At 33.4% G+C, this 63412-nt stretch overlaps 2 protein-coding genes across 2 annotated transcripts; one reads left to right on the top strand and one right to left on the bottom strand.

Moving 5' to 3' along the window:
- Positions 1 to 44000: 44000 nt before the first annotated feature.
- On the bottom strand, positions 44001 to 51959 carry LOC134722034 (craniofacial development protein 1-like). The gene is made up of 8 exons (XM_063585455.1): positions 51839 to 51959; positions 49316 to 49448; positions 48505 to 48748; positions 48060 to 48157; positions 46488 to 46589; positions 46059 to 46131; positions 45314 to 45399; positions 44001 to 44463 (listed from the first exon to the last, which is right to left on the bottom strand). Exons 1-8 carry the CDS (start codon positions 51891 to 51893, stop codon positions 44370 to 44372), a joined length of 885 nt encoding a protein of 294 aa, XP_063441525.1. The 5' UTR covers positions 51894 to 51959; the 3' UTR covers positions 44001 to 44369.
- Positions 51960 to 52154: 195 nt separating this feature from the next.
- LOC134722035 (transmembrane protein 170B-like) lies at positions 52155 to 59905 on the top strand. The gene is made up of 4 exons (XM_063585456.1): positions 52155 to 52228; positions 57667 to 57767; positions 58222 to 58392; positions 59011 to 59905. The coding sequence occupies exons 2-4, from the start codon at positions 57674 to 57676 to the stop codon at positions 59139 to 59141; spliced, it is 396 nt and encodes a 131-aa protein (XP_063441526.1). The 5' UTR covers positions 52155 to 52228; positions 57667 to 57673; the 3' UTR covers positions 59142 to 59905.
- The last annotated feature ends 3507 nt before the right edge of the window (positions 59906 to 63412 follow it).

Below are 63412 nucleotides of genomic sequence, written 5' to 3' on the forward strand. Positions count from 1 at the left end.
ATCTTGGACCCTATATTAAACACATGAGACGGAAACATGATTGATTGATCATGATCATGATTGATTGATTGATTGATTGATTGATTGATTGATTGATTGATTGATTGATTGATTAGTTGGTTGGTTGGTTGGTTGGTTAAACACGTTGGATAGGGTCAATTGAAACACGGAAAAAGACACAAAGAAGATCTTGGACCCTTTATTAAACACATGAGACGGAAACATGATTGGTTGATCATGATCATGATTGATTGATTGATTGATTGATTGGTTGGTTGGTTGGTTGGTTGAACCCTATAAGAAACACATGAGACGGAAACATGATTGATTGATTGATCATGATCATTATTGGTTGATTGATCATGATCATGATTGATTGATTGATTGATTGGTTGGTTAGTTGGTTGGTTGGTATGTTGGTTGGTTGGTTGGTTGGTTGGTTGGTTGAAATTCAAACACACATAAAACTGTTTAAATAGTGCCAAAACCACATAATTTGATGACCTTGACCTTTGACCTTGTAACCTTCGTCAAGGTCATTGCTCCACAAGGTCATTGCAAAAGACCCTATGGGTCAAGGACCTTTTGTTTAAGAGTTTTGCCTAAAAATGGCTTTTTAAAAACCATCGATGGGAGTTATGTCCCTTACATGATGGTAAAATCAATATAGTCATCATGTAAAAAAGTTGCCCCTTGAAGTACCAAGCATTTTTCACTGCTTAATTTTTTTGTATCTATAACCGTTCAAGAGTTATAGGGAAATCAAAGACATATGAAAATCTAAAATATGACCTTGACCTTTGACCTTGACCTAATTTTCTAAGTTAGGAATCAGGGGACTCAAATAAAAACATTCCAGGGTTATACGGTTAACGGTTTATGAGTTAAAAAAACATACCGACAAATTTATTCCGTAAAGATAGATAACTCCTATAAAATTTCTTCGAATCGCTTCGATCCAAATACGCCAAAAATTACTGAGGATGTAACGAACAATTTGTAAAATGAATTTTGTCGATATCTTTTTTTGTTACGAAGGAGATGCACACAGATGATAAACAGTGAATAGGGAGATAACTCTTACAAAGAAAATGGTTTGGCTTAGCAGGGTGAAATTTAAAAGCGCATAAACTATACGATACAATATGAGAAATATTTAAGCGACATATTGCGAAACAAACATTTATCGCAAGAACAAAATTTGGCGGAAAAAAAAAATAATAATAATAATCAGAACAAATACAATAGGCTTTCCACAGAAAAGTGGAAAGACCTAATAATATGGAAAAATTTGGAGTTGTCGTTCGTTTTACGTTGATAGGATAGATAGCACACAACCTACATTCAGTTGTAAGTGGAGGGTTAAAAAAACGGGGGGGGGGGGGGGGAGCAAAAGGGAGATTTTTTTTTTTTATTAACGGAACAGAATGGTTAAAAAGGTTTTTTACAATATAAATCAATTGCTTTAAAAAAGCAATTGTAGGGGGTCTTTCCCCCTTTAAAATTAATTGAATTGGGGGGGGGGGGGGTTGTTTGTTTGTTTGTTTGTTCGTTTCTGTATGGGGTCTATATTATTGTTACCGGAGAAGTTTCATGTTTAGTTTGGAAAGTTTTTCTTTTATTTTAGGTACAGCGCGCGCGCCACATCACGTGACACGGGTTTATAATAACGAAAAGATAGTCTTTTTATTTCTTTTTAGGTGGGGACGTTAAACAGACAACATCTATAGAGATGGAATGTACACAATGTAATTTCTTTTGTCATTGTAGGAAATTGACATTTTGATGACAGTTCACAAGTAGTGCATGTTTTGGATTTAATTGATCCGGTGTAACTTTAAAACACATTTATTGATTATTTTCTGATAATGTACATTTTTCAGCACCTGTTTGTAACACAGATTAGTATTTCAAACTCGGAGCGGACATTTTATTGTAGGTTTTTACTGAGATTTACGGACCTAGCAAGCGATTTTTACGGCATTGCCATTTCTTTTCTCTAGGAAAAGCTTTGAGAGATATCTGCACCAAGTTTTTTTATAAACGTTTAGTACATGTATGCCCTGCTGACTGCAAATTTTGAGGTCGATTGTACTTGTAGTTTCAGAGAACATGTGGATTTTTTTTCAGAAGTGACGTAAGAACAATATTAAATTTCAATTTTTCTTGAATAATTGAGAGTTTGTTCCTTCAATAAACTGTCATGATTAAACAGTCATACAGATTGATTGATTGATTGATTGATTGATTGATTGATTGTTTAGTTGGTTAGTTGGTTGGTTGGTTGGTTGGTTGGTTAAACACGTTGGATAGGGTCAATTGAAACACGGAAAAAGAAACTAAGAAGATCTTGGACCCTATATTAAACACATGAGACGGAAACATGATTGATTGATCATGATCATGATCATGATTGATTGATTAATTGATTAGTTGGTTGGTTGGTTGGTTGGTTAAACACGTTGGATAGGGTCAATTGAAACACGGAAAAAGAAACAAAGAAGATCTTGGACCCTATATTAAACACATGAGACGGAAACATGATTGATTGATCATGATCATGATTGATTGATTGATTGATTGATTGATTGATTGATTGATTGATTGATTGATTGATTAGTTGGTTGGTTGGTTGGTTGGTTAAACACGTTGGATAGGGTCAATTGAAACACGGAAAAAGACACAAAGAAGATCTTGGACCCTTTATTAAACACATGAGACGGAAACATGATTGGTTGATCATGATCATGATTGATTGATTGATTGATTGATTGATTGGTTGGTTGGTTGGTTGGTTGGTTGGTTGGTTGGTTGGTTGAACCCTATAAGAAACACATGAGACGGAAACATGATTGATTGATTGATCATGATCATTATTGGTTGATTGATCATGATCATGATTGATTGATTGATTGATTGGTTGGTTAGTTGGTTGGTTGGTATGTTGGTTGGTTGGTTGGTTGGTTGGTTGGTTGAAATTCAAACACACATAAAACTGTTTAAATAGTGCCAAAACCACATAATTTGATGACCTTGACCTTTGACCTTGTAACCTTCGTCAAGGTCATTGCTCCACAAGGTCATTGCAAAAGACCCTATGGGTCAAGGACCTTTTGTTTAAGAGTTTTGCCTAAAAATGGCTTTTTAAAAACCATCGATGGGAGTTATGTCCCTTACATGATGGTAAAATCAATATAGTCATCATGTAAAAAAGTTGCCCCTTGAAGTACCAAGCATTTTTCACTGCTTAATTTTTTTGTATCTATAACCGTTCAAGAGTTATAGGGAAATCAAAGACATATGAAAATCTAAAATATGACCTTGACCTTTGACCTTGACCTAATTTTCTAAGTTAGGAATCAGGGGACTCAAATAAAAACATTCCAGGGTTATACGGTTAACGGTTTATGAGTTAAAAAAACATACCGACAAATTTATTCCGTAAAGATAGATAACTCCTATAAAATTTCTTCGAATCGCTTCGATCCAAATACGCCAAAAATTACTGAGGATGTAACGAACAATTTGTAAAATGAATTTTGTCGATATCTTTTTTTGTTACGAAGGAGATGCACACAGATGATAAACAGTGAATAGGGAGATAACTCTTACAAAGAAAATGGTTTGGCTTAGCAGGGTGAAATTTAAAAGCGCATAAACTATACGATACAATATGAGAAATATTTAAGCGACATATTGCGAAACAAACATTTATCGCAAGAACAAAATTTGGCGGAAAAAAAAAATAATAATAATAATCAGAACAAATACAATAGGCTTTCCACAGAAAAGTGGAAAGACCTAATAATATGGAAAAATTTGGAGTTGTCGTTCGTTTTACGTTGATAGGATAGATAGCACACAACCTACATTCAGTTGTAAGTGGAGGGTTAAAAAAACGGGGGGGGGGGGGGGGAGCAAAAGGGAGATTTTTTTTTTTTATTAACGGAACAGAATGGTTAAAAAGGTTTTTTACAATATAAATCAATTGCTTTAAAAAAGCAATTGTAGGGGGTCTTTCCCCCTTTAAAATTAATTGAATTGGGGGGGGGGGGGGGGTTGTTTGTTTGTTTGTTTGTTCGTTTCTGTATGGGGTCTATATTATTGTTACCGGAGAAGTTTCATGTTTAGTTTGGAAAGTTTTTCTTTTATTTTAGGTACAGCGCGCGCGCCACATCACGTGACACGGGTTTATAATAACGAAAAGATAGTCTTTTTATTTCTTTTTAGGTGGGGACGTTAAACAGACAACATCTATAGAGATGGAATGTACACAATGTAATTTCTTTTGTCATTGTAGGAAATTGACATTTTGATGACAGTTCACAAGTAGTGCATGTTTTGGATTTAATTGATCCGGTGTAACTTTAAAACACATTTATTGATTATTTTCTGATAATGTACATTTTTCAGCACCTGTTTGTAACACAGATTAGTATTTCAAACTCGGAGCGGACATTTTATTGTAGGTTTTTACTGAGATTTACGGACCTAGCAAGCGATTTTTACGGCATTGCCATTTCTTTTCTCTAGGAAAAGCTTTGAGAGATATCTGCACCAAGTTTTTTTATAAACGTTTAGTACATGTATGCCCTGCTGACTGCAAATTTTGAGGTCGATTGTACTTGTAGTTTCAGAGAACATGTGGATTTTTTTTCAGAAGTGACGTAAGAACAATATTAAATTTCAATTTTTCTTGAATAATTGAGAGTTTGTTCCTTCAATAAACTGTCATGATTAAACAGTCATACAGATTGATTGATTGATTGATTGATTGATTGATTGATTGTTTAGTTGGTTAGTTGGTTGGTTGGTTGGTTGGTTGGTTAAACACGTTGGATAGGGTCAATTGAAACACGGAAAAAGAAACTAAGAAGATCTTGGACCCTATATTAAACACATGAGACGGAAACATGATTGATTGATCATGATCATGATCATGATTGATTGATTAATTGATTAGTTGGTTGGTTGGTTGGTTGGTTAAACACGTTGGATAGGGTCAATTGAAACACGGAAAAAGAAACAAAGAAGATCTTGGACCCTATATTAAACACATGAGACGGAAACATGATTGATTGATCATGATCATGATTGATTGATTGATTGATTGATTGATTGATTGATTGATTGATTGATTGATTGATTAGTTGGTTGGTTGGTTGGTTGGTTAAACACGTTGGATAGGGTCAATTGAAACACGGAAAAAGACACAAAGAAGATCTTGGACCCTTTATTAAACACATGAGACGGAAACATGATTGGTTGATCATGATCATGATTGATTGATTGATTGATTGATTGGTTGGTTGGTTGGTTGGTTGAACCCTATAAGAAACACATGAGACGGAAACATGATTGATTGATTGATCATGATCATTATTGGTTGATTGATCATGATCATGATTGATTGATTGATTGATTGGTTGGTTAGTTGGTTGGTTGGTATGTTGGTTGGTTGGTTGGTTGGTTGGTTGGTTGAAATTCAAACACACATAAAACTGTTTAAATAGTGCCAAAACCACATAATTTGATGACCTTGACCTTTGACCTTGTAACCTTCGTCAAGGTCATTGCTCCACAAGGTCATTGCAAAAGACCCTATGGGTCAAGGACCTTTTGTTTAAGAGTTTTGCCTAAAAATGGCTTTTTAAAAACCATCGATGGGAGTTATGTCCCTTACATGATGGTAAAATCAATATAGTCATCATGTAAAAAAGTTGCCCCTTGAAGTACCAAGCATTTTTCACTGCTTAATTTTTTTGTATCTATAACCGTTCAAGAGTTATAGGGAAATCAAAGACATATGAAAATCTAAAATATGACCTTGACCTTTGACCTTGACCTAATTTTCTAAGTTAGGAATCAGGGGACTCAAATAAAAACATTCCAGGGTTATACGGTTAACGGTTTATGAGTTAAAAAAACATACCGACAAATTTATTCCGTAAAGATAGATAACTCCTATAAAATTTCTTCGAATCGCTTCGATCCAAATACGCCAAAAATTACTGAGGATGTAACGAACAATTTGTAAAATGAATTTTGTCGATATCTTTTTTTGTTACGAAGGAGATGCACACAGATGATAAACAGTGAATAGGGAGATAACTCTTACAAAGAAAATGGTTTGGCTTAGCAGGGTGAAATTTAAAAGCGCATAAACTATACGATACAATATGAGAAATATTTAAGCGACATATTGCGAAACAAACATTTATCGCAAGAACAAAATTTGGCGGAAAAAAAAAATAATAATAATAATCAGAACAAATACAATAGGCTTTCCACAGAAAAGTGGAAAGACCTAATAATATGGAAAAATTTGGAGTTGTCGTTCGTTTTACGTTGATAGGATAGATAGCACACAACCTACATTCAGTTGTAAGTGGAGGGTTAAAAAAACGGGGGGGGGGGGGGGGAGCAAAAGGGAGATTTTTTTTTTTTATTAACGGAACAGAATGGTTAAAAAGGTTTTTTACAATATAAATCAATTGCTTTAAAAAAGCAATTGTAGGGGGTCTTTCCCCCTTTAAAATTAATTGAATTGGGGGGGGGGGGGGTTGTTTGTTTGTTTGTTTGTTCGTTTCTGTATGGGGTCTATATTATTGTTACCGGAGAAGTTTCATGTTTAGTTTGGAAAGTTTTTCTTTTATTTTAGGTACAGCGCGCGCGCCACATCACGTGACACGGGTTTATAATAACGAAAAGATAGTCTTTTTATTTCTTTTTAGGTGGGGACGTTAAACAGACAACATCTATAGAGATGGAATGTACACAATGTAATTTCTTTTGTCATTGTAGGAAATTGACATTTTGATGACAGTTCACAAGTAGTGCATGTTTTGGATTTAATTGATCCGGTGTAACTTTAAAACACATTTATTGATTATTTTCTGATAATGTACATTTTTCAGCACCTGTTTGTAACACAGATTAGTATTTCAAACTCGGAGCGGACATTTTATTGTAGGTTTTTACTGAGATTTACGGACCTAGCAAGCGATTTTTACGGCATTGCCATTTCTTTTCTCTAGGAAAAGCTTTGAGAGATATCTGCACCAAGTTTTTTTATAAACGTTTAGTACATGTATGCCCTGCTGACTGCAAATTTTGAGGTCGATTGTACTTGTAGTTTCAGAGAACATGTGGATTTTTTTTCAGAAGTGACGTAAGAACAATATTAAATTTCAATTTTTCTTGAATAATTGAGAGTTTGTTCCTTCAATAAACTGTCATGATTAAACAGTCATACAGATTGATTGATTGATTGATTGATTGATTGATTGATTGTTTAGTTGGTTAGTTGGTTGGTTGGTTGGTTGGTTGGTTAAACACGTTGGATAGGGTCAATTGAAACACGGAAAAAGAAACTAAGAAGATCTTGGACCCTATATTAAACACATGAGACGGAAACATGATTGATTGATCATGATCATGATCATGATTGATTGATTAATTGATTAGTTGGTTGGTTGGTTGGTTGGTTAAACACGTTGGATAGGGTCAATTGAAACACGGAAAAAGAAACAAAGAAGATCTTGGACCCTATATTAAACACATGAGACGGAAACATGATTGATTGATCATGATCATGATTGATTGATTGATTGATTGATTGATTGATTGATTGATTGATTGATTGATTGATTAGTTGGTTGGTTGGTTGGTTGGTTAAACACGTTGGATAGGGTCAATTGAAACACGGAAAAAGACACAAAGAAGATCTTGGACCCTTTATTAAACACATGAGACGGAAACATGATTGGTTGATCATGATCATGATTGATTGATTGATTGATTGATTGATTGGTTGGTTGGTTGGTTGGTTGGTTGGTTGGTTGGTTGGTTGAACCCTATAAGAAACACATGAGACGGAAACATGATTGATTGATTGATCATGATCATTATTGGTTGATTGATCATGATCATGATTGATTGATTGATTGATTGGTTGGTTAGTTGGTTGGTTGGTATGTTGGTTGGTTGGTTGGTTGGTTGGTTGGTTGAAATTCAAACACACATAAAACTGTTTAAATAGTGCCAAAACCACATAATTTGATGACCTTGACCTTTGACCTTGTAACCTTCGTCAAGGTCATTGCTCCACAAGGTCATTGCAAAAGACCCTATGGGTCAAGGACCTTTTGTTTAAGAGTTTTGCCTAAAAATGGCTTTTTAAAAACCATCGATGGGAGTTATGTCCCTTACATGATGGTAAAATCAATATAGTCATCATGTAAAAAAGTTGCCCCTTGAAGTACCAAGCATTTTTCACTGCTTAATTTTTTTGTATCTATAACCGTTCAAGAGTTATAGGGAAATCAAAGACATATGAAAATCTAAAATATGACCTTGACCTTTGACCTTGACCTAATTTTCTAAGTTAGGAATCAGGGGACTCAAATAAAAACATTCCAGGGTTATACGGTTAACGGTTTATGAGTTAAAAAAACATACCGACAAATTTATTCCGTAAAGATAGATAACTCCTATAAAATTTCTTCGAATCGCTTCGATCCAAATACGCCAAAAATTACTGAGGATGTAACGAACAATTTGTAAAATGAATTTTGTCGATATCTTTTTTTGTTACGAAGGAGATGCACACAGATGATAAACAGTGAATAGGGAGATAACTCTTACAAAGAAAATGGTTTGGCTTAGCAGGGTGAAATTTAAAAGCGCATAAACTATACGATACAATATGAGAAATATTTAAGCGACATATTGCGAAACAAACATTTATCGCAAGAACAAAATTTGGCGGAAAAAAAAAATAATAATAATAATCAGAACAAATACAATAGGCTTTCCACAGAAAAGTGGAAAGACCTAATAATATGGAAAAATTTGGAGTTGTCGTTCGTTTTACGTTGATAGGATAGATAGCACACAACCTACATTCAGTTGTAAGTGGAGGGTTAAAAAAACGGGGGGGGGGGGGGGGGAGCAAAAGGGAGATTTTTTTTTTTTATTAACGGAACAGAATGGTTAAAAAGGTTTTTTACAATATAAATCAATTGCTTTAAAAAAGCAATTGTAGGGGGTCTTTCCCCCTTTAAAATTAATTGAATTGGGGGGGGGGGGGGGTTGTTTGTTTGTTTGTTTGTTCGTTTCTGTATGGGGTCTATATTATTGTTACCGGAGAAGTTTCATGTTTAGTTTGGAAAGTTTTTCTTTTATTTTAGGTACAGCGCGCGCGCCACATCACGTGACACGGGTTTATAATAACGAAAAGATAGTCTTTTTATTTCTTTTTAGGTGGGGACGTTAAACCGGACATTTTATTGTAGGTTTTTACTGAGATTTACGGACCTAGCAAGCGATTTTTACGGCATTGCCATTCCTTTTCTCTAGGAAAAGCTTTGAGAGATATCTGCACCAAGTTTTTTTATAAACGTTTAGTACATGTATGCCCTGCTGACTGCAAATTTTGAGGACGATTGTACTTGTAGTTTCAGAGAACATGTGGATTTTTTTTCAGAAGTGACGTAAGAACAATATTAAATTTCAATTTTTCTTGAATAATTGAGTTTTGTTCCTTCAATAAATTGTCATGATTAAACAGTCATACAGATTGATTGATTGATTGATTGATTGATTGATTGATTGATTGATTGATTGATTAGTTGGTTAGTTGGTTGGTTGGTTGGTTGGTTAAACACGTTGGATAGGGTCAATTGAAACACGGAAAAAGAAACAAAGAAGATCTTGGACCCTATATTAAACACATGAGACGGAAACATGATTGATTGATCATGATCATGATTGATTGATTGATTGATTGATTGATTGATTGATTGATTGATTGATTAGTTGGTTGGTTGGTTGGTTGGTTGGTTAAACACGTTGGATAGGGTCAATTTAAACACGGAAAAAGAAACAAAGAAGATCTTGGACCCTTTATTAAACACATGAGACGGAAACATGATTGGTTGATCATGATCATGATTGATTGATTGATTGATTGATTGAGTGATTGATTGGTTGGTTGGTTGGTTGGTTGGTTGGTTGAACCCTATAAGAAACACATGAGACGGAAACATGATTGATTGATTGATCATGATCATTATTGGTTGATTGATCATGATCATGATTGATTGATTGATTGGTTGGTTGGTTGGTTGGTTGGTTGGTTGGTTGGTATGTTGGTTGGTTGGTTGAAATTCAAACACACATAAAACTGTTTAAATAGTGCCAAAACCACATAATTTGATGACCTTGACCTTTGACCTTGTAACCTTCGTCAAGGTCATTGCTCCACAAGGTCATTGCAAAAGACCCTATGGGTCAAGGACCTTTTGTTTAAGAGTTTTGCCTAAAAATGGCTTTTTAAAAACCATCGATGGGAGTTATGTCCCTTACATGATGGTAAAATCAATATAGTCATAATGTAAAAAAGTTGCCCCTTGAAGTACCAAGCATTTTTCACTGCTTAATTTTTTTGTATCTATAACTGTTCAAGAGTTATAGGGAAATCAAAGACATATGAAAATCTTAAATATGACCTTGACCTTTGACCTTGACCTAATTTTCTAAGTTAGGAATCAGGGGACTCAAATAAAAACATTCCAGGGTTATACGGTTAACGGTTTATGAGTTAAAAAAACATACCGACAAATTTATTCCGTAAAGATAGATAACTCCTATAAAATTTCTTCGAATCGCTTCGATCCAAATACGCCAAAAATTACTGAGGATGTAACGAACAATTTGTAAAATGAATTTTGTCGATATCTTTTTTTGTTACGAAGGAGATGCACACAGATGATAAACAGTGAATAGGGAGATAACTCTTACAAAGAAAATGGTTTGGCTTAGCAGGGTGAAATTTAAAAGCGCATAAACTATACGATACAATATGAGAAATATTTAAGCGACATATTGCGAAACAAACATTTATCGCAAGAACAAAATTTGGCGGAAAAAAAAAATAATAATAATAATAATAATCAGAACAAATACAATAGGCTTTCCACAGAAAAGTGGAAAGACCTAATAATCAGAACAAATACAATAGGCTTTCCACAGAAAAGTGGAAAGACCTAATAATATGGAAAAATTTGGAGTTGTCGTTCGTTTTACGTTGATAGGATAGATAGCACACAACCTACATTCAGTTGTAAGTGGAGGGTTAAAAAAACGGGGGGGGGGGGGGGGGAGCAAAAGGGAGATTTTTTTTTTTTATTAACGGAACAGAATGGTTAAAAAGGTTTTTTACAATATAAATCAATTGCTTTAAAAAAGCAATTGTAGGGGGTCTTTCCCCCTTTAAAATTAATTGAATTGGGGGGGGGGGGGGGGGTTGTTTGTTTGTTTGTTTGTTCGTTTCTGTATGGGGTCTATATTATTGTTACCGGAGAAGTTTCATGTTTAGTTTGGAAAGTTTTTCTTTTATTTTAGGTACAGCGCGCGCGCCACATCACGTGACACGGGTTTATAATAACGAAAAGATAGTCTTTTTATTTCTTTTTAGGTGGGGACGTTAAACAGACAACATCTATAGAGATGGAATGTACACAATGTAATTTCTTTTGTCATTGTAGGAAATTGACATTTTGATGACAGTTCACAAGTAGTGCATGTTTTGGATTTAATTGATCCGGTGTAACTTTAAAACACATTTATTGATTATTTTCTGATAATGTACATTTTTCAGCACCTGTTTGTAACACAGATTAGTATTTCAAACTCGGAGCGGACATTTTATTGTAGGTTTTTACTGAGATTTACGGACCTAGCAAGCGATTTTTACGGCATTGCCATTTCTTTTCTCTAGGAAAAGCTTTGAGAGATATCTGCACCAAGTTTTTTTATAAACGTTTAGTACATGTATGCCCTGCTGACTGCAAATTTTGAGGTCGATTGTACTTGTAGTTTCAGAGAACATGTGGATTTTTTTTCAGAAGTGACGTAAGAACAATATTAAATTTCAATTTTTCTTGAATAATTGAGAGTTTGTTCCTTCAATAAACTGTCATGATTAAACAGTCATACAGATTGATTGATTGATTGATTGATTGATTGATTGATTGTTTAGTTGGTTAGTTGGTTGGTTGGTTGGTTGGTTGGTTAAACACGTTGGATAGGGTCAATTGAAACACGGAAAAAGAAACTAAGAAGATCTTGGACCCTATATTAAACACATGAGACGGAAACATGATTGATTGATCATGATCATGATCATGATTGATTGATTAATTGATTAGTTGGTTGGTTGGTTGGTTGGTTAAACACGTTGGATAGGGTCAATTGAAACACGGAAAAAGAAACAAAGAAGATCTTGGACCCTATATTAAACACATGAGACGGAAACATGATTGATTGATCATGATCATGATTGATTGATTGATTGATTGATTGATTGATTGATTGATTGATTGATTGATTGATTAGTTGGTTGGTTGGTTGGTTGGTTAAACACGTTGGATAGGGTCAATTGAAACACGGAAAAAGACACAAAGAAGATCTTGGACCCTTTATTAAACACATGAGACGGAAACATGATTGGTTGATCATGATCATGATTGATTGATTGATTGATTGATTGGTTGGTTGGTTGGTTGGTTGGTTGAACCCTATAAGAAACACATGAGACGGAAACATGATTGATTGATTGATCATGATCATTATTGGTTGATTGATCATGATCATGATTGATTGATTGATTGATTGGTTGGTTAGTTGGTTGGTTGGTATGTTGGTTGGTTGGTTGGTTGGTTGGTTGGTTGAAATTCAAACACACATAAAACTGTTTAAATAGTGCCAAAACCACATAATTTGATGACCTTGACCTTTGACCTTGTAACCTTCGTCAAGGTCATTGCTCCACAAGGTCATTGCAAAAGACCCTATGGGTCAAGGACCTTTTGTTTAAGAGTTTTGCCTAAAAATGGCTTTTTAAAAACCATCGATGGGAGTTATGTCCCTTACATGATGGTAAAATCAATATAGTCATCATGTAAAAAAGTTGCCCCTTGAAGTACCAAGCATTTTTCACTGCTTAATTTTTTTGTATCTATAACCGTTCAAGAGTTATAGGGAAATCAAAGACATATGAAAATCTAAAATATGACCTTGACCTTTGACCTTGACCTAATTTTCTAAGTTAGGAATCAGGGGACTCAAATAAAAACATTCCAGGGTTATACGGTTAACGGTTTATGAGTTAAAAAAACATACCGACAAATTTATTCCGTAAAGATAGATAACTCCTATAAAATTTCTTCGAATCGCTTCGATCCAAATACGCCAAAAATTACTGAGGATGTAACGAACAATTTGTAAAATGAATTTTGTCGATATCTTTTTTTGTTACGAAGGAGATGCACACAGATGATAAACAGTGAATAGGGAGATAACTCTTACAAAGAAAATGGTTTGGCTTAGCAGGGTGAAATTTAAAAGCGCATAAACTATACGATACAATATGAGAAATATTTAAGCGACATATTGCGAAACAAACATTTATCGCAAGAACAAAATTTGGCGGAAAAAAAAAATAATAATAATAATCAGAACAAATACAATAGGCTTTCCACAGAAAAGTGGAAAGACCTAATAATATGGAAAAATTTGGAGTTGTCGTTCGTTTTACGTTGATAGGATAGATAGCACACAACCTACATTCAGTTGTAAGTGGAGGGTTAAAAAAACGGGGGGGGGGGGGGGGAGCAAAAGGGAGATTTTTTTTTTTTATTAACGGAACAGAATGGTTAAAAAGGTTTTTTACAATATAAATCAATTGCTTTAAAAAAGCAATTGTAGGGGGTCTTTCCCCCTTTAAAATTAATTGAATTGGGGGGGGGGGGGGGGTTGTTTGTTTGTTTGTTTGTTCGTTTCTGTATGGGGTCTATATTATTGTTACCGGAGAAGTTTCATGTTTAGTTTGGAAAGTTTTTCTTTTATTTTAGGTACAGCGCGCGCGCCACATCACGTGACACGGGTTTATAATAACGAAAAGATAGTCTTTTTATTTCTTTTTAGGTGGGGACGTTAAACAGACAACATCTATAGAGATGGAATGTACACAATGTAATTTCTTTTGTCATTGTAGGAAATTGACATTTTGATGACAGTTCACAAGTAGTGCATGTTTTGGATTTAATTGATCCGGTGTAACTTTAAAACACATTTATTGATTATTTTCTGATAATGTACATTTTTCAGCACCTGTTTGTAACACAGATTAGTATTTCAAACTCGGAGCGGACATTTTATTGTAGGTTTTTACTGAGATTTACGGACCTAGCAAGCGATTTTTACGGCATTGCCATTTCTTTTCTCTAGGAAAAGCTTTGAGAGATATCTGCACCAAGTTTTTTTATAAACGTTTAGTACATGTATGCCCTGCTGACTGCAAATTTTGAGGTCGATTGTACTTGTAGTTTCAGAGAACATGTGGATTTTTTTTCAGAAGTGACGTAAGAACAATATTAAATTTCAATTTTTCTTGAATAATTGAGAGTTTGTTCCTTCAATAAACTGTCATGATTAAACAGTCATACAGATTGATTGATTGATTGATTGATTGATTGATTGATTGTTTAGTTGGTTAGTTGGTTGGTTGGTTGGTTGGTTGGTTAAACACGTTGGATAGGGTCAATTGAAACACGGAAAAAGAAACTAAGAAGATCTTGGACCCTATATTAAACACATGAGACGGAAACATGATTGATTGATCATGATCATGATCATGATTGATTGATTAATTGATTAGTTGGTTGGTTGGTTGGTTGGTTAAACACGTTGGATAGGGTCAATTGAAACACGGAAAAAGAAACAAAGAAGATCTTGGACCCTATATTAAACACATGAGACGGAAACATGATTGATTGATCATGATCATGATTGATTGATTGATTGATTGATTGATTGATTGATTGATTGATTGATTGATTGATTGTTGGTTGGTTGGTTGGTTGGTTAAACACGTTGGATAGGGTCAATTGAAACACGGAAAAAGACACAAAGAAGATCTTGGACCCTTTATTAAACACATGAGACGGAAACATGATTGGTTGATCATGATCATGATTGATTGATTGATTGATTGATTGATTGGTTGGTTGGTTGGTTGGTTGGTTGGTTGGTTGGTTGGTTGGTTGAACCCTATAAGAAACACATGAGACGGAAACATGATTGATTGATTGATCATGATCATTATTGGTTGATTGATCATGATCATGATTGATTGATTGATTGATTGGTTGGTTAGTTGGTTGGTTGGTATGTTGGTTGGTTGGTTGGTTGGTTGGTTGGTTGAAATTCAAACACACATAAAACTGTTTAAATAGTGCCAAAACCACATAATTTGATGACCTTGACCTTTGACCTTGTAACCTTCGTCAAGGTCATTGCTCCACAAGGTCATTGCAAAAGACCCTATGGGTCAAGGACCTTTTGTTTAAGAGTTTTGCCTAAAAATGGCTTTTTAAAAACCATCGATGGGAGTTATGTCCCTTACATGATGGTAAAATCAATATAGTCATCATGTAAAAAAGTTGCCCCTTGAAGTACCAAGCATTTTTCACTGCTTAATTTTTTTGTATCTATAACCGTTCAAGAGTTATAGGGAAATCAAAGACATATGAAAATCTAAAATATGACCTTGACCTTTGACCTTGACCTAATTTTCTAAGTTAGGAATCAGGGGACTCAAATAAAAACATTCCAGGGTTATACGGTTAACGGTTTATGAGTTAAAAAAACATACCGACAAATTTATTCCGTAAAGATAGATAACTCCTATAAAATTTCTTCGAATCGCTTCGATCCAAATACGCCAAAAATTACTGAGGATGTAACGAACAATTTGTAAAATGAATTTTGTCGATATCTTTTTTTGTTACGAAGGAGATGCACACAGATGATAAACAGTGAATAGGGAGATAACTCTTACAAAGAAAATGGTTTGGCTTAGCAGGGTGAAATTTAAAAGCGCATAAACTATACGATACAATATGAGAAATATTTAAGCGACATATTGCGAAACAAACATTTATCGCAAGAACAAAATTTGGCGGAAAAAAAAAATAATAATAATAATCAGAACAAATACAATAGGCTTTCCACAGAAAAGTGGAAAGACCTAATAATATGGAAAAATTTGGAGTTGTCGTTCGTTTTACGTTGATAGGATAGATAGCACACAACCTACATTCAGTTGTAAGTGGAGGGTTAAAAAAACGGGGGGGGGGGGGGGGGGGGAGCAAAAGGGAGATTTTTTTTTTTTATTAACGGAACAGAATGGTTAAAAAGGTTTTTTACAATATAAATCAATTGCTTTAAAAAAGCAATTGTAGGGGGTCTTTCCCCCTTTAAAATTAATTGAATTGGGGGGGGGGGGGGGGGGGTTGTTTGTTTGTTTGTTTGTTCGTTTCTGTATGGGGTCTATATTATTGTTACCGGAGAAGTTTCATGTTTAGTTTGGAAAGTTTTTCTTTTATTTTAGGTACAGCGCGCGCGCCACATCACGTGACACGGGTTTATAATAACGAAAAGATAGTCTTTTTATTTCTTTTTAGGTGGGGACGTTAAACAGACAACATCTATAGAGATGGAATGTACACAATGTAATTTCTTTTGTCATTGTAGGAAATTGACATTTTGATGACAGTTCACAAGTAGTGCATGTTTTGGATTTAATTGATCCGGTGTAACTTTAAAACACATTTATTGATTATTTTCTGATAATGTACATTTTTCAGCACCTGTTTGTAACACAGATTAGTATTTCAAACTCGGAGCGGACATTTTATTGTAGGTTTTTACTGAGATTTACGGACCTAGCAAGCGATTTTTACGGCATTGCCATTTCTTTTCTCTAGGAAAAGCTTTGAGAGATATCTGCACCAAGTTTTTTTATAAACGTTTAGTACATGTATGCCCTGCTGACTGCAAATTTTGAGGTCGATTGTACTTGTAGTTTCAGAGAACATGTGGATTTTTTTTCAGAAGTGACGTAAGAACAATATTAAATTTCAATTTTTCTTGAATAATTGAGAGTTTGTTCCTTCAATAAACTGTCATGATTAAACAGTCATACAGATTGATTGATTGATTGATTGATTGATTGATTGATTGTTTAGTTGGTTAGTTGGTTGGTTGGTTGGTTGGTTGGTTAAACACGTTGGATAGGGTCAATTGAAACACGGAAAAAGAAACTAAGAAGATCTTGGACCCTATATTAAACACATGAGACGGAAACATGATTGATTGATCATGATCATGATCATGATTGATTGATTAATTGATTAGTTGGTTGGTTGGTTGGTTGGTTAAACACGTTGGATAGGGTCAATTGAAACACGGAAAAAGAAGATCTTGGACCCTATATTAAACACATGAGACGGAAACATGATTGATTGATCATGATCATGATTGATTGATTGATTGATTGATTGATTGATTGATTGATTGATTGATTGATTAGTTGGTTGGTTGGTTGGTTGGTTAAACACGTTGGATAGGGTCAATTGAAACACGGAAAAAGACACAAAGAAGATCTTGGACCCTTTATTAAACACATGAGACGGAAACATGATTGGTTGATCATGATCATGATTGATTGATTGATTGATTGATTGATTGGTTGGTTGGTTGGTTGGTTGGTTGGTTGGTTGGTTGGTTGAACCCTATAAGAAACACATGAGACGGAAACATGATTGATTGATTGATCATGATCATTATTGGTTGATTGATCATGATCATGATTGATTGATTGATTGATTGGTTGGTTAGTTGGTTGGTTGGTATGTTGGTTGGTTGGTTGGTTGGTTGGTTGGTTGAAATTCAAACACACATAAAACTGTTTAAATAGTGCCAAAACCACATAATTTGATGACCTTGACCTTTGACCTTGTAACCTTCGTCAAGGTCATTGCTCCACAAGGTCATTGCAAAAGACCCTATGGGTCAAGGACCTTTTGTTTAAGAGTTTTGCCTAAAAATGGCTTTTTAAAAACCATCGATGGGAGTTATGTCCCTTACATGATGGTAAAATCAATATAGTCATCATGTAAAAAAGTTGCCCCTTGAAGTACCAAGCATTTTTCACTGCTTAATTTTTTTGTATCTATAACCGTTCAAGAGTTATAGGGAAATCAAAGACATATGAAAATCTAAAATATGACCTTGACCTTTGACCTTGACCTAATTTTCTAAGTTAGGAATCAGGGGACTCAAATAAAAACATTCCAGGGTTATACGGTTAACGGTTTATGAGTTAAAAAAACATACCGACAAATTTATTCCGTAAAGATAGATAACTCCTATAAAATTTCTTCGAATCGCTTCGATCCAAATACGCCAAAAATTACTGAGGATGTAACGAACAATTTGTAAAATGAATTTTGTCGATATCTTTTTTTGTTACGAAGGAGATGCACACAGATGATAAACAGTGAATAGGGAGATAACTCTTACAAAGAAAATGGTTTGGCTTAGCAGGGTGAAATTTAAAAGCGCATAAACTATACGATACAATATGAGAAATATTTAAGCGACATATTGCGAAACAAACATTTATCGCAAGAACAAAATTTGGCGGAAAAAAAAAATAATAATAATAATCAGAACAAATACAATAGGCTTTCCACAGAAAAGTGGAAAGACCTAATAATATGGAAAAATTTGGAGTTGTCGTTCGTTTTACGTTGATAGGATAGATAGCACACAACCTACATTCAGTTGTAAGTGGAGGGTTAAAAAAACGGGGGGGGGGGGGGGGGGGGGAGCAAAAGGGAGATTTTTTTTTTTTATTAACGGAACAGAATGGTTAAAAAGGTTTTTTACAATATAAATCAATTGCTTTAAAAAAGCAATTGTAGGGGGTCTTTCCCCCCTTTAAAATTAATTGAATTGGGGGGGGGGGGGGGGGTTGTTTGTTTGTTTGTTTGTTCGTTTCTGTATGGGGTCTATATTATTGTTACCGGAGAAGTTTCATGTTTAGTTTGGAAAGTTTTTCTTTTATTTTAGGTACAGCGCGCGCGCCACATCACGTGACACGGGTTTATAATAACGAAAAGATAGTCTTTTTATTTCTTTTTAGGTGGGGACGTTAAACAGACAACATCTATAGAGATGGAATGTACACAATGTAATTTCTTTTGTCATTGTAGGAAATTGACATTTTGATGACAGTTCACAAGTAGTGCATGTTTTGGATTTAATTGATCCGGTGTAACTTTAAAACACATTTATTGATTATTTTCTGATAATGTACATTTTTCAGCACCTGTTTGTAACACAGATTAGTATTTCAAACTCGGAGCGGACATTTTATTGTAGGTTTTTACTGAGATTTACGGACCTAGCAAGCGATTACGGCATTGCCATTTCTTTTCTCTAGGAAAAGCTTTGAGAGATATCTGCACCAAGTTTTTTTATAAACGTTTAGTACATGTATGCCCTGCTGACTGCAAATTTTGAGGTCGATTGTACTTGTAGTTTCAGAGAACATGTGGATTTTTTTTCAGAAGTGACGTAAGAACAATATTAAATTTCAATTTTTCTTGAATAATTGAGAGTTTGTTCCTTCAATAAACTGTCATGATTAAACAGTCATACAGATTGATTGATTGATTGATTGATTGATTGATTGATTGATTGTTTAGTTGGTTAGTTGGTTGGTTGGTTGGTTGGTTGGTTAAACACGTTGGATAGGGTCAATTGAAACACGGAAAAAGAAACTAAGAAGATCTTGGACCCTATATTAAACACATGAGACGGAAACATGATTGATTGATCATGATCATGATCATGATTGATTGATTAATTGATTAGTTGGTTGGTTGGTTGGTTGGTTAAACACGTTGGATAGGGTCAATTGAAACACGGAAAAAGAAACAAAGAAGATCTTGGACCCTATATTAAACACATGAGACGGAAACATGATTGATTGATCATGATCATATTGATTGATTGATTGATTGATTGATTGATTGATTGATTGATTGATTGATTGATTAGTTGGTTGGTTGGTTGGTTGGTTAAACACGTTGGATAGGGTCAATTGAAACACGGAAAAAGACACAAAGAAGATCTTGGACCCTTTATTAAACACATGAGACGGAAACATGATTGGTTGATCATGATCATGATTGATTGATTGATTGATTGATTGATTGGTTGGTTGGTTGGTTGGTTGGTTGGTTGGTTGGTTGGTTGAACCCTATAAGAAACACATGAGACGGAAACATGATTGATTGATTGATCATGATCATTATTGGTTGATTGATCATGATCATGATTGATTGATTGATTGATTGGTTGGTTAGTTGGTTGGTTGGTATGTTGGTTGGTTGGTTGGTTGGTTGGTTGGTTGAAATTCAAACACACATAAAACTGTTTAAATAGTGCCAAAACCACATAATTTGATGACCTTGACCTTTGACCTTGTAACCTTCGTCAAGGTCATTGCTCCACAAGGTCATTGCAAAAGACCCTATGGGTCAAGGACCTTTTGTTTAAGAGTTTTGCCTAAAAATGGCTTTTTAAAAACCATCGATGGGAGTTATGTCCCTTACATGATGGTAAAATCAATATAGTCATCATGTAAAAAAGTTGCCCCTTGAAGTACCAAGCATTTTTCACTGCTTAATTTTTTTGTATCTATAACCGTTCAAGAGTTATAGGGAAATCAAAGACATATGAAAATCTAAAATATGACCTTGACCTTTGACCTTGACCTAATTTTCTAAGTTAGGAATCAGGGGACTCAAATAAAAACATTCCAGGGTTATACGGTTAACGGTTTATGAGTTAAAAAAACATACCGACAAATTTATTCCGTAAAGATAGATAACTCCTATAAAATTTCTTCGAATCGCTTCGATCCAAATACGCCAAAAATTACTGAGGATGTAACGAACAATTTGTAAAATGAATTTTGTCGATATCTTTTTTTGTTACGAAGGAGATGCACACAGATGATAAACAGTGAATAGGGAGATAACTCTTACAAAGAAAATGGTTTGGCTTAGCAGGGTGAAATTTAAAAGCGCATAAACTATACGATACAATATGAGAAATATTTAAGCGACATATTGCGAAACAAACATTTATCGCAAGAACAAAATTTGGCGGAAAAAAAAAATAATAATAATAATCAGAACAAATACAATAGGCTTTCCACAGAAAAGTGGAAAGACCTAATAATATGGAAAAATTTGGAGTTGTCGTTCGTTTTACGTTGATAGGATAGATAGCACACAACCTACATTCAGTTGTAAGTGGAGGGTTAAAAAAACGGGGGGGGGGGGGGGGGGGAGCAAAAGGGAGATTTTTTTTTTTTATTAACGGAACAGAATGGTTAAAAAGGTTTTTTACAATATAAATCAATTGCTTTAAAAAAGCAATTGTAGGGGGTCTTTCCCCCTTTAAAATTAATTGAATTGGGGGGGGGGGGGGGGTTGTTTGTTTGTTTGTTTGTTCGTTTCTGTATGGGGTCTATATTATTGTTACCGGAGAAGTTTCATGTTTAGTTTGGAAAGTTTTTCTTTTATTTTAGGTACAGCGCGCGCGCCACATCACGTGACACGGGTTTATAATAACGAAAAGATAGTCTTTTTATTTCTTTTTAGGTGGGGACGTTAAACAGACAACATCTATAGAGATGGAATGTACACAATGTAATTTCTTTTGTCATTGTAGGAAATTGACATTTTGATGACAGTTCACAAGTAGTGCATGTTTTGGATTTAATTGATCCGGTGTAACTTTAAAACACATTTATTGATTATTTTCTGATAATGTACATTTTTCAGCACCTGTTTGTAACACAGATTAGTATTTCAAACTCGGAGCGGACATTTTATTGTAGGTTTTTACTGAGATTTACGGACCTAGCAAGCGATTTTTACGGCATTGCCATTTCTTTTCTCTAGGAAAAGCTTTGAGAGATATCTGCACCAAGTTTTTTTATAAACGTTTAAACGTTTAGTACATGTATGCCCTGCTGACTGCAAATTTTGAGGTCGATTGTACTTGTAGTTTCAGAGAACATGTGGATTTTTTTTCAGAAGTGACGTAAGAACAATATTAAATTTCAATTTTTCTTGAATAATTGAGAGTTTGTTCCTTCAATAAACTGTCATGATTAAACAGTCATACAGATTGATTGATTGATTGATTGATTGATTGATTGATTGTTTAGTTGGTTAGTTGGTTGGTTGGTTGGTTGGTTGGTTAAACACGTTGGATAGGGTCAATTGAAACACGGAAAAAGAAACTAAGAAGATCTTGGACCCTATATTAAACACATGAGACGGAAACATGATTGATTGATCATGATCATGATCATGATTGATTGATTAATTGATTAGTTGGTTGGTTGGTTGGTTGGTTAAACACGTTGGATAGGGTCAATTGAAACACGGAAAAAGAAACAAAGAAGATCTTGGACCCTATATTAAACACATGAGACGGAAACATGATTGATTGATCATGATCATGATTGATTGATTGATTGATTGATTGATTGATTGATTGATTGATTGATTGATTAGTTGGTTGGTTGGTTGGTTGGTTAAACACGTTGGATAGGGTCAATTGAAACACGGAAAAAGACACAAAGAAGATCTTGGACCCTTTATTAAACACATGAGACGGAAACATGATTGGTTGATCATGATCATGATTGATTGATTGATTGATTGATTGATTGGTTGGTTGGTTGGTTGGTTGGTTGGTTGGTTGGTTGGTTGAACCCTATAAGAAACACATGAGACGGAAACATGATTGATTGATTGATCATGATCATTATTGGTTGATTGATCATGATCATGATTGATTGATTGATTGATTGGTTGGTTAGTTGGTTGGTTGGTATGTTGGTTGGTTGGTTGGTTGGTTGGTTGGTTGAAATTCAAACACACATAAAACTGTTTAAATAGTGCCAAAACCACATAATTTGATGACCTTGACCTTTGACCTTGTAACCTTCGTCAAGGTCATTGCTCCACAAGGTCATTGCAAAAGACCCTATGGGTCAAGGACCTTTTGTTTAAGAGTTTTGCCTAAAAATGGCTTTTTAAAAACCATCGATGGGAGTTATGTCCCTTACATGATGGTAAAATCAATATAGTCATCATGTAAAAAAGTTGCCCCTTGAAGTACCAAGCATTTTTCACTGCTTAATTTTTTTGTATCTATAACCGTTCAAGAGTTATAGGGAAATCAAAGACATATGAAAATCTAAAATATGACCTTGACCTTTGACCTTGACCTAATTTTCTAAGTTAGGAATCAGGGGACTCAAATAAAAACATTCCAGGGTTATACGGTTAACGGTTTATGAGTTAAAAAAACATACCGACAAATTTATTCCGTAAAGATAGATAACTCCTATAAAATTTCTTCGAATCGCTTCGATCCAAATACGCCAAAAATTACTGAGGATGTAACGAACAATTTGTAAAATGAATTTTGTCGATATCTTTTTTTGTTACGAAGGAGATGCACACAGATGATAAACAGTGAATAGGGAGATAACTCTTACAAAGAAAATGGTTTGGCTTAGCAGGGTGAAATTTAAAAGCGCATAAACTATACGATACAATATGAGAAATATTTAAGCGACATATTGCGAAACAAACATTTATCGCAAGAACAAAATTTGGCGGAAAAAAAAAATAATAATAATAATCAGAACAAATACAATAGGCTTTCCACAGAAAAGTGGAAAGACCTAATAATATGGAAAAATTTGGAGTTGTCGTTCGTTTTACGTTGATAGGATAGATAGCACACAACCTACATTCAGTTGTAAGTGGAGGGTTAAAAAAACGGGGGGGGGGGGGGGGGGGAGCAAAAGGGAGATTTTTTTTTTTTATTAACGGAACAGAATGGTTAAAAAGGTTTTTTACAATATAAATCAATTGCTTTAAAAAAGCAATTGTAGGGGGTCTTTCCCCCTTTAAAATTAATTGAATTGGGGGGGGGGGGGGGGTTGTTTGTTTGTTTGTTTGTTCGTTTCTGTATGGGGTCTATATTATTGTTACCGGAGAAGTTTCATGTTTAGTTTGGAAAGTTTTTCTTTTATTTTAGGTACAGCGCGCGCGCCACATCACGTGACACGGGTTTATAATAACGAAAAGATAGTCTTTTTATTTCTTTTTAGGTGGGGACGTTAAACAGACAACATCTATAGAGATGGAATGTACACAATGTAATTTCTTTTGTCATTGTAGGAAATTGACATTTTGATGACAGTTCACAAGTAGTGCATGTTTTGGATTTAATTGATCCGGTGTAACTTTAAAACACATTTATTGATTATTTTCTGATAATGTACATTTTTCAGCACCTGTTTGTAACACAGATTAGTATTTCAAACTCGGAGCGGACATTTTATTGTAGGTTTTTACTGAGATTTACGGACCTAGCAAGCGATTTTTACGGCATTGCCATTTCTTTTCTCTAGGAAAAGCTTTGAGAGATATCTGCACCAAGTTTTTTTATAAACGTTTAGTACATGTATGCCCTGCTGACTGCAAATTTTGAGGTCGATTGTACTTGTAGTTTCAGAGAACATGTGGATTTTTTTTCAGAAGTGACGTAAGAACAATATTTAAATTTCAATTTTTCTTGAATAATTGAGAGTTTGTTCCTTCAATAAACTGTCATGATTAAACAGTCATACAGATTGATTGATTGATTGATTGATTGATTGATTGATTGATTGTTTAGTTGGTTAGTTGGTTGGTTGGTTGGTTGGTTGGTTAAACACGTTGGATAGGGTCAATTGAAACACGGAAAAAGAAACTAAGAAGATCTTGGACCCTATATTAAACACATGAGACGGAAACATGATTGATTGATCATGATCATGATCATGATTGATTGATTAATTGATTAGTTGGTTGGTTGGTTGGTTGGTTAAACACGTTGGATAGGGTCAATTGAAACACGGAAAAAGAAACAAAGAAGATCTTGGACCCTATATTAAACACATGAGACGGAAACATGATTGATTGATCATGATCATGATTGATTGATTGATTGATTGATTGATTGATTGATTGATTGATTGATTGATTGATTAGTTGGTTGGTTGGTTGGTTGGTTAAACACGTTGGATAGGGTCAATTGAAACACGGAAAAAGACACAAAGAAGATCTTGGACCCTTTATTAAACACATGAGACGGAAACATGATTGGTTGATCATGATCATGATTGATTGATTGATTGATTGATTGATTGGTTGGTTGGTTGGTTGGTTGGTTGGTTGGTTGGTTGGTTGAACCCTATAAGAAACACATGAGACGGAAACATGATTGATTGATTGATCATGATCATTATTGGTTGATTGATCATGATCATGATTGATTGATTGATTGATTGGTTGGTTAGTTGGTTGGTTGGTATGTTGGTTGGTTGGTTGGTTGGTTGGTTGGTTGAAATTCAAACACACATAAAACTGTTTAAATAGTGCCAAAACCACATAATTTGATGACCTTGACCTTTGACCTTGTAACCTTCGTCAAGGTCATTGCTCCACAAGGTCATTGCAAAAGACCCTATGGGTCAAGGACCTTTTGTTTAAGAGTTTTGCCTAAAAATGGCTTTTTAAAAACCATCGATGGGAGTTATGTCCCTTACATGATGGTAAAATCAATATAGTCATCATGTAAAAAAGTTGCCCCTTGAAGTACCAAGCATTTTTCACTGCTTAATTTTTTTGTATCTATAACCGTTCAAGAGTTATAGGGAAATCAAAGACATATGAAAATCTAAAATATGACCTTGACCTTTGACCTTGACCTAATTTTCTAAGTTAGGAATCAGGGGACTCAAATAAAAACATTCCAGGGTTATACGGTTAACGGTTTATGAGTTAAAAAAACATACCGACAAATTTATTCCGTAAAGATAGATAACTCCTATAAAATTTCTTCGAATCGCTTCGATCCAAATACGCCAAAAATTACTGAGGATGTAACGAACAATTTGTAAAATGAATTTTGTCGATATCTTTTTTTGTTACGAAGGAGATGCACACAGATGATAAACAGTGAATAGGGAGATAACTCTTACAAAGAAAATGGTTTGGCTTAGCAGGGTGAAATTTAAAAGCGCATAAACTATACGATACAATATGAGAAATATTTAAGCGACATATTGCGAAACAAACATTTATCGCAAGAACAAAATTTGGCGGAAAAAAAAAATAATAATAATAATCAGAACAAATACAATAGGCTTTCCACAGAAAAGTGGAAAGACCTAATAATATGGAAAAATTTGGAGTTGTCGTTCGTTTTACGTTGATAGGATAGATAGCACACAACCTACATTCAGTTGTAAGTGGAGGGTTAAAAAAACGGGGGGGGGGGGGGGGGGGAGCAAAAGGGAGATTTTTTTTTTTTATTAACGGAACAGAATGGTTAAAAAGGTTTTTTACAATATAAATCAATTGCTTTAAAAAAGCAATTGTAGGGGGTCTTTCCCCCTTTAAAATTAATTGAATTGGGGGGGGGGGGGGGGTTGTTTGTTTGTTTGTTTGTTCGTTTCTGTATGGGGTCTATATTATTGTTACCGGAGAAGTTTCATGTTTAGTTTGGAAAGTTTTTCTTTTATTTTAGGTACAGCGCGCGCGCCACATCACGTGACACGGGTTTATAATAACGAAAAGATAGTCTTTTTATTTCTTTTTAGGTGGGGACGTTAAACAGACAACATCTATAGAGATGGAATGTACACAATGTAATTTCTTTTGTCATTGTAGGAAATTGACATTTTGATGACAGTTCACAAGTAGTGCATGTTTTGGATTTAATTGATCCGGTGTAACTTTAAAACACATTTATTGATTATTTTCTGATAATGTACATTTTTCAGCACCTGTTTGTAACACAGATTAGTATTTCAAACTCGGAGCGGACATTTTATTGTAGGTTTTTACTGAGATTTACGGACCTAGCAAGCGATTTTTACGGCATTGCCATTTCTTTTCTCTAGGAAAAGCTTTGAGAGATATCTGCACCAAGTTTTTTTATAAACGTTTAGTACATGATGCCCTGCTGACTGCAAATTTTGAGGTCGATTGTACTTGTAGTTTCAGAGAACATGTGGATTTTTTTTCAGAAGTGACGTAAGAACAATATTAAATTTCAATTTTTCTTGAATAATTGAGAGTTTGTTCCTTCAATAAACTGTCATGATTAAACAGTCATACAGATTGATTGATTGATTGATTGATTGATTGATTGATTGTTTAGTTGGTTAGTTGGTTGGTTGGTTGGTTGGTTGGTTAAACACGTTGGATAGGGTCAATTGAAACACGGAAAAAGAAACTAAGAAGATCTTGGACCCTATATTAAACACATGAGACGGAAACATGATTGATTGATCATGATCATGATCATGATTGATTGATTAATTGATTAGTTGGTTGGTTGGTTGGTTGGTTAAACACGTTGGATAGGGTCAATTGAAACACGGAAAAAGAAACAAAGAAGATCTTGGACCCTATATTAAACACATGAGACGGAAACATGATTGATTGATCATGATCATGATTGATTGATTGATTGATTGATTGATTGATTGATTGATTGATTGATTGATTGATTAGTTGGTTGGTTGGTTGGTTGGTTAAACACGTTGGATAGGGTCAATTGAAACACGGAAAAAGACACAAAGAAGATCTTGGACCCTTTATTAAACACATGAGACGGAAACATGATTGGTTGATCATGATCATGATTGATTGATTGATTGATTGATTGATTGGTTGGTTGGTTGGTTGGTTGGTTGGTTGGTTGGTTGGTTGGTTGAACCCTATAAGAAACACATGAGACGGAAACATGATTGATTGATTGATCATGATCATTATTGGTTGATTGATCATGATCATGATTGATTGATTGATTGATTGGTTGGTTAGTTGGTTGGTTGGTATGTTGGTTGGTTGGTTGGTTGGTTGGTTGGTTGAAATTCAAACACACATAAAACTGTTTAAATAGTGCCAAAACCACATAATTTGATGACCTTGACCTTTGACCTTGTAACCTTCGTCAAGGTCATTGCTCCACAAGGTCATTGCAAAAGACCCTATGGGTCAAGGACCTTTTGTTTAAGAGTTTTGCCTAAAAATGGCTTTTTAAAAACCATCGATGGGAGTTATGTCCCTTACATGATGGTAAAATCAATATAGTCATCATGTAAAAAAGTTGCCCCTTGAAGTACCAAGCATTTTTCACTGCTTAATTTTTTTGTATCTATAACCGTTCAAGAGTTATAGGGAAATCAAAGACATATGAAAATCTAAAATATGACCTTGACCTTTGACCTTGACCTAATTTTCTAAGTTAGGAATCAGGGGACTCAAATAAAAACATTCCAGGGTTATACGGTTAACGGTTTATGAGTTAAAAAAACATACCGACAAATTTATTCCGTAAAGATAGATAACTCCTATAAAATTTCTTCGAATCGCTTCGATCCAAATACGCCAAAAATTACTGAGGATGTAACGAACAATTTGTAAAATGAATTTTGTCGATATCTTTTTTTGTTACGAAGGAGATGCACACAGATGATAAACAGTGAATAGGGAGATAACTCTTACAAAGAAAATGGTTTGGCTTAGCAGGGTGAAATTTAAAAGCGCATAAACTATACGATACAATATGAGAAATATTTAAGCGACATATTGCGAAACAAACATTTATCGCAAGAACAAAATTTGGCGGAAAAAAAAAATAATAATAATAATCAGAACAAATACAATAGGCTTTCCACAGAAAAGTGGAAAGACCTAATAATATGGAAAAATTTGGAGTTGTCGTTCGTTTTACGTTGATAGGATAGATAGCACACAACCTACATTCAGTTGTAAGTGGAGGGTTAAAAAAACGGGGGGGGGGGGGGGGGGGGAGCAAAAGGGAGATTTTTTTTTTTTATTAACGGAACAGAATGGTTAAAAAGGTTTTTTACAATATAAATCAATTGCTTTAAAAAAGCAATTGTAGGGGGTCTTTCCCCCTTTAAAATTAATTGAATTGGGGGGGGGGGGGGGGGTTGTTTGTTTGTTTGTTTGTTCGTTTCTGTATGGGGTCTATATTATTGTTACCGGAGAAGTTTCATGTTTAGTTTGGAAAGTTTTTCTTTTATTTTAGGTACAGCGCGCGCGCCACATCACGTGACACGGGTTTATAATAACGAAAAGATAGTCTTTTTATTTCTTTTTAGGTGGGGACGTTAAACAGACAACATCTATAGAGATGGAATGTACACAATGTAATTTCTTTTGTCATTGTAGGAAATTGACATTTTGATGACAGTTCACAAGTAGTGCATGTTTTGGATTTAATTGATCCGGTGTAACTTTAAAACACATTTATTGATTATTTTCTGATAATGTACATTTTTCAGCACCTGTTTGTAACACAGATTAGTATTTCAAACTCGGAGCGGACATTTTATTGTAGGTTTTTACTGAGATTTACGGACCTAGCAAGCGATTTTTACGGCATTGCCATTTCTTTTCTCTAGGAAAAGCTTTGAGAGATATCTGCACCAAGTTTTTTTATAAACGTTTAGTACATGTATGCCCTGCTGACTGCAAATTTTGAGGTCGATTGTACTTGTAGTTTCAGAGAACATGTGGATTTTTTTTCAGAAGTGACGTAAGAACAATATTAAATTTCAATTTTTCTTGAATAATTGAGAGTTTGTTCCTTCAATAAACTGTCATGATTAAACAGTCATACAGATTGATTGATTGATTGATTGATTGATTGATTGATTGTTTAGTTGGTTAGTTGGTTGGTTGGTTGGTTGGTTGGTTAAACACGTTGGATAGGGTCAATTGAAACACGGAAAAAGAAACTAAGAAGATCTTGGACCCTATATTAAACACATGAGACGGAAACATGATTGATTGATCATGATCATGATCATGATTGATTGATTAATTGATTAGTTGGTTGGTTGGTTGGTTGGTTAAACACGTTGGATAGGGTCAATTGAAACACGGAAAAAGAAACAAAGAAGATCTTGGACCCTATATTAAACACATGAGACGGAAACATGATTGATTGATCATGATCATGATTGATTGATTGATTGATTGATTGATTGATTGATTGATTGATTGATTGATTGATTAGTTGGTTGGTTGGTTGGTTGGTTAAACACGTTGGATAGGGTCAATTGAAACACGGAAAAAGACACAAAGAAGATCTTGGACCCTTTATTAAACACATGAGACGGAAACATGATTGGTTGATCATGATCATGATTGATTGATTGATTGATTGATTGATTGGTTGGTTGGTTGGTTGGTTGGTTGGTTGGTTGGTTGGTTGAACCCTATAAGAAACACATGAGACGGAAACATGATTGATTGATTGATCATGATCATTATTGGTTGATTGATCATGATCATGATTGATTGATTGATTGATTGGTTGGTTAGTTGGTTGGTTGGTATGTTGGTTGGTTGGTTGGTTGGTTGGTTGGTTGAAATTCAAACACACATAAAACTGTTTAAATAGTGCCAAAACCACATAATTTGATGACCTTGACCTTTGACCTTGTAACCTTCGTCAAGGTCATTGCTCCACAAGGTCATTGCAAAAGACCCTATGGGTCAAGGACCTTTTGTTTAAGAGTTTTGCCTAAAAATGGCTTTTTAAAAACCATCGATGGGAGTTATGTCCCTTACATGATGGTAAAATCAATATAGTCATCATGTAAAAAAGTTGCCCCTTGAAGTACCAAGCATTTTTCACTGCTTAATTTTTTTGTATCTATAACCGTTCAAGAGTTATAGGGAAATCAAAGACATATGAAAATCTAAAATATGACCTTGACCTTTGACCTTGACCTAATTTTCTAAGTTAGGAATCAGGGGACTCAAATAAAAACATTCCAGGGTTATACGGTTAACGGTTTATGAGTTAAAAAAACATACCGACAAATTTATTCCGTAAAGATAGATAACTCCTATAAAATTTCTTCGAATCGCTTCGATCCAAATACGCCAAAAATTACTGAGGATGTAACGAACAATTTGTAAAATGAATTTTGTCGATATCTTTTTTTGTTACGAAGGAGATGCACACAGATGATAAACAGTGAATAGGGAGATAACTCTTACAAAGAAAATGGTTTGGCTTAGCAGGGTGAAATTTAAAAGCGCATAAACTATACGATACAATATGAGAAATATTTAAGCGACATATTGCGAAACAAACATTTATCGCAAGAACAAAATTTGGCGGAAAAAAAAAATAATAATAATAATCAGAACAAATACAATAGGCTTTCCACAGAAAAGTGGAAAGACCTAATAATATGGAAAAATTTGGAGTTGTCGTTCGTTTTACGTTGATAGGATAGATAGCACACAACCTACATTCAGTTGTAAGTGGAGGGTTAAAAAAACGGGGGGGGGGGGGGGGGGGGGGAGCAAAAGGGAGATTTTTTTTTTTTATTAACGGAACAGAATGGTTAAAAAGGTTTTTTACAATATAAATCAATTGCTTTAAAAAAGCAATTGTAGGGGGTCTTTCCCCCCTTTAAAATTAATTGAATTGGGGGGGGGGGGGGGGGTTGTTTGTTTGTTTGTTTGTTCGTTTCTGTATGGGGTCTATATTATTGTTACCGGAGAAGTTTCATGTTTAGTTTGGAAAGTTTTTCTTTTATTTTAGGTACAGCGCGCGCGCCACATCACGTGACACGGGTTTATAATAACGAAAAGATAGTCTTTTTATTTCTTTTTAGGTGGGGACGTTAAACAGACAACATCTATAGAGATGGAATGTACACAATGTAATTTCTTTTGTCATTGTAGGAAATTGACATTTTGATGACAGTTCACAAGTAGTGCATGTTTTGGATTTAATTGATCCGGTGTAACTTTAAAACACATTTATTGATTATTTTCTGATAATGTACATTTTTCAGCACCTGTTTGTAACACAGATTAGTATTTCAAACTCGGAGCGGACATTTTATTGTAGGTTTTTACTGAGATTTACGGACCTAGCAAGCGATTTTTACGGCATTGCCATTTCTTTTCTCTAGGAAAAGCTTTGAGAGATATCTGCACCAAGTTTTTTTATAAACGTTTAGTACATGTATGCCCTGCTGACTGCAAATTTTGAGGTCGATTGTACTTGTAGTTTCAGAGAACATGTGGATTTTTTTTCAGAAGTGACGTAAGAACAATATTAAATTTCAATTTTTCTTGAATAATTGAGAGTTTGTTCCTTCAATAAACTGTCATGATTAAACAGTCATACAGATTGATTGATTGATTGATTGATTGATTGATTGATTGTTTAGTTGGTTAGTTGGTTGGTTGGTTGGTTGGTTGGTTAAACACGTTGGATAGGGTCAATTGAAACACGGAAAAAGAAACTAAGAAGATCTTGGACCCTATATTAAACACATGAGACGGAAACATGATTGATTGATCATGATCATGATCATGATTGATTGATTAATTGATTAGTTGGTTGGTTGGTTGGTTGGTTAAACACGTTGGATAGGGTCAATTGAAACACGGAAAAAGAAACAAAGAAGATCTTGGACCCTATATTAAACACATGAGACGGAAACATGATTGATTGATCATGATCATGATTGATTGATTGATTGATTGATTGATTGATTGATTGATTGATTGATTGATTGATTAGTTGGTTGGTTGGTTGGTTGGTTAAACACGTTGGATAGGGTCAATTGAAACACGGAAAAAGACACAAAGAAGATCTTGGACCCTTTATTAAACACATGAGACGGAAACATGATTGGTTGATCATGATCATGATTGATTGATTGATTGATTGATATTGATTGGTTGGTTGGTTGGTTGGTTGGTTGGTTGGTTGGTTGGTTGAACCCTATAAGAAACACATGAGACGGAAACATGATTGATTGATTGATCATGATCATTATTGGTTGATTGATCATGATCATGATTGATTGATTGATTGATTGGTTGGTTAGTTGGTTGGTTGGTATGTTGGTTGGTTGGTTGGTTGGTTGGTTGGTTGAAATTCAAACACACATAAAACTGTTTAAATAGTGCCAAAACCACATAATTTGATGACCTTGACCTTTGACCTTGTAACCTTCGTCAAGGTCATTGCTCCACAAGGTCATTGCAAAAGACCCTATGGGTCAAGGACCTTTTGTTTAAGAGTTTTGCCTAAAAATGGCTTTTTAAAAACCATCGATGGGAGTTATGTCCCTTACATGATGGTAAAATCAATATAGTCATCATGTAAAAAAGTTGCCCCTTGAAGTACCAAGCATTTTTCACTGCTTAATTTTTTTGTATCTATAACCGTTCAAGAGTTATAGGGAAATCAAAGACATATGAAAATCTAAAATATGACCTTGACCTTTGACCTTGACCTAATTTTCTAAGTTAGGAATCAGGGGACTCAAATAAAAACATTCCAGGGTTATACGGTTAACGGTTTATGAGTTAAAAAAACATACCGACAAATTTATTCCGTAAAGATAGATAACTCCTATAAAATTTCTTCGAATCGCTTCGATCCAAATACGCCAAAAATTACTGAGGATGTAACGAACAATTTGTAAAATGAATTTTGTCGATATCTTTTTTTGTTACGAAGGAGATGCACACAGATGATAAACAGTGAATAGGGAGATAACTCTTACAAAGAAAATGGTTTGGCTTAGCAGGGTGAAATTTAAAAGCGCATAAACTATACGATACAATATGAGAAATATTTAAGCGACATATTGCGAAACAAACATTTATCGCAAGAACAAAATTTGGCGGAAAAAAAAAATAATAATAATAATCAGAACAAATACAATAGGCTTTCCACAGAAAAGTGGAAAGACCTAATAATATGGAAAAATTTGGAGTTGTCGTTCGTTTTACGTTGATAGGATAGATAGCACACAACCTACATTCAGTTGTAAGTGGAGGGTTAAAAAAACGGGGGGGGGGGGGGGGGGGAGCAAAAGGGAGATTTTTTTTTTTTATTAACGGAACAGAATGGTTAAAAAGGTTTTTTACAATATAAATCAATTGCTTTAAAAAAGCAATTGTAGGGGGTCTTTCCCCCTTTAAAATTAATTGAATTGGGGGGGGGGGGGGGGTTGTTTGTTTGTTTGTTTGTTCGTTTCTGTATGGGGTCTATATTATTGTTACCGGAGAAGTTTCATGTTTAGTTTGGAAAGTTTTTCTTTTATTTTAGGTACAGCGCGCGCGCCACATCACGTGACACGGGTTTATAATAACGAAAAGATAGTCTTTTTATTTCTTTTTAGGTGGGGACGTTAAACAGACAACATCTATAGAGATGGAATGTACACAATGTAATTTCTTTTGTCATTGTAGGAAATTGACATTTTGATGACAGTTCACAAGTAGTGCATGTTTTGGATTTAATTGATCCGGTGTAACTTTAAAACACATTTATTGATTATTTTCTGATAATGTACATTTTTCAGCACCTGTTTGTAACACAGATTAGTATTTCAAACTCGGAGCGGACATTTTATTGTAGGTTTTTACTGAGATTTACGGACCTAGCAAGCGATTTTTACGGCATTGCCATTTCTTTTCTCTAGGAAAAGCTTTGAGAGATATCTGCACCAAGTTTTTTTATAAACGTTTAGTACATGTATGCCCTGCTGACTGCAAATTTTGAGGTCGATTGTACTTGTAGTTTCAGAGAACATGTGGATTTTTTTTCAGAAGTGACGTAAGAACAATATTAAATTTCAATTTTTCTTGAATAATTGAGAGTTTGTTCCTTCAATAAACTGTCATGATTAAACAGTCATACAGATTGATTGATTGATTGATTGATTGATTGATTGATTGATTGTTTAGTTGGTTAGTTGGTTGGTTGGTTGGTTGGTTGGTTAAACACGTTGGATAGGGTCAATTGAAACACGGAAAAAGAAACTAAGAAGATCTTGGACCCTATATTAAACACATGAGACGGAAACATGATTGATTGATCATGATCATGATCATGATTGATTGATTAATTGATTAGTTGGTTGGTTGGTTGGTTGGTTAAACACGTTGGATAGGGTCAATTGAAACACGGAAAAAGAAACAAAGAAGATCTTGGACCCTATATTAAACACATGAGACGGAAACATGATTGATTGATCATGATCATGATTGATTGATTGATTGATTGATTGATTGATTGATTGATTGATTGATTGATTAGTTGGTTGGTTGGTTGGTTGGTTAAACACGTTGGATAGGGTCAATTGAAACACGGAAAAAGACACAAAGAAGATCTTGGACCCTTTATTAAACACATGAGACGGAAACATGATTGGTTGATCATGATCATGATTGATTGATTGATTGATTGATTGATTGGTTGGTTGGTTGGTTGGTTGGTTGGTTGGTTGGTTGGTTGAACCCTATAAGAAACACATGAGACGGAAACATGATTGATTGATTGATCATGATCATTATTGGTTGATTGATCATGATCATGATTGATTGATTGATTGATTGGTTGGTTAGTTGGTTGGTTGGTATGTTGGTTGGTTGGTTGGTTGGTTGGTTGGTTGAAATTCAAACACACATAAAACTGTTTAAATAGTGCCAAAACCACATAATTTGATGACCTTGACCTTTGACCTTGTAACCTTCGTCAAGGTCATTGCTCCACAAGGTCATTGCAAAAGACCCTATGGGTCAAGGACCTTTTGTTTAAGAGTTTTGCCTAAAAATGGCTTTTTAAAAACCATCGATGGGAGTTATGTCCCTTACATGATGGTAAAATCAATATAGTCATCATGTAAAAAAGTTGCCCCTTGAAGTACCAAGCATTTTTCACTGCTTAATTTTTTTGTATCTATAACCGTTCAAGAGTTATAGGGAAATCAAAGACATATGAAAATCTAAAATATGACCTTGACCTTTGACCTTGACCTAATTTTCTAAGTTAGGAATCAGGGGACTCAAATAAAAACATTCCAGGGTTATACGGTTAACGGTTTATGAGTTAAAAAAACATACCGACAAATTTATTCCGTAAAGATAGATAACTCCTATAAAATTTCTTCGAATCGCTTCGATCCAAATACGCCAAAAATTACTGAGGATGTAACGAACAATTTGTAAAATGAATTTTGTCGATATCTTTTTTTGTTACGAAGGAGATGCACACAGATGATAAACAGTGAATAGGGAGATAACTCTTACAAAGAAAATGGTTTGGCTTAGCAGGGTGAAATTTAAAAGCGCATAAACTATACGATACAATATGAGAAATATTTAAGCGACATATTGCGAAACAAACATTTATCGCAAGAACAAAATTTGGCGGAAAAAAAAAATAATAATAATAATCAGAACAAATACAATAGGCTTTCCACAGAAAAGTGGAAAGACCTAATAATATGGAAAAATTTGGAGTTGTCGTTCGTTTTACGTTGATAGGATAGATAGCACACAACCTACATTCAGTTGTAAGTGGAGGGTTAAAAAAACGGGGGGGGGGGGGGGGGGGAGCAAAAGGGAGATTTTTTTTTTTTATTAACGGAACAGAATGGTTAAAAAGGTTTTTTACAATATAAATCAATTGCTTTAAAAAAGCAATTGTAGGGGGTCTTTCCCCCTTTAAAATTAATTGAATTGGGGGGGGGGGGGGGGTTGTTTGTTTGTTTGTTTGTTCGTTTCTGTATGGGGTCTATATTATTGTTACCGGAGAAGTTTCATGTTTAGTTTGGAAAGTTTTTCTTTTATTTTAGGTACAGCGCGCGCGCCACATCACGTGACACGGGTTTATAATAACGAAAAGATAGTCTTTTTATTTCTTTTTAGGTGGGGACGTTAAACAGACAACATCTATAGAGATGGAATGTACACAATGTAATTTCTTTTGTCATTGTAGGAAATTGACATTTTGATGACAGTTCACAAGTAGTGCATGTTTTGGATTTAATTGATCCGGTGTAACTTTAAAACACATTTATTGATTATTTTCTGATAATGTACATTTTTCAGCACCTGTTTGTAACACAGATTAGTATTTCAAACTCGGAGCGGACATTTTATTGTAGGTTTTTACTGAGATTTACGGACCTAGCAAGCGATTTTTACGGCATTGCCATTTCTTTTCTCTAGGAAAAGCTTTGAGAGATATCTGCACCAAGTTTTTTTATAAACGTTTAGTACATGTATGCCCTGCTGACTGCAAATTTTGAGGTCGATTGTACTTGTAGTTTCAGAGAACATGTGGATTTTTTTTCAGAAGTGACGTAAGAACAATATTAAATTTCAATTTTTCTTGAATAATTGAGAGTTTGTTCCTTCAATAAACTGTCATGATTAAACAGTCATACAGATTGATTGATTGATTGATTGATTGATTGATTGATTGATTGTTTAGTTGGTTAGTTGGTTGGTTGGTTGGTTGGTTGGTTAAACACGTTGGATAGGGTCAATTGAAACACGGAAAAAGAAACTAAGAAGATCTTGGACCCTATATTAAACACATGAGACGGAAACATGATTGATTGATCATGATCATGATCATGATTGATTGATTAATTGATTAGTTGGTTGGTTGGTTGGTTGGTTAAACACGTTGGATAGGGTCAATTGAAACACGGAAAAAGAAACAAAGAAGATCTTGGACCCTATATTAAACACATGAGACGGAAACATGATTGATTGATCATGATCATGATTGATTGATTGATTGATTGATTGATTGATTGATTGATTGATTGATTGATTGATTAGTTGGTTGGTTGGTTGGTTGGTTAAACACGTTGGATAGGGTCAATTGAAACACGGAAAAAGACACAAAGAAGATCTTGGACCCTTTATTAAACACATGAGACGGAAACATGATTGGTTGATCATGATCATGATTGATTGATTGATTGATTGATTGATTGGTTGGTTGGTTGGTTGGTTGGTTGGTTGGTTGGTTGGTTGAACCCTATAAGAAACACATGAGACGGAAACATGATTGATTGATTGATCATGATCATTATTGGTTGATTGATCATGATCATGATTGATTGATTGATTGATTGGTTGGTTAGTTGGTTGGTTGGTATGTTGGTTGGTTGGTTGGTTGGTTGGTTGGTTGAAATTCAAACACACATAAAACTGTTTAAATAGTGCCAAAACCACATAATTTGATGACCTTGACCTTTGACCTTGTAACCTTCGTCAAGGTCATTGCTCCACAAGGTCATTGCAAAAGACCCTATGGGTCAAGGACCTTTTGTTTAAGAGTTTTGCCTAAAAATGGCTTTTTAAAAACCATCGATGGGAGTTATGTCCCTTACATGATGGTAAAATCAATATAGTCATCATGTAAAAAAGTTGCCCCTTGAAGTACCAAGCATTTTTCACTGCTTAATTTTTTTGTATCTATAACCGTTCAAGAGTTATAGGGAAATCAAAGACATATGAAAATCTAAAATATGACCTTGACCTTTGACCTTGACCTAATTTTCTAAGTTAGGAATCAGGGGACTCAAATAAAAACATTCCAGGGTTATACGGTTAACGGTTTATGAGTTAAAAAAACATACCGACAAATTTATTCCGTAAAGATAGATAACTCCTATAAAATTTCTTCGAATCGCTTCGATCCAAATACGCCAAAAATTACTGAGGATGTAACGAACAATTTGTAAAATGAATTTTGTCGATATCTTTTTTTGTTACGAAGGAGATGCACACAGATGATAAACAGTGAATAGGGAGATAACTCTTACAAAGAAAATGGTTTGGCTTAGCAGGGTGAAATTTAAAAGCGCATAAACTATACGATACAATATGAGAAATATTTAAGCGACATATTGCGAAACAAACATTTATCGCAAGAACAAAATTTGGCGGAAAAAAAAAATAATAATAATAATCAGAACAAATACAATAGGCTTTCCACAGAAAAGTGGAAAGACCTAATAATATGGAAAAATTTGGAGTTGTCGTTCGTTTTACGTTGATAGGATAGATAGCACACAACCTACATTCAGTTGTAAGTGGAGGGTTAAAAAAACGGGGGGGGGGGGGGGGGGGAGCAAAAGGGAGATTTTTTTTTTTTATTAACGGAACAGAATGGTTAAAAAGGTTTTTTACAATATAAATCAATTGCTTTAAAAAAGCAATTGTAGGGGGTCTTTCCCCCTTTAAAATTAATTGAATTGGGGGGGGGGGGGGGGTTGTTTGTTTGTTTGTTTGTTCGTTTCTGTATGGGGTCTATATTATTGTTACCGGAGAAGTTTCATGTTTAGTTTGGAAAGTTTTTCTTTTATTTTAGGTACAGCGCGCGCGCCACATCACGTGACACGGGTTTATAATAACGAAAAGATAGTCTTTTTATTTCTTTTTAGGTGGGGACGTTAAACAGACAACATCTATAGAGATGGAATGTACACAATGTAATTTCTTTTGTCATTGTAGGAAATTGACATTTTGATGACAGTTCACAAGTAGTGCATGTTTTGGATTTAATTGATCCGGTGTAACTTTAAAACACATTTATTGATTATTTTCTGATAATGTACATTTTTCAGCACCTGTTTGTAACACAGATTAGTATTTCAAACTCGGAGCGGACATTTTATTGTAGGTTTTTACTGAGATTTACGGACCTAGCAAGCGATTTTTACGGCATTGCCATTTCTTTTCTCTAGGAAAAGCTTTGAGAGATATCTGCACCAAGTTTTTTTATAAACGTTTAGTACATGCCCTGCTGACTGCAAATTTTGAGGTCGATTGTACTTGTAGTTTCAGAGAACATGTGGATTTTTTTTCAGAAGTGACGTAAGAACAATATTAAATTTCAATTTTTCTTGAATAATTGAGAGTTTGTTCCTTCAATAAACTGTCATGATTAAACAGTCATACAGATTGATTGATTGATTGATTGATTGATTGATTGATTGATTGTTTAGTTGGTTAGTTGGTTGGTTGGTTGGTTGGTTGGTTAAACACGTTGGATAGGGTCAATTGAAACACGGAAAAAGAAACTAAGAAGATCTTGGACCCTATATTAAACACATGAGACGGAAACATGATTGATTGATCATGATCATGATCATGATTGATTGATTAATTGATTAGTTGGTTGGTTGGTTGGTTGGTTAAACACGTTGGATAGGGTCAATTGAAACACGGAAAAAGAAACAAAGAAGATCTTGGACCCTATATTAAACACATGAGACGGAAACATGATTGATTGATCATGATCATGATTGATTGATTGATTGATTGATTGATTGATTGATTGATTGATTGATTGATTGATTAGTTGGTTGGTTGGTTGGTTGGTTAAACACGTTGGATAGGGTCAATTGAAACACGGAAAAAGACACAAAGAAGATCTTGGACCCTTTATTAAACACATGAGACGGAAACATGATTGGTTGATCATGATCATGATTGATTGATTGATTGATTGATTGATTGGTTGGTTGGTTGGTTGGTTGGTTGGTTGGTTGGTTGGTTGAACCCTATAAGAAACACATGAGACGGAAACATGATTGATTGATTGATCATGATCATTATTGGTTGATTGATCATGATCATGATTGATTGATTGATTGATTGGTTGGTTAGTTGGTTGGTTGGTATGTTGGTTGGTTGGTTGGTTGGTTGGTTGGTTGAAATTCAAACACACATAAAACTGTTTAAATAGTGCCAAAACCACATAATTTGATGACCTTGACCTTTGACCTTGTAACCTTCGTCAAGGTCATTGCTCCACAAGGTCATTGCAAAAGACCCTATGGGTCAAGGACCTTTTGTTTAAGAGTTTTGCCTAAAAATGGCTTTTTAAAAACCATCGATGGGAGTTATGTCCCTTACATGATGGTAAAATCAATATAGTCATCATGTAAAAAAGTTGCCCCTTGAAGTACCAAGCATTTTTCACTGCTTAATTTTTTTGTATCTATAACCGTTCAAGAGTTATAGGGAAATCAAAGACATATGAAAATCTAAAATATGACCTTGACCTTTGACCTTGACCTAATTTTCTAAGTTAGGAATCAGGGGACTCAAATAAAAACATTCCAGGGTTATACGGTTAACGGTTTATGAGTTAAAAAAACATACCGACAAATTTATTCCGTAAAGATAGATAACTCCTATAAAATTTCTTCGAATCGCTTCGATCCAAATACGCCAAAAATTACTGAGGATGTAACGAACAATTTGTAAAATGAATTTTGTCGATATCTTTTTTTGTTACGAAGGAGATGCACACAGATGATAAACAGTGAATAGGGAGATAACTCTTACAAAGAAAATGGTTTGGCTTAGCAGGGTGAAATTTAAAAGCGCATAAACTATACGATACAATATGAGAAATATTTAAGCGACATATTGCGAAACAAACATTTATCGCAAGAACAAAATTTGGCGGAAAAAAAAAATAATAATAATAATCAGAACAAATACAATAGGCTTTCCACAGAAAAGTGGAAAGACCTAATAATATGGAAAAATTTGGAGTTGTCGTTCGTTTTACGTTGATAGGATAGATAGCACACAACCTACATTCAGTTGTAAGTGGAGGGTTAAAAAAACGGGGGGGGGGGGGGGGGGGAGCAAAAGGGAGATTTTTTTTTTTTATTAACGGAACAGAATGGTTAAAAAGGTTTTTTACAATATAAATCAATTGCTTTAAAAAAGCAATTGTAGGGGGTCTTTCCCCCTTTAAAATTAATTGAATTGGGGGGGGGGGGGGGGTTGTTTGTTTGTTTGTTTGTTCGTTTCTGTATGGGGTCTATATTATTGTTACCGGAGAAGTTTCATGTTTAGTTTGGAAAGTTTTTCTTTTATTTTAGGTACAGCGCGCGCGCCACATCACGTGACACGGGTTTATAATAACGAAAAGATAGTCTTTTTATTTCTTTTTAGGTGGGGACGTTAAACAGACAACATCTATAGAGATGGAATGTACACAATGTAATTTCTTTTGTCATTGTAGGAAATTGACATTTTGATGACAGTTCACAAGTAGTGCATGTTTTGGATTTAATTGATCCGGTGTAACTTTAAAACACATTTATTGATTATTTTCTGATAATGTACATTTTTCAGCACCTGTTTGTAACACAGATTAGTATTTCAAACTCGGAGCGGACATTTTATTGTAGGTTTTTACTGAGATTTACGGACCTAGCAAGCGATTTTTACGGCATTGCCATTTCTTTTCTCTAGGAAAAGCTTTGAGAGATATCTGCACCAAGTTTTTTTATAAACGTTTAGTACATGTATGCCCTGCTGACTGCAAATTTTGAGGTCGATTGTACTTGTAGTTTCAGAGAACATGTGGATTTTTTTTCAGAAGTGACGTAAGAACAATATTAAATTTCAATTTTTCTTGAATAATTGAGAGTTTGTTCCTTCAATAAACTGTCATGATTAAACAGTCATACAGATTGATTGATTGATTGATTGATTGATTGATTGATTGATTGTTTAGTTGGTTAGTTGGTTGGTTGGTTGGTTGGTTGGTTAAACACGTTGGATAGGGTCAATTGAAACACGGAAAAAGAAACTAAGAAGATCTTGGACCCTATATTAAACACATGAGACGGAAACATGATTGATTGATCATGATCATGATCATGATTGATTGATTAATTGATTAGTTGGTTGGTTGGTTGGTTGGTTAAACACGTTGGATAGGGTCAATTGAAACACGGAAAAAGAAACAAAGAAGATCTTGGACCCTATATTAAACACATGAGACGGAAACATGATTGATTGATCATGATCATGATTGATTGATTGATTGATTGATTGATTGATTGATTGATTGATTGATTGATTGATTAGTTGGTTGGTTGGTTGGTTGGTTAAACACGTTGGATAGGGTCAATTGAAACACGGAAAAAGACACAAAGAAGATCTTGGACCCTTTATTAAACACATGAGACGGAAACATGATTGGTTGATCATGATCATGATTGATTGATTGATTGATTGATTGATTGGTTGGTTGGTTGGTTGGTTGGTTGGTTGGTTGGTTGGTTGAACCCTATAAGAAACACATGAGACGGAAACATGATTGATTGATTGATCATGATCATTATTGGTTGATTGATCATGATCATGATTGATTGATTGATTGATTGGTTGGTTAGTTGGTTGGTTGGTATGTTGGTTGGTTGGTTGGTTGGTTGGTTGGTTGAAATTCAAACACACATAAAACTGTTTAAATAGTGCCAAAACCACATAATTTGATGACCTTGACCTTTGACCTTGTAACCTTCGTCAAGGTCATTGCTCCACAAGGTCATTGCAAAAGACCCTATGGGTCAAGGACCTTTTGTTTAAGAGTTTTGCCTAAAAATGGCTTTTTAAAAACCATCGATGGGAGTTATGTCCCTTACATGATGGTAAAATCAATATAGTCATCATGTAAAAAAGTTGCCCCTTGAAGTACCAAGCATTTTTCACTGCTTAATTTTTTTGTATCTATAACCGTTCAAGAGTTATAGGGAAATCAAAGACATATGAAAATCTAAAATATGACCTTGACCTTTGACCTTGACCTAATTTTCTAAGTTAGGAATCAGGGGACTCAAATAAAAACATTCCAGGGTTATACGGTTAACGGTTTATGAGTTAAAAAAACATACCGACAAATTTATTCCGTAAAGATAGATAACTCCTATAAAATTTCTTCGAATCGCTTCGATCCAAATACGCCAAAAATTACTGAGGATGTAACGAACAATTTGTAAAATGAATTTTGTCGATATCTTTTTTTGTTACGAAGGAGATGCACACAGATGATAAACAGTGAATAGGGAGATAACTCTTACAAAGAAAATGGTTTGGCTTAGCAGGGTGAAATTTAAAAGCGCATAAACTATACGATACAATATGAGAAATATTTAAGCGACATATTGCGAAACAAACATTTATCGCAAGAACAAAATTTGGCGGAAAAAAAAAATAATAATAATAATCAGAACAAATACAATAGGCTTTCCACAGAAAAGTGGAAAGACCTAATTAAAATGTAATCATTGTCTTTTTTTAAACACACTGCAACATGATTGCTACCCTGACAATTTCTGCAACATGATTGCTACCCTGACAATTTACATAGTAATAAATGAAATGTTTCCTTGAGATTTAATGAATGGGATGTTTTGTGACAGAGGAAATACACATTAAGTCATACACAGAATTAGCCATCATATATTCTTACAATAAGTACAACTGTTAGCTTTCAACTCAAACACATATTTGCTATTTTCTTTCATACATCAAGCTCCATTTTCCCTGGATCACCTTCATCTGATATCAATAAACATGCTGAAAGACAGTAGCCATATTTTCCAATGAAATGATTTTGAAGTACAATGCTATTTTGTGATATCAATGAATAAGACATTATCTTTTACTACTCTGGCTTAGTCTTAAGTCTCTTTCTTTCACAAACTCCCTCTGTTCTGTTCTGTTTAAAAATGCCTGCCTTTCTAGGTATCTGTAAAATGAAAAAATAAAAATATATCATTATTTTCATTAACAAATTTCCATATAAATAAAGTACTTACAATGTGTTATTGATTATAAAATTGTCATTACAAAGCTACAACAACAAAAAAATATATTTTGACCTGTTTAATCATTCTGTATGTTCATGTCCCAAGTCAGGAGCCTGTAATTTAGAAGTTGTCATTTGTTGATGTATATTGTATTTTTTTTGTTTATTGTTTTGCACTTAAATCAGACTGCCAATTTCCTTGTTTAAATTGTTTTTCTTTTGTCCTTTAGGGCCTTTTAATGCTTGTTACTCAGAATGGTTTTCACTCATTATTGAAGGCCACACAGTGTCGTATAGTTGTTAACTTTTATGTCATTTGGTCTCTGAGAGTTGTATGAATGGCAATCATACCACATGTTACTTATTTCTATATGTATAATGCTTTCAAATTATCAAACTTTTTAATTCAGACATTAAAATATATAGCAAGTCTGAGACACTACTGTAAATTCAGAAATTATTGCAAGGTTTTTATTATTGCGAAAAATGCGACTGAGTTGTAAACGCAATAATTTAAACTGGCATTTTGAAATGTTTTATATGAATTAAACAGGATTTTTCTCAAAATTATATAAATTGTAATCGCATTGAGGTCTAAAATGACAAAATCGCAATAATAAATGCACACAATAATTTCTGAATTTATAGTAATCTAAGCACTAAATGTGACCATAGTGATTTAAGTGTCACGGCAGAAATGGACTGAAGCAGACCGATAGTCAAGAGTAACATTTATTGTCGCTTTCAATTTTCAAGCTGGAATTGTTTTGTTTTAAAACTTCACACCTACCCTAGTTTTCCTTTGTTGTGCAACGTTAAATCTTCTTCAAGTTTATTATCTTTCTTAAACTGATCCCAATCTAACTTAGACTTATTCTGAAATAATACAAAAGATTATATAGTGATCTCTTACATTGACGTATCCTTGAGATATTTACACAAAGTCAATGTGAATATACTGAGGAAAAAAACTTTATTTGTTTTACTTTTTTTAAAAGATGTCTCAGTTTGATTTTCACATAGTAAAAATACAATATTTCTTCCCCTTAATATCCAAATATTTAAACCCAGACACATATTTATAATATAGGCATGAGAAATGAAATGCACCACACATTTTTATGAGCAACATCACCAAAATGGTATTTATATCACCATTTGTTTTAGGAGATTGCTGCTCTTTAAATGAATAAGCAAGACCTTAAATCATGTAAACAGAAGGAAGTTTCATGAATCTGAATATGGCTAAACATCAGTTTTATTCTATGCATAAAAAGAAAGTTGGGTAGATTTGACTTGTTTCTTCTCATTCATTCACACACAATGCTAATGTTAGCTGCAAGATAAACTTGGCATATCTCAGGTGGTAATTTTACACCATTTATATGGCAATCCTTCGTTCTAATACAATGTTATAGCAAGGGCAAATTTTTGATATCTGTAATAAAATTGATATTCATACCAACAGCAGTAAGAAAATAATGATAATGAGACCCTTTAAAATTTCAAAACTAATAAATATATAAAGTACTCACCAGCGTACTGATTTTCTGTTTTTTATTGATTTTATCTAAAACACTTCCTAATCCTCCTGGTCTTTTAATTCCACTGAAAAAATATGATAAGAAGTTTTTATATTTACTGCAAAAAAAGGATGACTAGACATGTAAGAGGCAAATAATTGTGTCTAAGTCAACCCCTGAGTGAACTGGAAACCTTTGTTACACAGAACTCCTGTACCAGGACATATTATAGATATCTGTGTATTAATTTGAACATTTTCTTTAGTTTTGAAAAGATTTGGTTTAAATGGGCTCAACTGAGACAAATTGTACCAATCGGAAGTGAATCCATTCACACACCATGATAAAAATAGATGCATATATCGATGCAACTAACTATAAAATGGTATAGACAACTTTTCTTCTTTTCTTCCCCAATTGAGTTTTAAAGTGTAAACTTACATTGCAGCCAATCCAGGGGAAGCTGATGATCCCACTACAGATTCTTGTTTCTTTAATTCTGTTTGAGCTTCTTTGGAATTCTGGTCAACTTCCTTTGTTACTCTACAAAAATATAGATACGGTAGGTTAATACAGTAAATACATGTTTACCATAGATATATATTGATTCTTCACTGCTAGTTTTAATAGTTTGATAGAAAACACTAATTTTATTCATTGGTTTGACAAACTATTGCTAGATCTTCTACTTCTGTAAAAATTTAAAACCTGAGAAATTTTTTGGCAGTCAGTAATTCATAGTATTCAAATCATCAGCTGTTTTCATAAATTCATCAAAGATATGACATCAAGGGTCTAGATCTATATATGATAGTCCTGTGGATTCATTGTTTTTTGGTAGATACCATTTTGAGAAAAAATGGTGAATATTTTAATTCTTTGTAGGTAATGAAGGTTTTGTAAAATCTTCATACAAGCTTATAAACAATGTGTACCTCATTGAACATTTATACCCACAAAATCCATGAAAACAGATCAATGTGTATCCTAAGAATAATAATGAATACCATTCATTGATGACTGTTTGTGAGGACAAATAGAAGTCTAGGAACAAACACACAAAAAATGTAATCTGCCATTTGTATTTAAATAAAATATCTATATAAAACTTTGGGTCTGTACAAAGGGAAATGATTTTCTGAAATAATTAAAGATGTAGATACATTATATCATGGGAGACAACTCAATCTTATCTATAGAATTTACAGGAAATTATCATTCATCTTCTCATTTTTAGAACCCAAAATTGTACCTACTGGAATATTTCTTGCAAAAACAATACAGCATATTAAAAGAATATTTATTGAAATTTTTTTCATGAAAGAAAAAACTCAGCATTGGTGATGCGTTGTCTTAATACTTATTTGTTACTTATAATCATGGGAGACAACTCCATGCACTATTATCAAGTAACATAGTTCCCTCTTTTTTCAGTATGACTAATGAAGCAAGAATACGTGTGTTGAGACTGATATAATTAGAATTATTGTTAAATTTGTTAGCGACATGTACATTTCTAGAAATGCTTTATTAAGCACTGAATAACTTTGTGGTACCACCTCCTCATATAATGTTTATAAATTTGGTATGATATATATATATGTTTGTATGTTTTGGTATAACAAATTTGCATTGTCTTGGTATCAATCCTGTAATTTTGGATTTTAAACCAATAAAAATTACTTACTTACTTACTTAGTAACTGACAGATTACTGCAATACCAATTTTCACAATTTTCCTTTCAATTGGGCTCTGAAGGTTATTGAAGTTAAAAGATAAAACACATAACAATTTCATGAGGAAGACAAAACATTTGGGAATTTGTATACAAATACAAAATAACAAATTCTGAAACATGTAACCAAGGTAACAGGATGATGCATCTAGGGAAAAAATGTTTAGATATCAGACACAGGAAAATCACAGTTAAACATTATTTTAGAAACAGTGATATAGTAATAATAAAGACTAAACAATCTCTCAATGATATTGTTTGGTGTTTACCAACTTACTTAACTATTTCTCCTGCAAAATCATATTCTTTGGTGATAGTTATCTTTTTATTTGTAGTTGTACTATCTGAGGCCTTTACTTCAGTTTTTGTGGCTAACTGAAAAAAGAAATTATCAACATGTGAATAATTACCAGTATGCAGTATTTTTAATTGTCAATAATTTTTTTAGACTAACTCTTTCAGTCTTTGCAACTTTTATGATTATAAGAGCTAGTTCATGTAGTTACAAAGATAATATTCATTTATGTGTAAATTTGTAATAGACACAAAGTACTTTTTTCGATTCCTAAAAACAGACTCAGTTATATTATAATATTATTGCTACAACTAAAGTTCATCTTGAAGAATTGATTTTTTACTTGCCTTGTCTTCGGTGATAACAGTAGATGAGCTACTTACACCACTAAGACACAAAGGTCTAGAAAACAACTGTATCTATATACCTTAGACCCAGAAGGAGCTGGTGAAGTTACACTAGGGCTGGGTGATGCTTTTTTTGGTCTGGTCCCAACATCTGACATAAAACTAGACCACAAATCATCAGCTTTTTTCTTCTCTTGTTCCTCCTTTCTTAGTTTCTGTTCTTCCTTGATGTTTTCTTCTAATTCTTTTTTTGCTTTAACTTCTTCCTCTGTTTCAGCTTTATTGACTACTTCACCCTCAAGTTTAATCCCTCCTTTTCTTTTTCTACAGAATAACAAGAGTTTAAAGCTAAAATGCCTTACGGATATATAATTGTATTATACTCCTCAACATAGAAAATTATTATTGCTTTCAAACTATCCCCATATAGAAAAAAAAATTGGAGACAAACAATACAAAAAAAAAAACATTAAGCAGATAATTACATTTTTTTTCATTAATTGCAATTGTTCTTTATTTAAACAGTATGAAAATTTTGACAATCATATATTTTCATATATATCATCTAGATAAAAACAAAGCTTTTTATCATACCATGGTATGTAATTTGATTGTAATATTAAAACTTTGCATTCCTATTTATGTATATATATTAGAAAAATTCTATAACACTCAAACAATACATATATGAAAATGCTTTATTATGTGTATAACATGTATAATACATGTAATACAGTAATAGTGACCCGCCTTTTTACCCTTTATTTGACCCATAAATTCTAATTTGAATTTCAAGTAAAGGACCATATAACAAATCTAATCCTTTAGCAATTCTATCCTTTCCCCTCATCTTTGCAAGAAAGGCTATTGTTTAACAGCTTCATATTGTACCTCTGTAAGATATCAGGCTTTTTCTTTCGTTTTCTTTTCCCACTAGTTTTAACATCCTCTCCGCCTTCTGCCTTCAGTAAATCCAAATCCTCTTCATCACCCGAGCATTCTTCTTCACTTACAGCTTCACCATCTGTAAAACAGGGCATGTTTACAAATAAAATATTAAATGAAACTATTTAAACTTAAAACTATTTTTCAACACATTGATCATGGTGATATCAAAATAACACCTTGTCAGATTTGCTCTAAATGCTTTGGTTTCAAAGTTATAAGCCAAATCTATATTTTACCTCGATGTTCTATTTATAGCCATGGTGGCCATCTTGGTTGATTGGCCCAGTCACCCGCTTTTTGTAAAGGATTACAAAAACTAACGAAAATTTGGTAAAATATGACTGAAAAGGGCAATAACTCCTTAAGGGGTCAACTAACCAAAATTCTTAATTGTAGATCTTACTTAGCTGAACATTATTGCTGTTTACAGTTTATCTCTACTTATAATAATAATAATACTATTACATGAAATACAAATTATTATTTATTATTTGCCATTCTTTTCACAAAATTCACAAAATCAGGAAATATTTTTTGTGCATCTTTTATGTTTCATTCCTGATCATATGACAGTTTTTATAAAATCAGTTGCAGGCACGTGTAGCCTTTGTAGGCTTAATTGGCTATGCTTCAACGCAGGTGGCTACGAGCAGATACTGCCATTTTAAAATTTTTAAAATTATTTAATTATTTATTTAGTTATATATTTTTTTCTGCAGTGCCACATCATAAATACAAATGTACCACTGAGTTTTATACAAAAGTGACGTAAATTTACCAGTGTGATTCAAATTACAGAGAGATTATAGTGTCAAGTTGACACTTCTAAAGACTAAAATTACAATACAGAAAGAATTGCCTCCGAGTGACATACACCTTATCGCTAATCCCGGCTGACCCAGCCGCTTAAACTTTTGACACATCAAACAATCACTTTTCCATTGTGGCGTCAGATATTTGTTTTATGATGTCAACTTACATGTGATGGACTGTGAAACTCAGATCATGAGATTTGGAAAATTAGGACTCAGATCAGGTGGTTTTTTATCGACATAAATTTTGTCGTAAATGTAACCATATGATGTAGAAATTGTGGTTTTTCTTCAAATTTCCATCAAATTGTAATATGTTAATGGTACCCTTATTGCCTCTCTATTTGAATAAAATAAAATATTAAGAAGAATCTGTTTCTTGTTTTGTTTTTGATAAATGATTGTTCACTACTTGCAAATAAATCATTATATTTATTTATCTTATCTGTATAGATTTTTGTTTATGTCTCCATCTCCATATCATTGGTAAATGTACAGACAAATAAGAAAAAAATAAGCTCCACATGTATTTTTGCAACATCATAAATAAATTAAAAAATTAACATACACTAACACTAGTACTGCATGGCTTTTAAGCAATATGAAAGTCATATTTGTAAAAAACTTTAAAAGACTTAAACCGTGTTAAATGTTTTGCGATTTCTTAAAATCTTATATATATAAACATTTAAAAATTTAAATTTGAAGGTTTTACTAGGAATTGTTGTAACAAAAACTTTTATTAGTCTATTTGTCCATATTGTATAATGTATGGTCATTAAAAAGTGAAACAGATTTATAATATAAACTTTAATTTAATCATTGAAAAGAGGTCTAGATTGCTAAAATAATTTATAAATTTATATTTTTTCATTTGTCCCAAAACATTTAAATTCATTTAATCAACATCCTTTTATGATTATTTGATAAAAATATTAATCATTTATGGTCTTTTTACAACTAACATTTTTAAAAGCAAAATAACTGAAAACAGGATAAAACAAAGGGAAGTAACAAAAAAGTATTTAAATATTCCCAATACACATCGTTTTTATAACACAACGGCAGTTAGCTAGAGGTAAACATCGTTGATTACCAGTATGTTTGACACCCAAGCTGTCAAGTGAAGCCATATAATTATACATCTTCTTTGATGTACAGGTAAAATTTAACACAGGTGTCAATTACACCCGTACAGTAGTAAGAAATGATCAAAAATGGCGTCTGAAAATTTTCATTCATGAAATATTTCATACACGGGACCTTTTTCTCCTAAACGGGAGGACGGGAGGAGACCCCTGAAAACGGGAGTTTTGTTCACATGTATGTGTCAAAATTTGAAGGGAACCTGTGTGATATCCAGTAATGGCGAACAAATCACTGGCGATTAGGTGTATTGGTGAACAGGTGAAGGCATGAGCTGCGAAAGGGAACATAGTTAAGGGTGTGAATGTGTTCAGGTAGCTCACTTACAGTAACACGTTTTTACCGAATTCGAAGATTTTTAGACCTGAGCCATGGTGTGTGCATTGTTACATTCATGATTCATGTAAAATGTGACACAAAGATATGTTTGCTTTGTCATTTTGTCACATATATTTTTTTCGGGGAAAATGTTTTGTTGGAAAAAAGTGTATATAATGAGTTAAAACACCTGAAGGAACATAATCTTCATCGCTTCCTGAGCTGTAATCTTCTTCGTCTGACATTTTTATTATTACAACCTCGCACAAATAACTCAGATTATCACCGGAAGTGTTATCTCCTACTGTAAAGTGTTCATTTTTTTGAAACAATTTTATTTATAGTACATTTAAAACGTATGATGTTCTTGAAACTATTGTAGATGTACTCTAAACTATTTTTTTCATTCTTATAAGGCGGAAAGTTTCCAATATATACACGAGCGCAAATAAGAAAATGATTGTACCGAAAAATGACCACTTTATAGTCAATCTGTCTAATTCATTTAATTTGACAACAACTTACTTTGAACAGGTTTTTCAGATTGTACCATATGATATCAAGAAGTTTAATGGGAAAGGTTAAGTTTTTTAAATTATCAAAAAAATACCTCACACCATCAATATGAAATAAGTGTTAACAGTAATCGAACACAACCACAGTTACATTTATACAAGACAAATTACTTACAATTTTAGTTACAAATAATGTACTCTCAATCTGATCAATATACATTCATTTGACTAATAACTGTCGAAAATTTTATATACGCAGGAGATAATCTTATAGATTCTATACATCAAATTCTAGTTGATATTTTCAAAAAAGGATTAAATCCAGATCTTCTTAAAAAAGGACTCCTTTCTCCAGTATTTAAAAACAAGGGATCAATTTTAGAAATAAAGAATTATCGTGGAATAACAGTTCTCCCAGTTTTCTGTAAAATCATCGAATCTATTCTGAAATTAAGAATCCGGCCAACAAGTTTACCAAGACAATGCACTTTGCAAAGAGGTTTCACACAGAACTCAGCTCCATTAAATGCGTCATTCATTTTAAAAGAGGTAAATAGAGAATCATTAGATTTGGGAAAACTCCTGATAATAGTATTATTAGACGCTAAGTCAGCCTTTGACGTTGTGGTTCATCAAAATCTAATGCGTAATTTATATCATCTTGGAATACAAGACAGACACTGGAATCTCATCAACAATCTCCATAAACATGCTTCATCTGTAATAAAACTTAATGGAAAAACGTCAAATGAATTTATCATTTCACAACGAGTGCGTCAGGGTGGTATTCTCAGTGCGGATCTTTACAAGATATATATAGACCCACTACTGCACCATTTACAACAATCTAAGTTAGGAAGTAAAATTGGCCATATACCATGTTGTGCAACAGCTTGTGCGGATGACATTACTTTAAATACTACAGATCCAAATGAAGCACAAATATTACTAAACATGGCTTATGAATTCAGTTGTAATGAACACTACAAATTACAACCACAAAAAAGTGTTGTTATTGAGATGGAGAAAAAAAGGAAAAAAAGACATAGCTGTATAGATCTGAGATTGAAAGACAAGAAGCTACCAGTAGTAGAAAAAGCAACACATCTGGGAATACAAAGATCAAAATCTAGAAAGGAAACGTTAAATAACACCATCAACGAGAACATTAAAAAAGCAAGGAGAACAGCATATAGTCTCATGGCTGCAGGTTTTCATGGAAACAATGGTTTAGATCCAAGCACCTGTATTCATATAATGAAAACTTATGTCTTACCAACATTACTTTATGGTCTGGAGATACTGATACCAACTAAATTAAATATTGATAAATTGGAAATGTTTTTCAAAAAAATGCTCAAACAGATTTTGTCTCTACCTCAAATTGCTCCTGATGTAGTACCATACATTATATCTGGAATGATTCCTATTGAAGGACAAATACATATAAAAATACTGAGCTACTTTTACAGTATATGTTTACTATCAGAGGAATCAACTGAAAAACAAATTGCTAGAAGACAATTAGCAGTCAAAGACCAAGATAGTCACAGTTGGTTCATTGAAGTAAAAAAAAAATATTTGGAAATATGCTCTTCCAGAAATTTACCTTCTTTTAGACACTCCGTATACAAAAATTCAATGGAAAAATTTAATGTACAGTTATATAAATAAATATTGGAAAGAGTACTATACAGATATCTCGAAGCTATACAGAAATATAAGCTATTTAAATGTTGATGAATACCACCCTGGAAAACAACACCCGCTTATCTATATCAAAACATCATCTTCAAGAGACATAAACCGTCTGCCTGTTAAGTTAAAACTTGTTTCTGGTACATACATTCTTCAAGAAAATAGATCTAGATTTAATCAGAATAATGTTGAAGCCACCTGCCTTTTGTGTGGACAAGAAACTGAAGATTTACCACACTTTTTATTGAAATGTACATTATTAGAAACAACCAGAAAAGCGTCTTTAGAAGATCTTCAGAAGGAATATCATAATCTGACAGATAGAGAAATGGAATACCTTACTGAAACTGATAAAATCAAAATTATACTGGACTGCTCTTATCTCCTTACGGAAAAAGTTGGACTTAGCAACAAAAATATAAACATCAAAATGTTATCTGCATTGGAATTTCAGTGTCGCAGATATGTTTTTAACATTCATAGAGCAAGATATAGGATGCTGTCTGATATAAAAAACAGGAAAAAATAAGGATATCTCAAGTATGCATAACCCATTAAAAATATATGTATATACATATATATAAATTTAATAATCATCTATTTGAATACTTGATAAAGCTAAGATTTAACTATACCCTATTTTAAATTTTAATATGGAAGATTATTTTAATATTATCCAAGTGAACTAGATCTGAATAATTTTAAATAGGCTATATATAAATAAATTTAGAATTTAAGCTTTTATTACAGTTTTTATAAATTTCACAAAAATGAGTTTTAAAATAACAACGAAATATTATTAAATAGAGAGACACTTTTATTGACTGTATATAGAAAATTGTGTTTTAGCCAATTGTACATGATGTAATATAACTGGTGATGGACTATTTTTAACACTGTGGTGGATGGATATATATACCTTAGTGAGAAATCACTGATCTCCTATAAAGGAGGTGAAGATAACATACAGATACATGTACACATATATTAGCTTCAGGTCTTATTATAAAATATTTACTTCATTGACACTGTGAATATGTGAGTCTCTGAATTCTAATCCCACGCAGGGCAGATGTGCTTGTCGCTAATGATTGTCAGTTTTCTTATCTCTGGGTACTCTGGCTTCCTCCACCTCTAACAGGTTGGGAACAAACCCCCTGGATTGTGATTATGTGAGCCAAAATTTGTTCCTGTGAAAAAAGTTCCAGTGGAACTAATTGCACAGGAAACATGTTCTGGGAGAACTTTTTTCACAGACAATTTCTATATAATTTGTTCCATCTCTATGAAATAAGTTCCACACTTTACCTGGTGAAATAAGTTCTGGGTTGGTGAAATTTGTTCCTTACCTAGTGAAATAAGTCATTGTAAGTTCCATGTTTGTGAGATTTGTTCCTTACCTGGTGAAATAAGTTCTGGATTTGTGAAATTTGTTCCTCACCTGGTGAAATTAGTTCCTTGTCTGTGAAATATGTTCCACTGGTTAAACAAGTTATCTTATATACTGAGCACTTGTCATCAGCAAGTTTAAAGTCATTATAAAAAACATGTATTATATTGATATTTCAATAAATAGAAAGTGTAAACATCCAATTTGGATCATGTGGAGTAAAGCAAAAGTTTAATAACATACTCAATTAATAATACTAAAAATGACACTTATGACCCAGGAGAAAGTAGAATTAGAAATAATAATAATAGTCTTTCTGAAAAAAAGTATTATAACGGTTAAAAATGAACATTTGTACTTTTTTGAAAAGAACAAAGTGACTGATCAATTATACAAATAGACATAAAGAAACAAAAGACACACACTTTAAAACTGTGCAATGACCATAATTAAGTTCATGTATGATTAGAACACCCATGACAGATTAACAGGAAACAAGGAGGTCAAATAACACATAAACGATAAAACATAGATACAAATTATGATACATTGTAATTGCTTTTATTTCTTATCTTCCTACAGTCATGCCTTTAATTGCAAATGTACCCCATGCAAGCACATAACTTATTTTCTGTGAAATAGGTTTGAACAGAACATTTTCATTGACTTCTATAAAGTACCTTCGTTCAAAACTAATATCACAGGAACTTATTTCACTTTTTTTTTTAAATATTAATATAGGAACAAAACTCATGGTACTGTGATTTTTGTTCCGGAACTTATTTCACACTTGGTTAAAAAATTAGTTCCGGAACAAATTTTATAGTGCTGGAACATATTTTCTGTGACATATGTTCCGGAGGAACATATTTTCTATGAAAATTGTTCCGGCGGAACAAATGTCACGCTGGAACAAATTTTTTGTTACAATTATACCTGTATAGAGGGATAAACCTTCTTTAGAGGGATAAAATTATCCCTCTATAGAGGGGTATTTGTGTTTGCACTGGATTTAAAGCAAATTAGGGCAGAATGGCATTTTCTAATCATATTGGCTATAATCTCTAGCAGTAGGTGCATCAACATATGCACTTCACTAAAAATAGTGATAACCCGTTTTCTGCTAAAGTGACAAAACTTGAAATCTATTGTATACCTATCTGAACACCTGATCAACATCAAAAGGAATAGTTGACCTTTAAATTTCATGTTAAATCTAACAATAGAAATTCTGTTCAGTGAGGCATAAGTGAGTAGAATTTACCTGATCATCACAGCTTTCAACCATGGTGAACAATAGATTTTATATTTTGTCAGATAAGCAGCAAACTGGGCATGTGCATATTAAACTAAGTACATCAATTGGTGCATCAACTGTTGCAGGTTACTGCCATAATAAGTAGAGAATGCCATTCTGCCCTGTTTTGATTTAAATCCAGTCTTAACAAAAATACCCCTCTTTAGAGGGATAATTTTATCCCTCTATAGAAGGTTTATCCCTCTATACACGTAACAGGTATAATCACCATAGAGAGGGTTTGTTCCCAACCTGTCTAAAGTGAAGATAAACACTATGACTGTATACATCTAGCTCGGAGCCTCCTAAATATTTGTAGCTCAATTCTGAAATAAAGATTTTTATATATTTATTGAAACATGTAAATGTAGTAGCCATATACATTAACACAATATTTCAATATTTATGTTATCTTACTCCAACTTCAAATAATTATTAGCCAATTACGAGTAACACGAAGGACCGAATAACACAGTTATTAACCGAATAACACTTGTAATAATTGAATAACATTTGAAATTTTAATATTAACACATGCATGACATTTTGGTGAGTTTTAAACATTGATTATTAAATAATATTATAATACATGTATACATGTATTATCAATTCATTTTATAACCATGATAACTTAAAAATGATTTACAGAAAGCAGATACAATGTAAGGTCATAAAGATCTTTTTATATTTAGTGTGTACATGGCGGCCGTTGTGATTTCCGTGGTCACCATATTGGATGTACATGTACGGAAGTTTATTGCTGCATTGAAGACCTATTGGTGACCTTCTGCTGTTGTCTGTTCTATGGTCGGGTTGTTGTCTCTTTGACACATTCCCCATTTCCATTATCTATTTTAATATTAAAGTGTTATTCAGTCATAACAAGTGTTATTCGGATATTAACCATGTTAACAGTGTTATTCAGTCATTCGAGGTACCGACCAATTACTAGACACATTGTAGGTCTATTTCCTTGAAAATTTATGTATCATGTGTATCAGCACTGTTTATGATTTTCCCCACCTAAAACGTCTGAACATCATCGGGTAATATGAAACAAACCTAATTGTTTTCTTCTAAGACACTAGAATCATTGGATTATAACTTATATTTTCTAGGTAAACCATGTCGTCTGGATCGCAGGATGAGTTCACTCCACCATTTAATATATTTGATATGTTAGGTCTTACTCCTGGAGAATCAGCTAAAAGTTTTGCAGGTAAGTTTCATGTTAGGTCTTACCCCGGGAGAATCAGCTAAAAGTTTTGCAGGTAAGTTTTATGTTAGGTCTTACCCCTGGAGAATCAGCTTAAAGTTTTGCAGTTAGGTTTTATGTTAGGTTCACCCCTGGAGAATCAGCTAAAAGTTTTGCAGGTCTGATATGAATCAGAATATATATTGGTTATTTCTTAGAATTCCATTTATTTTTTTGTTTATGTAAGTCTCACTGATTTACATGTTTTTCTTATCCACTTTTAAGCAAGTTCTTGTAATAAAATATTTCAAAAAATATTAAGGTCAAAATATATACTAATAGACTTTTAGGTGCTTTTAAACATTCATTGCCTGATGTTTCTTATTAGTTTTATATTTCTTATTACATGAAACAAAATAAACAATTGGTGGCTTTTTCTTTCATTTGTAACATTTAAAAACTTTATATTTTATTTTAGAAATCTGGTACCAGGTATTTTTATGGGCCTTGTTTACCTCTATCTTTGTTCATGCCATAGCAGCCATCTTAGCCTTTGTACGTCTAAGAAAACATAAGATTGGACGATGGATGTCACTGGTCATTATAGTGATGGGAGTTTTGTGTCCATTAACAGGTGGTGTTATTACAAGTAGGTATTCTCCAGTGTCTTGTTGACATTATTCTTCCCTGGAAACTTTGTGTACTGTTTCGAACAAATCTCTATACTACTTATTATGTTCTGCACAAATATTGTAATATTTCTTCCAGTGGAAATAATATTCCATTTCAGAAAGTTATCAGCAGTCCATAGTCATATAACATATTTTTCTCACTGGACACTAAGCAAACAATATTCATGTTTCTCTGAATTTACCAGAGTTATCTCCCATTAGAGCCAGGTTAATTACAACCAAAAAACAGTTTTAATTAAACAGCTCTCATCAATTTTATTTTTCTAGGAATAAAAGTCATGTTATTATGTGTTTTGTGAAAGTAAAAATACTTCTATTTGATATTAATCAACTCAAAATACAAATTAAAGCTCAATATTGTGTTCGAATTCACTCTCATTGATTTGAAATTTGGTTATCTGATAAAGACATGAAAAATGTGTTAAGATAGACAGCATAAATCAACTGCATTTCCTTACTATTCACTCAAAGCCAATAATTAGTGATAACCTAATATGAGAATTAGCCATCAGGGAAAAATGTTTGTATGTTCAACGAGTATAACCCATTAAAGACTTTTGTTTCAATTTTTTCAGGTGCTACAATTGCTGGATTTTATCGTGGATCTGACTTTGAGATGAAACCATTTATTGCCTTGTTATGGGGATTAGGACAAACTGTAGTGGTGATAGTTGTATCATTCAGTAGAATTCTAGCTACATTGTGATGAAGGCTACAACACCCTGTCTGTCACAAGCATTAGGAACATCAATTAATTCAAAATTGTGAGGCCGTTCAAGCCTATCCGAATGTAGCATCATTATGATAAAGGCCATGTTATCATGTCTGTCACAAGAATTATGACTGTAAAAGAATGAAGAGTGCCTATCTGAATGAGAATATAACTGCAGAATAAACATAACATTTCAAGCTATGAACTTTCAGAATACTGCTGTCCTCCTACTCATCATAGTAATCAAGTCATGATGTATCAAAAAAAGTTATAAGTATTAAAAAAGACTATTATACAGATATGTATATGGATTTTGAGTTCAATGTCATTGTCAGTTGTATGTGTTTTGTTGGTTAGAACATACACAAGTTTGTGCATTTCATTTCTAGTCAGGATAATTTTACTTAATCAGAATGTTAGTTCTAGCTCAAAGCTTCAGATTAGCTGATATTTTCTCATAGCACGAAAGTTGAAGGTGGGTAATAGAGTTGTCTGTCCCATCTGAAAAACTTTTTTTTATGCACCAAAGATTTCAAGTTTCACATTCAGTTAACATCATTCAGTGCTTGGCTTAAACATTTTTTTGTGTCTAATTTCATTATTACAGCATAGCTTGAGATATTATAGCCTGGGGTCACTTAATATCCAATTTTCATTGAGATATACTGTTTGCAAAGAAATTATAAGTTTTTTTTTCATTCAAGACTGCCAATTTTGTTTAAATTCTCTACTACAGTGTTTATATTTATATATAGATGTGTTTATTTTCAGGAATAAGTTTTCTGAGAAATGCAGATAAAGGCATTATTTTGTTATTCCTCAGGTATATTAACCATTTAATCTTAGTCATGTGTAAAAAATAACCAAGTTATATGTTGAATGTATCTCACTCTGCAGTAAGGCTGTGCTCAAGACGATATAGTTAAAGAGAGATATAGAGAGAGAAAATTGATAATATAAAATTATTGGGCAATGTGCAATTTCTTATGTCTATATTTTAAGCATTTCGAATACTCATTTGTCATGTTTGTTATAATCATGATTAATGTGTATCAGCTATTTCTTTTGTGGATATCATTTTAGAGTAAAAATAGTTGACTAGTTTTAAATTTAACTCTATTTATGATTTCTTTTTCTTTCTCTGAGGTCTAGATAGTATTTATGTTTTATTGAACATTTTATAAATGATATCTATATGCAAGGAGGTTAAAATACAAAGAACCATTGTTATATGTTATTTTTGGACAAATGTTTAATAAATAAACCATCACATTTTATACATGTTATAATGTATTAATCTATATTTTTTTTCCTTGACCTATTTAAAAATTAAGGCCGATTTTCAGAACACATGGAACATAGAATCACAATAAAACCAACATGTGGTAGATTGCTAATGAGACAATCTTCCACCAAATACCAAATGACATAGAAGTTAACATGTTGCAACTGTCATTGCCTTCAACAATAAGCAAAATTATAACCACATAAAATGCTATATAGAAGACTACAAAATAACATATGCATGATTCAAACCATAATACTAACAGCCTGATTTATATACAAAACATAAAAAGAACGACAAACACGGTATACAGCAACAAAGGGCAATCACTGAATTTCTGGCTCCTGACTTGGGACAGGCACAATTATCACGTGGCAGAGTTAAACATCTTTGTGATTGCTAAACCCTCCTTCTAACCTGGGACAGTGGTGTAACAGTAAAACATAATACTGTAAGTTCACAAATTATTGTGAGGTTTTTAGTATTGCGAAAAATGCAATAGAGATGTAATCGCAACAATTGAAACTCGCATTTTGAAATATTTTATATGTATTTAACAGGATTTTTCTCAAAATTGTAAAATTAAAATCACATTTATGTCTAAAATGACAAAAACGCAATAATAAATGCACACAATAATTTCTCAATTTACAATAACTATTAAATATCGGAATGTTCTCAACACGGAGAAGCATGTTATAAATTCCAATGGAAATTTAATTGATGCCATGCATCAATGTGTATTTAGTGAAACCTAAAGTGGTTTTACAAATTGACTTTTTGTGTTTAACCTTGCATGACCATGCTGTGAAGATCCTACATGGCTCCTGAATGAAAAAAACTTGTTAGTTACAAATTCCATTATGAATAAGTTTATACTTGTTCCTTCCATATAATTCACTAGCTTTGAAGAAGTGGTGTATCGCAAGACATAAATTCTGATCCTGAAAGGTACATAGACTAGTACTGCTGATAGTCATACATAAATGATGATTAGCAAAAAAAACCCCATTTCTTTAAGTTCATCAAAGGATCATTTCTATTTAATGGAAAAGAGAGGATATATTGTATCCATCACAAAATGACTACACTGATATGAAAAAAAAAACAAAACGATAAGCAAGAGAAGCATTGAAATCTCAGCATTAAAAAAAACAATAGCACAGAAATATTGACAATTATAAATTATATCTGTTAAAGATATCTAACAAATAGTCATAAATTAACAAACAAACTCAGTGTAAGAACAGAAGCTATACAGAACTAGAGGTTCTAAAGAGCCTGTGTTTCTCAACTATTTAATAACGAAATCTCCGTAACATTGTAGACTAGAACAAAATTCACGACAAAAATTTCTTTTTTGTTGATCTTGTATTGCTGAATATTTCATAGTCAATAGACTATGACTGAGGGGACAGGGCCAAATAATCTCTAATACAATTTTGATGCCACCGTTGGAAACAGCATACCTATGTCTCTTTTATTTACTCCATTCAAGGGGAGACAAAAATGATAAAAAACAAGAGTGCACACACTGAAATGTCTCGCCTTCTTTACTAATCCTTGATACTATCTTGATAGACCTAAATATAAATCTTTATTACAACTGTCACATAATCTCAACATTAACCAAGAAAATAAAACATTGATCAATGAACCATGAAAATGAGGTCAAGGTCAGATGAACCATGCAGACATGTACAGCTAACAATTCTTCAATATTACAATGTCAAATATATTTGACTTCTTGTTTATAAATAAACTTTGACCACTGAACCATGAAAATGAGGTCAAGGTCAGATGACACCTGTCAGCTAGACATGTACACCTTACAATTATTCCATACACTAATTATAGTAGACCTATTGCATATAGTATAAGAAAAACAGACCAAAACACAAAAAAACTTAACTTTAACCACTGAACCATGAAAATGAGGTCAAGGTCAGATGACACCTGCCAGTTGGATATGTACAACTTACAGTTCTTCCATACAACCAATATACTAGACCTATTGCTTATAGTATCTGAGATAATGACTTGACTATGAAAACTTAACCTTGTTCACTGATCCATGAAATGAGGTCGAGATAAAGTGAAAACTGTCTGACAGGAATGAGGACATTGCAAGGTATGCACATACCAAATATAGTTATCCAATTACTTATAATACGAGAGAAATTAACATTACAAAAAATCTTAACTTTTTTTCAAGTAGTCACTGGACCATGAAAATGAGGTCAAGGACATTGGACATGTGACTGACGGAAAGTTCGTAACATGAGGCATCTATATTCAAAGTATGAAGCATCCAGGTCTTCTACCTTCTAAAATATAAAGCTTTTAAGAAGTGAGCTAACACCGGAACGGCCACCGGATCACTATCCCTATGTCGAGCTTTCTGCAACAAAAGTTGCAGGCTCGACAAAAAAATTCATAATTTAAGGGCAATAACTCCATATTGTTTCAAATAAAGATCTTGTCTTGTTGATCATTTTTGCTAATTTAAGGTTGAACCCCAAAAAGTTTGGACAGAATATTCAAGCTTGATACTATCTGAATTTGGATTGTGATAAATTATTTGACATGTAACTATAGGTTTCTGACACAAAATATATGTGGTCAAAAATCTTGAAAATCTATTGCATAATATACTGTGCAATGGATTTCTTGAAACTTTTCAAAAATTTTGTGGAAAAAAATATGAACCCCAATCTTTTTGAACACCCTAACTCAATCCCAGCATTTCCTTTGTGGTACCTTCAACCTTAATTCCTAAACTGATGGCACAATAACCCCCAAAATCAATCCCAACCATCCTTTTGTGGTATTGAACCTTTTTGTTAAATTTCATAGAGATAGATTCCCATTAACTAAATTTAATGCTTTGAAACCAAATGTGTCTTCAGATGACAAAATCATAGCATTATACATGCATGTATAAGGAAACCTCAAAAAATGTTTTTCTGTCATTTTAATT

Source organism: Mytilus trossulus, chromosome 6, assembly GCF_036588685.1.
Source record: "Mytilus trossulus isolate FHL-02 chromosome 6, PNRI_Mtr1.1.1.hap1, whole genome shotgun sequence".
Lineage (NCBI taxonomy): Eukaryota > Metazoa > Mollusca > Bivalvia > Mytilida > Mytilidae > Mytilus > Mytilus trossulus.

Bases quoted from the DNA above. Each gene is read 5' to 3' on its own strand.
- LOC134722034 (XM_063585455.1), bottom strand. From the start codon at position 51,893: ATGTCAGACGAAGAAGATTACAGCTCAGGAAGCGATGAAGATTATGTT. The intron at 49,449-51,838 runs GTGTTTTAACTC...CCTGTTTTACAG, and splicing joins TGAAGATTATGTTCCTTCAG to ATGGTGAAGCTGTAAGTGAA. The intron at 48,158-48,504 runs GTATATAGATAC...TTCTTTTTTCAG, and splicing joins CAGCTCCTTCTGGGTCTAAG to TTAGCCACAAAAACTGAAGT.
- LOC134722035 (XM_063585456.1), top strand. From the start codon at position 57,674: ATGTCGTCTGGATCGCAGGATGAGTTCACTCCACCATTTAATATATTT. The intron at 57,768-58,221 runs GTAAGTTTCATG...ATTTTATTTTAG, and splicing joins ATCAGCTAAAAGTTTTGCAG to AAATCTGGTACCAGGTATTT. The intron at 58,393-59,010 runs GTAGGTATTCTC...CAATTTTTTCAG, and splicing joins AACAGGTGGTGTTATTACAA to GTGCTACAATTGCTGGATTT.